The sequence below is a fragment of the Notolepis coatsorum genome, assembly GCF_963971535.1.
Source record: "Notolepis coatsorum genome assembly, chromosome: 11".
Taxonomy (NCBI): domain Eukaryota; kingdom Metazoa; phylum Chordata; class Actinopteri; order Aulopiformes; family Paralepididae; genus Notolepis; species Notolepis coatsorum.
In genome coordinates this window covers 40,025,688-40,097,776 of record NC_140175.1, presented here as the reverse complement: position 1 = coordinate 40,097,776, position 72,089 = coordinate 40,025,688, and the positions used below count along the sequence as shown (strand labels likewise).

The following is a 72,089-nucleotide window of genomic DNA, read 5'->3' as shown; positions in this document are numbered from 1 at the left end:
CCAGGTTAGTTGTAAACGCTGTCAGTTTCACTAATCAGAAAAGAGCTGCAGTGATGTCACCAATACAGTACACTTGCATTTCCTTTTTGAGCTCACAGGAGAAGTGGCATGTCTCTGTGAGCAACATTGTGGATTTTACAATAAAAAAAACGATTTTGTAGATGGAAAAAATTGCGTAATTAACACAACACAAGGATTCAGTGTCCTCTGATGACAACACTGGAGGAGATATTCAAACTCATTAACTCTCAATAACTGTCAAATTAAATGAATGTGTGCAAAACAGTTTAGAGCCTTGGGATATGTGTGAGATTATGTGCAAGATAAATCATTTATTTTTATTCTTTTGGTGAAGTACCCCTTTAACTCTTTGACTGCCACCAGCTTTCGCCATCTTTACTAAATGGCGTCAGCGTTATTGACCATTTTAGCGATGTTTGCAGACCCATCGTGTGTTCTGTATTATAGCTATGGAGACAATAGTATGGCTCATTTTACAGACATTGTTCATAGTCCATTACTGACTAATCAGTTCATTTCTACACACTGTAGTTTGTTACACGCTAAACATCGCTCCATTTCCAAAATAATCCAGTATTTTTTCATAGATCCCGAGATATGACACGTTTTATGCAATAAGCCCAAATCGTTCTGGTTGATCGCCTGAAGCCCCAAATACTCCCAAATCAAAGGTATATACCATATGTACATATGTGCCTTCACAAAATCATCAAGGGGGGGGAGATAGTCTTACCCCGAAAATGCGATCGTTACAAAGAGCTTGGTTTAGGTCCGGTAAGATACGACAAATGTGATCGTTACAGATACATGCTTCAGGTAAAATAGACATAGAATATACCTTACCTTAGCCAGAAGGTATTCCAAAAAGAATAATTCCCAGTGATCGCATCGCCATCGCATTTACCCGTGTATATGTCTATTAATACTCGTGTCTATGGGAAATAGGCCTCAGGCAAGAAAATCTCGAGGCGATCGCTGTGTCTCTTTGTCTCCGAGGAGGAGCCCTCGCAAAGCAAAATAAATTAAAAGGAAAAGGTGTATGTGTAACAGTGTTAACAAATACTTTATTATAGTTCAATTATGTTAAACTTGGGACACAGCCATGGCTATTTATATTTTATTTCGTTTTGTATGTGATGCATTTTACTTTGAAGTTGTTGTGTTGCATTGTGGGTCCTCAGCACACATGAATAGCTTGCTGATGGTAAGATGGTTTTCTGTCTGCTCAGACTCAGAATACTTAATTAACATTATCTGTGCTTCATAAAAAAAAACTGTTAGTGGCCAAATATGCACTTGTGTTTCATATTTATTGTCTAGTAACACTCGTTTTATATTTTGGTTCATGGAATTGCTTGGTTCATGGTTACAAAAAACGATTAGCATGCTAAGCTAGCTGTTGTGTTAAATAACAGCTCACTAACATGGAACATGTTGTGTCTGAACAGGAGATGACCCAATGCTGTTTTGTACCTTACAAGCTGTGGTTGTGTGTTCCAAATTGTATACAGGTATGTCTTCTGTGTAATATTGTTTATCTGGTTTTGGTTATTATTTTGCACAGTAAATACTTATTCAGGCCTACCTGCAATTTAGCATTTATTCCAGCAGGGCGACAGTGATGTTCCTGCTGCCTTTTGTTATATGAAAAATGGGGCTTTAGAGGGAAGAGGTTATTATGATATTTTGTAATGTTGTGTACTGTATTTTCTTATTTGAAGTTACATGTATTTTATAAGTAAATGTTTTATTGTTATTATTTGTATTTCTATCAGACTTTGTAAAACTAATTCCACTATATGATCCATGTTTGATCCAAGTCTGTAAGCACACATGAATACCTTGCTGATGGAGATGACCCAATGCTGTTTTGTACCTTACAAGCTGTGGTTGTGTGTTCCAAATTGTATACAGAATAAAACCACACTCTACTGCTCCAGCACCTGATTCCGTGTCGGTCCTGGATGAGACAGCAGGCAGGACAGAATAGGAGAGGTCACATATGCAAGGTGTAGGTGCACACCAAGCCATTCCAGTTCAAAAGGTAAGCGATAAAGCCACCTGGTGAGATTCGATCGTCATTGCAATTCCAATATAGGCAGATGAATCAGAGACACCTAGAGGGCTCCGGCTGACCGTATAGAACGGGGATCAAAGGAAAATATCAAAGGATAACCCGACTTTTCCCGGGTTTGGCGCTGAATGAGTTAAGGACAAATTATATTTTGCTTAGGGGGGTGGAAACAGGAAACAAAGAGAAATGTTGCTATAAGCAGCACTTTCAAATTCAAACAGGCGTGCGCTCTTCAAAACTGTTTGTTCTTCATTTGTCAATACAGTTCTTGCATAAACTGGATAGTGTGGATCTTATTTGAGCAAATTACCTCCCATTGTTACATCTATCCCCAGCTAGTGTTACAACTCACCCCAGTGGAGTAGGTTGTAACAACGGAACTCTTTGTATTTGACATTAACTCACATAATCTGTGATTGTGTAGTAGACATCCAAGTCAGTTTTATTTGTAGTAGAGAAATATGTGCACTGTGTATCAAAGTGCCCATATTTGTGCCAGCGCGGGAGAGAGGTCTGGCTGAACCTATTCTCATTGCGGTATAGGGGGAAAAATGCTCTGGCTTGTTTGTATATATTTTAAACCAATCACAATCATCCAGGGCGGTGCTAAGCCTAGGATGCAGTGATGGTATACCCTTGCAAAATAGTGTCGACATCGGAAGGGGAAGAGAATTCTAAATGAAATAGTCAGACAATCTTTTTTTTATCCACTTTTTCTCCTTATTTTTCTATTTTTCTCCCATCCCAATTTCGTGTTTCCAATTCACCCCTCCCCTGTCTTGAATGTTGCTCGCATATATGCCCCCCACTGGTCGGTTGTAGGGAGGATAGAAGCCTTGCATCACGTGTCCCCTCCGGTACACGAGGAGGCAGCCTGTCACATCTTTTCACCTGCCAGCGCGGACTCTCATTGGCGAGGTGTAACGTGTGGGAGGCTCACACTACCCCCGCCACTTCCTGTCTCTGCTGTGCAGGCGTCCCCCAACCGACCTGTAGGAGTCGCTGTCCACAACGTCCAGATTACCACCCATCGACTTCCACCCGCTGACTCTGCCAATTGAGCCAGTATGACGGCCGGCCCAAGCCGGAGGCAGCGCCGACAGCCGGATTCGAACCCGGTGTCTCTTGCGTTGGTAACAAGCGCAATGTCCGCTGCGCCACCCAGTCGCCATAGTCAGACAATCTTATAGCCACAGTCTCAGTCCTGTGATCCAGACTATTGAGTTACTGATGCTTAAACAAAAAGTGTTACTGCCATCCCCGGTCTCCCCTAAAATGCACTATAGAGCGCAATCCCATCAAACAGAAAAAGCACATTTAGCAGAAGTGAATGACATTCCCAGTCTTGCCTTTACTGTCACAGATGTCAGCTCATATACTTACACATAAACCTACACATAACAGCTTTGGAGTATATTTTATAGGCCCCCATGCTAGTTATTATCACTCACAGTATACCATCAAGCTGTTGTTGATGTATTTTAGTTGTGCATACATACAGTATCAAGGACATTCACTTGGGCATTGCACTTTCACCTTAGTTAGACCGTCACTGTAGGCCTATACAAACATAATAATGTTTGTGTAAAAGGATTCAAAACAATAACCAATAATTTAAACTCTAACAGATGCACAGGCGATGGCAGTGGAATAATTGTATTTCTCTTTCAGCCAAGATATATTTTTTATCCTCACTTTCTAATGTTGATGTATTAGTAGTATCTCACTGTATCCCAGATATGAGGTAGAATGCTGAATGCCATATCAACCTCCAGCCCAGCTGCACTCCTCATGGCCAACCACATCATCCAACACAGCTAGTGATTTCACATAGGTAATAACCATAAAGTCATATGATTACCATAAGCACTGTCATCACCATCACCATCATCATAACCATCACCTCCATCCCCACCACAATTATGATCATAGTTAGAGCCAAATATAGCGCCATTCTGCCCATATATTCCAACCGTATTCCAGCAATATTAGAAAATCGCATATTTTCGAATTGCTATCATGCACAGTGGATCATTAATTACTTGAAGTGTTCATCCCACTCATTTGCGTTCGTCCCTCCCCGTTTCTGCTATTTATCCTCCTGTGTCTATAGTATACACATTGTGTGTTTTTCATTCCACTCTTTTCTTCTCCCCTACCAAATATCTCTTTTTATTCTTTTCCCTCTCCCTTTCTCCCCCTGTGAAATGATTGATGGGGGTAGGCGACGGAGCACAGAGCAACGTGTGGCCACCAGTCCGAGACAGCCCGCATCTGAGGAGAGAGAGGAGAGAGAGAGAGAGAGAGAGAGAGAGAGAGAGAGAGAGAGAGAGAGAGAGAGAGAGAGAGCGAGAGAGAGGGGGGGGGGGAGAGAGAGAGAGAGAGAGAGAGGTAAAATGGGACTAGAGAGATAGGCGCGAGAGGGAGAGAGAGAGCGCGAGAGAAAGGGAGAAAGGGAGGGAGGGGGGCGCACGAGAGAGGAGTGTATGAGAGAGAGGGGAGCTCAGCTGAAAGCCGCAGACTTAATTCTATGCATCATTAAGCAGTCTCACTCAATGCAACATCCCCTATACATCATCCACGCTCAGTAAACACAACGATGACATTACATTAGCAACTGCAAATGAATTTTCTTTTTAGAGGGAAATTGAGAATACTCTCTTTCTCTCCCTCTTCTGCCCCCTCTCTCTCTAGCGCACACAGCACATGATGCAGGCCCTGGCAAAAACTCAAACGCGGGCGCCATTAAAAACAGGAAGATATTTAAACAACACAAGAACACAAACAATATTGTATTTCCCCTCACCGCCAATGCCCCCCCCCCCCCCCTCTCTCTCTCTCTCTCTCTCTCTCTCTCTCTCTCTCTCTCTCTCTCTCTCTCTCTCTCTCTCTCTCCCTCACCCCCCTCTCTCTCTCTCTCTCTCTCTCTCTCTCTCTCTCTCTCTCTCTCTCTCTCTCTCTCTCTCTCTCTCTCTCTCTCTACCACACCGAGATGCACACAAATACATATCAATGCCACACAATAGGCCCATGCATGGGAATATTTATGTGAAATGGACATCAAAAGTTAATTTTATTCACATTGTTGTGGAAAATATCCATTATATTAATTTAAATCAAAGGTATAGCATTGGTGTGTTGGGATGCACAGGAGGTGTGTGCAATAAAATGTTATAAATATATCTTTCATTTACAAAACATTGTTGAATGTTGATGTTGAATAATTTGCTTGTGGATGTTGATTAAGGTTGGCCAATCATATTGTCATTATCAAAAAATGGTTTTACTTGTTTCTGTGTTTCTAGCTGTTACAATCATTGTGAGCATATTTCAACACACAACACAATTCTTTTTTACTTTTCAGTTTCCAGCTGTTACACTCATCTATTTAATCATTGTGTCTATTTCAACACACGCACACACACCAGTTACTTGCCACGCCTAAGAAAATGGGAGTAGCATATATTATCAGGCTAATCAAATGAATAATTATGTTTTTATTGCACAAATTATGCCCCCCCCCCCCCCCCCCCCCCCCCCCCCCCCCCCCCCCCCCACCCCCCCCACCCCCCACCCCCATCCCCCAAAAAAAGTAGTCAGGCTTTGAAGCCTGAGAAAATCCATTAAGGCCATGCTATATATCATTCCATCTGCCATGACATGTATGTATATCGCCTGGCTCATTTGAGGAATATTGAATCGGTTACAGTAAAGTAACCCCCTGGATTGAGTCAAATGTAAAAATCCATTCTTTTCAAGCCTGTGTGAGGAGCTGTCACCGTGCTGCTGTAATGACGGATGGTGCCAGTTTCTCTCTTTCAGCGAGAGGTGATAAAAAGTCAAATTATGAGTGCCAGGAAGGGACAGGTGGGGGGGGGGCGAATGGACAGACAGACAGACAGACAGACAGAGAGAAAGGGGCAATTGGAAGAGATCCGTCAAGAAGATAAGGGCAATCAGTCAATGGTTGGAAAGGCATTTCTGGACGTGCTGAGTGATGGACAGTGTAATTCTCTCCCAGCACCCCCCCTCCTCCCCCCACACACCCCAGTTGTGACACAGTCTGGAGTCTAGGGTCAGGGAGGGGTCAAGAGCACAACCTTTGACCTGGCCCTGGTGAATGCAGAGATATCAGACTACTTTGTATAGATCTGTTGGTCCTCTGAGATGACCCGTTCAGTTGTCATTATCTATTGGCCGCTGATTGGGTTCCAATCACATGGATTTGGGAAAGATGGAAGAGAGAGTATTTGTAGCAACTGTTTATTACATAAAACGATAAAAGCAGTAACAGATCCAGATGATAAAATGCTCATTAGTCATTAATGAAAAAAAAGATTTGAGCGAAGTATAGTTACACCACAACTAGTAACATAATTATTCTATAGTTACTATTATACTTTACAGTATGGCTAGTACCGGACGCTAGTATTATACTATATAGTTAAAGTACAACTAGCATGGTACTCTGCAGTTACGCTAGTATTATACTGTATAGTTACAGTACAACTAGTACCGTATTCTATAGTTACACTAGTAATATACTGCATAGTTACAGTACAACTAGCGTGGTACTCTATAATTACAATAGTATTATACTGCATAGTTACAGTACAATTAGCATGTTACTCTATAATTACATTATTATTATTATACTGCATAGTTACAGTACAACTAGTACCGTATTCTATAGTTACACTAGTATTATACTGTATCTGTGAGGATTGGTTCGTTCCCCGCCACACGCTCCTTTAAGGTACTGTGTTGATTGGTGCATTCCCTGCCACACGCTTCTGGAGCGAGTACCAATTCCAGCACGCACCTGTCATAGTTTGTGATTAGCGCCCCAGAGGCTTCTTATACTGGGACCTTCTTTCAATCGATGTCGGGTCGTTTTGAATACTACTGCTTCTGCCTGCTTTCCCCCCGTTGTTGTGCCTCGTCTACTTTCCCTCCAGGACATCTTTGGATTGCCGCTGGTGAATACCTTGATCCTCCGTTTGGAGCTGCGCCTCGTTGCCCGCTTTACGCGTTTGCGCTTTGGTGAGTTGGAACCAAACCCTTTTTGGATTATCTGTTTTTTGTGTGTTTGGATAACACTGAAGAGTATCGTTTTTGTTTGCACTGGACTCAGCAAAATTGTGTGTTTAAGATAAACACTGAAGAGTATCGTTTTTGTTTGCACTGGACTCAGCTAAATTGTGTGTTTTGGATAACACTGAAGAGTATCGTTTTTGTTTGCACTGGACTCAGCTAAATTGTGTGTTTTGGATAAACACTGAAGAAATACCATTTTGTTTTGTTCTGGACTCAGCTAAGGGAGGACTGAACTGCACTGCCTCTGTGTACTGTTGGACTGTTGTTGATCTCTCTCTCTCTCTCCGTTTCCACTTCGAGTTGAAGCTGGGAGTATCTGCAGAGCCGCAACGGCGTCAACGCCGATTCCCCACCTCTAACACCAAGAGGATCTGCAGAGCCGCAGATAACTCTGCCGAAGGCAGTCTCCTTTTTTGTTGTTCAGAATTGTTACTTGACTCTTTTTGACTCTGTAAATAAATACGCCCTAGTATTTGGCTAACTCTGAACTACCTGTCTGTGCCGTGCTGTTGAGGTTGGTTTCAAACCCTAACAGTATCTGTTACAGTACAAGTAGCGTGGTACTCTATATATTATACTATATAGTTACAGTACAACTAGCATGGTACTCTATAGTTACACTAGTATTATACTGTATAGTTATAGTACAACTAGCGTGGTACTCTACTATATATACAGTACAACTAGCATGGTACTCTATATTTACACTAGTATTATACTGTATAGTTACAGTACAACTAGCAATAGCATGGTACTCTATTGTTTCAGAACAGTTATAGTTGACCCGGCTGGGTGGCGCAGCGGACATTGCGCTCGTCACCAACGCAAGAGACACCGGGTTCGAATCCGGCTGTCGGCGTTGCCTCCGGCTTGGGCCGGCCGTCATACTAACTCAATTGGCAGAGTTAGCGGGTGGGAAGTCGAAGGGTGGTAGTCTGGTCGTTGTGAACAGCGACTCCTACAGGTCGGTTGGAAAATGGCGGGGGCAGTGTGAGCCTCCTACACGTTACTCCTCGCCAAATGAGAGTCCGCGCTGGCAGGTGAAAAGATGTGACAGGCTGCTTCCACATGTATCGGAGGGGACATGTGATGCAAGGCTTCTATCATCCCTACAACTGGCCAGTGGGGGGCATATGCGAGCAATGATCAGGACAGGGGAGGGAGAATTGGCACGAGAGGTAAATTGGGATGGGGAGAAAAATCACAGAAAAAAGGAGGAGAAAAAGTAGATTAAAAAAAAAGAACAGTTATAGTTGCAGTACAGATGTGAGGGTTTGCCTGTCCCTGGAGCCTTCTCCCCTTTCCATCCTCCTCAACAGCCCCCACTAGGGATGTCCCGATCGCCTTTTTTTGCTCCCGATCCGATCCCGATCATGTGATTTTAAATATCTATCGATCCGATCGTTTCCGATCCGATCTTTCACATTAGTAATCAATTTTGACGCATTTTTGTCAGAAACTGGCAGAGCGAGACAAGCCCATCTGTTGCCTATAGTCCGGGGCGCGAGCTCGGAGGCTTTTGTTATTACATTCACCCTGAGAAATGTGCTTCTGCTTCATATGAGAAATATTAAAAGTTTCAATATATGTTTGCACATTAGTATACATTCAGTGTTCGACTTACGTAATGGTCCATTCTGGTCTGAAACGCCGACGATAATCCTCAGTCACGTTATCCTCCAGGTGAAAAGTTAGTCTGAAAACTTCGCCTCCAGCCTGTCATCCTTGCAAACATTGCAACTGGCTTGACTTTCTATTTTAAAATGCTTAGTTCCAAACCTCTGACATTAAGTCTAGCTGCTCAAGTCAGTGGATATTAACCGTGTTTCGGGAGCGACGTGTTGTACTGTTGTTGTGATGTGGAGCGTGTAGCGTGTAGCCGGTCTAAATTAAAGGGAATGTGTTTGTTGCAACGGTGTAAATTAAAGGGGAATGTGTTTGTTGTGGACAATTATTCTGCTCTGTGTGACAATAAATACATTAATGATGATATATTATATGTAATTTAAAACCAAAACTAAGGCCTCCGTATGAGTTTAAGACGTGGACATGGTCATGTTTGTTGAATAAAATTTTTCTTTTTTTGACTGCCGATTTTTATTATTATTTTTTCCCGATCCCCGATCCTCTGAAAAGCACGTGATCGACGCCGATCCCGATCACGTGATCGGATTGGGACATCCCTAGCCCCCACCCTTGCACAGACTTTCCTCTACTCCTCAACAGCCCCCACCCTTGCACAGACTTTCCTCTACTCCTCAACAGCCCCCACCCTTGCACAGACTTTCCTCTACTCCTCAACAGCCCCCACCTTTGCACAGACTTTTATTCTTGGCTTTAGTGTTGTCTCCAATGTGTTTTAGCCTTGTGTTATCTTTAGTCTTGTTCCCTTGTTCATTGTTATTTATTAGTTCCTTGTTTGGTGGTTGTTTACTCTGTCTAGTGTTCAGTCTTTTCTTGTGTGGTTAGTTTGTATGCTTCCCTGTTTATTTTCCCCTGTGTGTTTTGGCCATGGTGTTTTCCTATACCCCTGTGTGTTAGTTCTACCTTCCCTCTCAGGTGTGTCTTGTTACCAATTACCCCCTTGTGTTAATCAGCCTGTGTATTTATGCCTGTGTACCCCTTGTCTCCCCGTGGCGTCATTGCGTTTCCTGCCTTGTTCCCCTTGGTCTGTTCCTGCCGTTTTCGGATTAGTCTTGTCTCCCTGTGTATCCTGGCTCTCTCACCTGGTAATGTTTTTGCACCGTCTTGTGACGTGTCTTTTTGTTTTGTACATTTTTGGACTTGCTCTCTCTTTATGAGATTATTATTTGTTTTGTATTTTCAGCACCTTGTGACGTGGCTTTTTGTTTTGTACATTTTTGGACTTGCTCTCTCTTTATGAGATTATTCTTTGTTTTGTATTTTCAGCACCTTCTTGTGACGTGTCTTTTTGTTTTGTACATTTTTGGACTTGCTCTCTTTATGAGATTATTCTTTGTTTTGTATTTTTGCCCTCTGCCAGTCTTAGGCTGAGGTTACACCTTCGTATCATCTTCGTATTGTTTTCTTATACGCATCGCCGCGTATCGCCGCGACGTCATGCGCCTCGAGTCACACTTTCGTTTTTTTTTCGTTTTTGTCAGCCAAGCACACTGATGTAGTACACTGCCAAAGCAGTAGGTGGCAGTAGGTGGCAAACATGAAGGCAATTTCAACCAATCAGAACGAATGTGCCAATACACTTCCTGGTGGAATGTCCAAAGAAAATGTCAACAAGGCAGCCTATGCCGCGCCACCATCTTGTTTACTCAATGCAGCAATAATTTTTCAGCAAAGCCTAATAAAAGTGCAATAAACAAAACGGATACATTCACTGTGTGTTCAGCCTGTCATTTGTTGATGAAACAAAACTAACATCAACACAAGTGACCACCAAGAGCAGATAGTTTAGTCTAAAAACGATCGGTAGCATTGTTAGCTGCATGCTAACGTCAATGGAGTATGCCATTATAATAATATAGCATTGTGGCTAGAAGCTAACGTTAGCTCACGCTACTTAGCCAGCACGAAACTGATGATATCGCGAGCTATCAGTAGTTAGATAACATTAGAGACAACGCTGTGTGTATTAAACAAAGGTGAATAGATGACTGGGCCATTTTGTTTAATGCTTGTTAAGTTGAAAGAGGAACTCTGAGCTAACAGGGTCTGAATCCTGATAGCTCACGTTAGCCAGTTCATGCAATCGGTAATGCTAGCAGAATGAATGGATGTAAACTTTATTTAACATATTGCATATGGGTACAATACAATACGGCTCAATACAAACAATTGTTAAGGGAATGCAGACTGTTGTAGCTTGGACTGGGGTCCTTATAACAATAACTTGACAACACATGGTAGCTGAAGCTATTTGGGACACGGAGCTCTGTCCCAATTTCACACACACTGTACACAGGAAGGGCACGCAGATGGTATCTACTGCGCATGGGCGTTTTCGCAACAACTGCTCCGTGCTGACTACACGCTGTATTCCTGGCGTTTTTTTTGCGTATCTCCAAACGCAAACACAATTTTGCGTTTCAGCCGTATCCACAAAAAAACGCCAAAAAACGCGTTTCTGTGTAGATAGGACATGATACGTCGTCAAAAACGTATAAAAAAACGCCAGGAATACACTAGTCTAACCTCAGCCTTAGCTGAGCTATACCTTGTTTTGTTTTACTGCTGCCTTTGAAGTATTTTGGTTACACTTCACCCCTGGCTTGAAGTGTTCAAATTAAAGGAGCAGTGCTCACTTTGACAATTCACATCTACCTCTCCCTCGTCTCTGTTTGCGCTTGGGTCCTCTGCCAACACAATTTTTAACAACAGAACAACTAGTATAGTTACAGTACAAGTAAGTACTGTGCTGTATAACCACAACTAATATTCCTCTCTATAGTTACATATAACTGCACTGTACTGCAGTACTACACATTGTGAGGAGACCCCATCCGGCTCATGTTTTTTTCATAGGCTGCAACAGCAACGTATAAACAACATCTCCATAATATCATTATCCCAAGCATCCAGGATCATCCCATCCTGTGAGTGTGACCCGGGGTGAGCAGACACTCATTCCGACACTATCTCTCTCTCTCCCTCTCTGCTCTCCGTCTCCCCGCCATCAAACACGACCGGTCGGGGACCCTCTGCTGAGACGTGGCCCCCATGCTGACCCCGCTCCTGCAGCCCAACTCTGGGACCGACCCGCTCCTATAGGTGTGAACCTTTCTGTCCGAGCCTCTGTAGCCTGCTGCTGCTGAACCCCTAACCTCCTCAGACACCTTTTTTACTGTCTCATCCCCTGCCTCTTTATGACCACCAGAGTTTGATTACAGTAATGGGGGAGAGGGAGCTCGGAGCAGTAGTGGCCAAGGACACACATTCATACACACGCACACACACACACACACACGCACACACACACACACATCAAAGTGGCTATGAGAGGAATGTGGACATTTGTTTGTTTTATCATCCAGGACCAGCAATTGGCTGCTTAATCATAAAGGATTGGCCTGGGACAAGGGGAGAGGGGTTGGTCTGGGACGGCACACTGGCCAAACCAAAGCAGTGCTGTAATTGTGTCTGTTATAGAAGGAATGGGAAACACTAGTCTCACTGCCAGCAGCTCGCCGGGGATATATGACTTTCATTTGGAGAGAGGGAGTGAAAGAGAGAGGGAGAGGGAGAGAGAGAGATAGAGAGAGTATTTCACTGAGAGAAAGGCCTGACAAGAAGCAGCAAGGAGCAGGCTATGGCTCTTCTTGTTACAGGCTGCTGCTAGAGTTTCTCAGGTCAGGCAGCATTGTGGAGTAATAGAGTAATAGATTACAAAGTGATGGAATTATAGTCATCTGATTACAGGAATTGGTAATCTGTTACAGTTAATGTAAATAGTACTACTACTACTATTACAATTACTACTACAAATAATAATAATACTAATAATAATATCAGATTACATTATACTTGATTACTTTTTGGGTAGCTCAATAGCATGTGTGAGGAAAAAGGGCATTCTGATTGTGAATTTAGATAAACTAACGTCATTTTGCATGTCTTGAAATAATGTCTAATAGTAATCTAAGATGATGACAACAACAACACTGTTCAAATTACAGTCTGTCAATTGGAATAAATCATTAATTTATATATCCTGTGAATTCTGGAGGCATGATAACCTAAAAGTAACGGAAAGTAATCAGATTACAATCACATTGCTGATGTTGAGTCTTCTAGTGGACTTGTGATTACAAACCCAGAGAGGTGCGAGTTTTAACCCTTTCACTACCACACTACAGACGGTTATACTACAGACGGTTAACCATCTGTAGTGTGGTAGTGAAAGGGTTAACCTTCTGTAGTGTGGTTGTGAAATGGTTAAGCCGTTGTCGTGTGGCAGTGAAAGGGTTAACCTTCTGTATTGTCGCAGTGAAAGGGTTAACCAAGTGTCAAGTCAAGAGTCACTTTATTGTCCCATCAGCTGGGACATTTTTCTTGGGCTTACACCCACTACAGCCACAGACACATACATACAGACATGACACAACACAACTGACTCCAAACAATACACAATATAAAAGATACAGTAGTACCTGTACAGCAGGATGTCTGGCAACACCACATTAGAATAGTATACACAGGCGGTTAGGTGGCCGAGCGGAGATTGCGTTCGTCACCAGCCCCGGAGCTGAGCTGGATTTGCCTGTTCGAATCCAGCTCACAGCTCCGGGGTTGTCACCAGCTTGGCTGGCCGTCTGCACTGATACAATTGGCTGTATCAGAGGGTGGGAGAAGCTGGCGGGGTGGGTCCGGGTCGTTGTAAACAGCGACTCCTACAGTTCGGTCGGGGCGCCTGCTAAGCGCGGATTGGACGTGAGGGGGATAGTGTGGTCCTCCCACACGCTACGCCCTCTCAATGAGAATCCGCGCTGCCAGGTGAAAAGAAGCGGTGATTGGCTGGACGTGTGTCGGAGGAAGCACGTGGTAGCCTCCACTCTCCCAGATGATCTGACTGTGGGGGGTAAGTGCGCAGCGACCAGGAAGGGACTAGGAATTGGCATACGACTAACATTGGGATGGGAGAAAATCGGAGGAAAATGGAGGGGGAAAAAGACCAAAAAAAAAAAAAAAAAGAATAGTATACACAAATAATATAATATTAATATTATAATATTATAGTATACACGATAATATAACAACCAAATATCCGTTATTCGATTGTTGCCCTTTATCTGGCACTATTTAAAAGTTTAACTGAGATCGGAATAAAGGAGTTTTTAAACCTATTTAGTAGGGATGCCACCGATACCGATCACCGATCGTCGTGAGCCATATCGGCCGATACCGATCCGATACCGATCGTTTTTGATTAAAAAGAAATTAAATTTTTTTAGATAATTTTTTTTTTTTTTTATAAAATATATATATTATATAATTAGACTTGTACTTGTATTATCTGCGAGACATCGCCACCACGCAACAAGTCAAAATGTTCGCTATCTGCAAACAGCTCCACTGTCTGTGTGTACTCTAGTAGCCTCGACCAGCTCCAAAAAGGATTCTCCGGCGCTGCAGCGGGACCCTATTGGTAACGTTATGCTTTGGTCATTTCACATTCAGCAAGCCCTCAGCTCGAATACGCATTCAATCAATGTTATAAGACATTGATATCAGGAGCTATCTGTAGCTACTGCTAGCCGGCTAGATGACGTTAAGACAACTATTTAGTTCAATCGGACATTTCGTTTTGAACAGTGAACTAACGTCAGCTAACGCAAGCTAACGGAGATATCAACATGGATATACTAGACTTCCTGGGGCATTTGTTGATATCCGGAGCTATCAGTAGCTAGCCGGCTAAATACCGTTAGACAATGCCTACTAAAAGTGAATAGTTGACTGGGTAATTTTGTTTAAACAGTAACGATAGCTAGGTAGCTAACGTTAGCTCAGGTCGAATGCACTATCTAGACTCAGCAGAGGAGGTCCGGGTACGGGCGGGGCTAGGGAGGAGGAGCAGTTTGCAGGTCCTGTGCGTCTGAGACAAGCGAGTGAGATATCCACTTGATCAGTTTCCGCGATCGGCGAATATGACTAATTATCGGAATTCCCCGATCGCATATTTATACTGATTATCGGCCGATAACGATCGGTGGCCGATCGATCGGGGCATCCCTACTATTTAGTCTAGAGCGTGGAACTCTAGACATGGGAGGGGTCTGAGACTATTCTATTGGCTTGCCTTAGAGTAGCCTGTTCAAACATAGACTGCAGGGAGGGGTGACCTTTCACCCCTATGATCTTCCATGCAGTCTGCATCAGACGGACCAGTTTGGACTTTAATTGTACAGACAGGTTACCAAACCAAGCTGTAATACCGTATCTGATGAGACTCTAATACAGATTGGTAGAAAAGTAACATACATTTTTGATCTACACCATGCACTCTAAGGCGACGTAGAAAGTGCAGTCGTTGTTGTAGTCTGCTACACAGGCTGTCTACATGGGTGTTCCAGGTTAGTGTGTTATTGACAAAAATCCCAAGATATTTATATGAAGAGACCTGTGAGATGGACTGTGTGTGGATGACCACGGGCCTGTGGTCCCCAACACCTCTGGGGACAAACACCATCTCCTCCAGTCTTCTTAACATTTAAAACCAGACAGTTATTGTCGCACCAGTTTACAAACCTCTGGATTTCCAAATAATAGTCAGCTAGGTCACTGTCATTCTTAATTAGAGCTAAAATGGTGTAGTGTGGCAGTGAAATGGTGTGAAAAAGTGTTTCCTCTGAATTTTAACTTGGAATTCTAGAGCTCAGTGTGACATCATCTCATCATTGAAATGTTTGGTTCTCGTCAAACCGGTGTGTGATTGTGCATCCCAATCGCAGGTCATCAGTAATATGTATTAGATTACAGTTTGAAAGTAAGCAAACCTGTAGGAAGTCAATACAACCGCAGCAAGGAGCTGCATTTCTCATCCATCGGGTACTGTGGCTGGTGGGTTCCAAAATCCACTGGTCAGTTTCACCATATCCCTTCTAAACCTGCGGGCCCCTCCTGGGGCCCAAATACCACTGCTGCTTCTCTGTATCGTAACTCTTTGAGTATTTGCGCTATCGTAAAAAGCTCAGCGCCGTCTGAAAGCCAAGGACCTGAGCTTTATTCACATGTAATGCCTTTTACAGTAAAACTGTGGGGGTTATTGAGGAAGTAAACACAAGTAGAATTCTACCTGCTTCAAGGTCAACCACTAAGGTCAAAATTCAACACAAAAAAAAGTTTGTAGAAATGTGCTTAAAAAGCATAATCTAAAACGCCAGGGTTAAAAAAATAAATAAAAAATTTTAAAATCCCATTCCGATTTTTGTTTTCCTTGTCTAATAACAGTTTGATACACACTCAAAACATACAGTAAGTTCAAACAATAACAGACATTGAAAGCTGAAGAAGTTCTGAAAAAAGGGTGAAAAGCACTTACTCACAGCACATTCTCTGACAATTACACAGCAATAACAACTACATATACCCAAATGGACTGTTTAAGGCTCAAAAGGGTACACTACTTGTTAGACTTGAGAAGAGCATGGTTGTTTACCTGCCAAGTGCCAACACAGCCCTGGCCAAAAGTTGCCAGGATTCAATCGTTGTTAACTTCCCTAATTGTTAGGGAAGCAGGCTTGTGATTGGACGGTCACGGGTTTGATCGTCAGGACTGCCAGGAAAATCTGGGCAGAGTAACCGAATGAACGGCACTCCTCTCAACGCCTACTGTTGCAGTGCCCTTGAGCAAGGCACTTAACCCCTAACTGCTCCAGTGGAGCTGCTCAGTGGCCAATGAAGACTATGGTGGTACAGGTGTGAATGTGTGGAACTGTGCGAGTGTGAGGCAGGACCTGACTGAAAAAACACTTTGAATCCACACATCCTCAACAAATCCACTCTGAGGTTTAAAAAAACCCAAAACATCTCCCTCTGATAGGAACATGAAGAAATATGGATAACGCTCAGCCTCAGAAATGTTTCAATTATTTTCAGTGTATTATATTTTGCATTGCATGTATTAAGTGTTAATACAGCAGATATTCAGATCAGGATGGGTGCAATGCAATCACCTCTGGCCATCTAAAAGTCACCTCTGGCCATCTAAAAGTCACTTATGCACTCATGTAGGTATATCCTCCACCACCTCGATCCCTCCCCAGCTGACTAGAGTGTAGTTACAGTGTATGTGTGTGTGTGCATGTGTGTGTGAGTCTGTGCGACACACACACACTTTAATTAAGTCACAGGATCTCTCTTCTTTCTCTCTCACTTTGGCCCCCGCGGGTCAATCAGTCTTCTCCGTCCTTCCTCTCCCCTGTGTGGGAGGCCAGTGTTCTGGGGGTGAGGAGCTGGGAAAGTCCCATGATTTATGCCCCCGTTGCAGGCCTGACTGCCTCCCGCTTCACAGAGGTTAGCGCTGGGGGGTAACGAGGGTTGATTGCTTCGCTTCTACTCTTTTTTATTTTGGTCCTATATTGTTCATTGGGATTTATTATGGGCACCTCACAATCCCTCCCACTTTACTGTCTGATTAACATCCATATTGGTAGACGTCGAGGAGGAAGACTTCTATCAGGGGCACTTGTATATGTAATTGGGTGTATTCTTTTATCGGTAGGGGTGATTAGATTCTTTGGGAATAAGATGTTAATGATTAAGCAATGCAAAGGGAGAGGTGGAGGCCGTTTTTATGACCTGTCTCACATGGCAGACCTTTTATACTTCCTTATTCATTACTTTTTTTCCTTTTCTGATGATGATGTAGTACAGTACGCTCCATAGGTCCTCATAAACTTTTAGATGAATTTGCAAATGTCACGAGAACGGAGAGCCGTCGTCCTAATGGCCATGTTCACGCCGGACTGTTTGAAAATGTTCACGTCAAGAAGGTTTTCAGAAGATGCATTGTGGCTTAAATATTCACCCAGCAGCTCGTTGGCCCCGGGTCAACAGGCAGGACACTATTAACCACAGCTGGGGTGTATTTACTTTGAAGTCCTTTCAGGAAGAGGATTTTCTTCTACATTTTGAAATATTGAAAAAAAAAAATACAACCTATTAATGAGTAACTTATAATTAATGCTCTCTCTAGAGCAGGGGTTCCCAAACTTTTTCAGCTCGAGACCCAAAAGAGAAATTTGGTGTTTCCCCGGGATCCAAACTTACAAAAATACATCATGAATTGCCATAACATACATTTATAGGGCGGCCGGGTATAGTGCAGCGGACTAAGCGTCTGTCTACCACCACAGAGACAGTGGGATCGAATCCAGCTGCTTCCGGGTTGGCCGACCTTCCATACTAACACAATTGGCAGTGTTAGCGGGAGGGAAACCCGGCGAGGGTGGGTCCAGATCGTTGGAAACAGCGACTCCTACAGTTCGGTCGGGGCGCCTGCACAGCAAGGGAAGGATCTAGGAGAGGTAGTGTGACCTTCCACACATTACACTCTTCCAGTGAGAGTCCTCACTGCCAGGTGAAAAGAAGCGGTGGGCTGGGTACACATGTGTCGGATGAAGCATGTGATAGTCTCCGCCCTCCCAGACCGACGGTAGGGGGTAGAGTGCGCAACGACCAGGAAGGGGATTGGGAATTGGCATAACGACTAACATTGGGATGGGAGAAAAAACGGAAAAAGAAGGGGGGAAAAGATAATAAAAAAAATAAAAAAAACATACATTTATAAACTACTGATAAAGAACACAACAAACCATGAATTTCAAATGTATATGAAATGTATTTATTTAATTATAAAAGTACATCACAGCAATAATCAGAGTGTAATGTTAAGTTGCTCACCACCTCATAACATAATGTACATACAATTTTGCAACACTTAAAAACAAACATGTTCTACTCTCCTTTCTATTTCTCACCTCTTTTTCAACTCTCCATTTCTTACCCCCTCCCTCCGTCCCTCAACCTTAAACCCCAACATTGAGCAACATTCTGATTAATTTGTACTGACTTATTTAAAAATTCTACTGACCTGACATGCTAGAAGGGGTATAATATTTCATCTATGGCACAATGAAATCTAATGAGAGGTATGTGGTTGGTTGAAGTTTTCAACCAGCAGATCTATTCTGGGCTTGGTTTTTGAAAGTGCTATTATGAGGTCATGCTGAGTATTTAGTCTGTTTTGTTTTTCAGGTATGCTAGAGTAGAAAACCCAGATTCACATAAGTATGTGGTGCCAAACTGAATCAACACATCTACAGCTTTAAAAAAAAAGAAAAAAAAAAAATTGGGAAACACTGCTCTAGAGGTATCAGGTATCGGCAGGTATTACTATAGTCTATCGACTAATGTTACAAATGCCAACCAGTAGTACAAGTACATTTATATTGAATGACAATGAAACCATTATCTGTCTGTTGTACAAAAAAGAAACAGACTAAATTGATTAAATCTTTATTTCATTTTTTATTATTATTTTATAGATTAAAACATTAAAACGTCACTGTATAAAGAACGTTTCCCTACACACTTTTATACACAAAATAAAGTAGCTGTCAAAAATGTTCAATGCCAAGTAAATGGGTACTTGTACTCGGTACAACTCTAGCTCTATCATTAGAAAATAAACTACAATTTCCATCCGTTTACTTTTTGAATTGATTGGCTTGAGAACAAATCGACCCAGACACACGCCAGCAACATTGAAATGCACTGCTGTTGCGCGCGCGCACACACACACACACACACACACACACACACACACACACACACACACACACACACACACACACACACACACACACACACACACACACACACACACACACACACACACACACACACACACACACACACACACACACACACACACACACACACACACACACAAAGCACCGTGTCTACCACAGTCAAAATATATACTTTGTGTCTCCATAATATCCCTCTTTTTTCTTTTTTTTTCAAAGCCCCCATCCTCCGTGCTGACGGCTGAATCACCTTGAGGGCCAGGAGGAGGCTTCCAGCACTCGTTTCAGCCTCCATCGGGGAGGATCAAGCAGCTCTGGCATATTAAAATCAGCCAAGCTTATGGGGAGAGGGCCTCACACCCCCCACACACACACACACACACACAGGCGCATGTCAGTAGAACACTGTGACTCAAGGCCAGAAGAGGTTTGTTTTTATCATGGGCAAAGGAGCCAAATAATGTTGGTATGAAGAGAGCTATATAAATGCAAATTGTATTGAAGATCTATTAGGGTCCTGGAAAAGGGTTGTATGTAAATGCCCTATAAGACCACAGCGGAGCACTCAGCCCATTCAGATTAGCGTAGGCCACGCGCAAAAGACAAAATAGAACTAGAGGTGAGTGTGTGTGTGTGTGTGTGTGTGTGTGTGGGGGGGGGGGGGGGGGGGGGGAATGCAATAACTCTGTGGTAAATCATGGTGAACAAGGTTAGAACTTCGGTAATTGAATGGCTGAGGTATTTCTGTGATTTATTGTATATGCAAGAGAGATGTATTTGAGGGCCGCTTGTTGTAAGCGTGCACGTGGAGGAGGTGTTGGGAGAAAGGCTGCTGGTCTTTTCTTCATGGTATTTGCCTTACTAAGGGAAGCACTCTGATGCATAAAATGTGACTGCATTCAAGTTCCGCAGGTGTGAAATTCTGAGATTATTGCGGCGATGTTTCATAGTCATTTTGTTCATGGTACAGGGCCCCTCCGCGCCGCCGCAGAATGCAGATTCAAGACGGCTATAAGCAGCTCTGTCAGAGGAGACGGCGTGGAGGAGGTAAACGTTTGAAAGTGACACCGTGAACTGAATTATGTCCTAGATTGTTTATGGTCTCTCCAGCGGAAGCACTGAAGATCCCGTGTTGAGTGAATATGATTCTGTGGTTGGCAGTAGAGAGTCATGTAGAGCAGGGGTTCTTCAACCGTTCGCGACCCCTCAACATGGTCGACGTAGACGAGACGGTAAACTTTGAGCCCTCCAACATGGTCGACACAAGACAAGACGGTGAACTTCGACACCAAAGAATGATTTCTCCTTTTCCTCTCTTTTCAGATAATCTCACTTGATTGATAAATGTAGTAGCGCCATTGACTTCAAATATCCATAGATTTTCATATTATATACATTATTTCATAAGAAATAGGATTACACAGTTGTACCTCTTTTCCTGACCCCCCAAAATTATCTTGCGACCCAGTGGGGGGTCCAGACCCCTATGTTGAGAACCACTGGTGTATAATACAGTAAAGACTAATGGGCTGCCTGTACAATCAACATGTTAAACATAGCAGGAGACACCACATGCATCACAGTGAGTGTGGAGAGCAGTTAGGCACACGTTAGTCTGTAAGGGGAGGGAATAGTAGATAAACGGTTCCCTCTGGTGGTCACCAGAGAGAAACACATGTTTTAAGACATTCGGGCTGGCATCAGCTCCCTTTCAATTTAGTGTTGATTTTTTTTTTAATGTATTTTCTATAAAGCCAATTAATGTTATGTCATTAGTTTAGTCAGACAAAAGGATGTATTCAGTTGTTTTATTCTTAAAAATAATACATTTCCAGACAATCAATGTCTTCCTTACCCTGGCTTCAGGACTAGTACAAAATAAATTTAGTGTAGAAATGGCAGCTGAATAAATTCATCTAATACAGGGGTTCTCAAACTTTTTCATACCGTGACCCCATTTTATTTAGGATTCTTTTGGGGACCCCACATCGTGTAATTTCAACGTGGAATTAAGGAATATCAAAATAAAAGCACATGTTGTTGAATTTGATCATGCATATTTATTAGAAAATGTAATTACAGCACTATGTTATCAATACACAGTTATAAAACGAGGCATATTTAGCCAGGATATGTTGCCAGAACAATAAAAATAAAAAAATAAAACTTTTACTTGCCAATTTTTACACTGTCACCTACCCGCAACCCCAATTTGGGTCGCGACTAGGGATGCCCCGATCACGTTTTTTGCGACCGATACCGATCACCGATCGTCTTGAGCCATATCGGCCGATACCGATCCGATATCGATCGTTTTTGATTAAAAAATAAAATAAAAAATTATTTTATATACATTTTTTTTTTTTATAAAAAATATATATTATATAATCATACTTGTAGTTGTATTATCTGCGAGACATCGCCACCACGCAACAAGTCAAAATGCTCGCTATCTGCAAACAGCTCCACTGTCTGTGTGTACTCGAGTAGCCTCCAGCTACGGCCAGGATTCTCCGGAGCTGCAGCTGGACCCTATTGATCACATTCAACATGCCCTCAGCTCGAATACGCATCGAATCAGTGTTATAAGACATTGATATCAGGAGCTATCTGTAGCTACTGCTAGCCGGCTAGATAACGTTAAGACAACGCCTCAGTGAACTATTTAGTTTAATGGGATGTTTCGTTTTGAACAGTAAGCTAACGTGAGCTAACGTGAGCTAACGTGAGCTATCATGCACTACTAGACTTGCTGGAGCATTTGTTGATATCAGTAGCTAGCCGGCTAGATGCCTCATGTATTAAACTAAAAGTGAATAGTTGACTGGGTCATTCTGTTTAAACAGTAACGGTAGCTAACGTTAGCTCACGGAGGTCTCATGCACTAGGTTAGAGCAGACTATTGCCCGAGCTTGTTTACATGGGTAAGGGAGGAGGAGGAGGAGGAGGAGACGGAGCGGCAGTTTGCAGCTCCGAGACAGAACTCAGCGAGTGAGATTTCCGCTAAGAATTGGATCATGTTTTTCGATTGTTTTTGACGATCGGCAAAAATAAAGCATTATCACCGATCACCGATCGCATATTTATACTGATTATCGGCCGATAGCGATCGGTGGCCGATCGATCGGGGCATCCCTAGTCGCAACCCATAGTTTGAGAACCACTGATCTAATATATACAGTATATATACAGTTCACCATGCATCGTTATAGCCTGAATAAATATCATACATTATTTCACTCTTAGAAATACTCTTTACTCTATTGCACCTGTTCCATCATCTAGTTTGTTCATATAAAAATAGATGACCATGCTACAGACAGAGTGACAGCAAGTGAGAATCTCTTCTGGCAATTAGAAATACACCACCTTTCACATCCTTGGACAAACGACAACTGCTTAGTGTGTGAGGTGCAACAATTGGAATCCGTCGTACCTCCTCTGCTATTTCTTGCCAACGTTGATGTTCCTACACACCCACGTCATGCCATCCTGGAGGAGAACACATGAGCGATTGGTTAGATAACTGTATAGCACAGGGCTGCCCAAGGTAGAGCCCATGGGTTAAATGATATGAGAGTGACCAATTTCCTCTCTGTGCATTCGATAGAAAGCTATACGGCTGCAAGCTAGCCTAGCTTAGCACAAATTAATGGAAGAGGATAGGGACCACTAGCTAGCCTAGCTTAAAATTCCGGGAGGTGTGTTTTTGGCCAACAGCTAGGCTAACTGGTCTGTATCCGCTTCCATTCATTTGTGCTAAGCTAGGCTAGCTTGCAGCCAGATAGCTTTCTACTGAATGCACAGAGGAAATTGGTATCCATCTTCTTGTCTGACTCTGGAGAAGACAGCAAGTGCATTTCCCATAATGTTGATGTGTTCCTTTAACAAACACATGATGACATAGGACTTGGTCCATGTCAAAAGTTTGCCAACCCTGCCGTTGATAATTTGGAAGTGTGAATATCTTGATGAAGTGCTGAATCTAAGTGTACTGAAGTGTACACAGACGCCTGTGTGTTAAGTCCATGAATGTGCTGAGGGGACATTTGTGGGTGGTTGTGTGTGTGTGTGTGTGTGTGTGTGTGTGTGTGTGTGTGTGTGTGTGTGTGTGTGTGTGTGTGTGTGTGTGTGTGTGTGTGTGTGTGTACCTGCAGTCCCTCTGCAGTCATAGCGGAGCAGGCCTGGATTTGCCACATGCGGTCGCGGATGGTGTGCAGGTTGAGGCTCTCGGCCAGCTCAGAGGCCGGCATGGACGTCGTCAGGTCCTGCTTGTTGGCAAAGACCAACAGTGGCACCCCGGCCAACATGTCCTCGTCCAGCAGCTCAGACAGCTCCTGAGAGAACAGTCCTCCTCATTATTATCATTATGGCTCATTTAGCCTTCCACAACACATGCTTCTTTTAAGGGGAATAGACAACTACACATTTTCTATTGTGTTCTTTTCGCGTTTTACATTTTAACTTAAAAAGTCCAGATTTTCAAATGTGTACAATGTGTTGTTAGTCAAATATGTTCAGTATTGGGTTATTATGTTCGGTATAGGGTTATTATGTTCAGTATAGGGTTGTTATGGTCAGTATTGGGTTATTATGTTCGGTATAGGGTTATTATGTTCAGTATAGGGTTGTTATGGTCAGTATTGGGTTATTATGTTCTGTATAGGGGTAATATGTTCAGTATAGGGGTAATAATATGTCTCTGCAGAGAAAGATAACTTGGTTAATACGTTTCTCCAAGAAGAGTTAATGCTGGTTTCTAATTGGGTTACTGAAAACAAGTTAAAGTTAAATGTTTAAAAAACAAAGACTATCATGCTGGCCTCTAGGAATAAATTAAGAACCGATCAGGAACTAAATATTGTGTTGAATGGTGCTGCTATTGAGCAGGTTAGAGAGGCCAAGTTGTTGGGTGCGATTATTGATGAAAAGCTTGCTTGGTCGAGGCATATTAATAACATACATAGTGGCTAAAATGAGGAGTATTTCAATGATCAGAAGGTGTGCTCATCTAGAGAAGACAGTTAAATTAATGTTACATTCATTAACTAATGTTTAGTCCTATCCCACTTGAACTACTGCCCAACATTTGGTTGAGCGCTTCATAGCGGGATCTGGAGAAACGTCAGCTCGCTCAGAACAGAGCGGCACGTCTCGCCCTCCGCTGCTCTGTGAGGAGCAGTGTTGGGGGAATGCATGCCGCTCTGTCTTGGCTTAGAGTGGATCAGAGGTGGGCATGCAGCCTTGTAACATTTTTGTTTAATATTTATAAAATTGGTAAACCTAAGTCTTTGTGGTCAGAACTACAACCCAACAATACTAGACATGGCTATGTCACCAGACACGCAGTGGGTCTTCACTTTATTTTTCAGCTAGTTAGATAGTAAATTATATTGACCTATTTGTTTACACTGCTTGTGTTGTTTTTACTACCTGTACCCCCCTTCCCCCATGCTGCTATGATGCCTGAATTTCCCCAAGGGGATCAATAAAGGAATATCTTATCTTATCTTATCTTACTCTACCCCTACCAAGAACAAATGTACTTAAGAGAACCGTAATGTATAGAGATGCTGCATACTGGAATTGTATACCTGTGAAGATCATCATCATCATTTATTTATTCGTACATGGAATTACCACAGTCCAACAGTACATATTCATATAATTCACCAAAAATACCATGGCCGAAAGGAACAGGAAGAAGAAAAAATCTTATATATACCTGCCCCTACACACACACAACACAACAAAAGTTGAAGGATGCTGTTATGAATGGTGAAATACAGTTGAGTTACTGATTTATTTAGTTAGTATTGTTAGTTTAGTTAGTTAGTTTAGTTAGTATTTGTGGTTGGAGCCTTTGTGTGTTTTTTTGTGAGATTTTGAAGATGTTGAGAATGTGCTTAGGCTAAGGTGTTTCGTATGTTTTTATTGTTTTTTTTGTTACTGTAATGTAATGTTGTAGATTGTGTGTTAGGACTCCAGGAAGAATAGTCTTTCACCCATGGGTGTACTGTAGACTAATGGGGATCCATAAATAAACAATATGTTAGGTATTGGGTTATTATGTTCGGTATAGGGTTATTATGTTCAGTATATGGTTATTATGTTCAGTATAGGGTTAATATGTTCAGTATAGGGTGAATATGTTCAGTATAGGGTTAATATGTTCAGTGAAGGGTTATTATGTTCAGTATAGGGTTATTATGTTCAGTATAGGGTTAATATGTTCAGTATAGGGTAAATATGTTCGGTATAGGGTTATTATGTTCAGTATAGGGGTAATATGTTCGGTATAGGGTTATTATGTTCAGTATAGGGTAAATATGTTCGGTATAGGGTTATTATGTTCAGTATAGGGTAAATATGTTCGGTATAGGGTTATTATGTTCATTATAGGGTTAGTATGTAGGGTTAATATGTTCAGTATAGTGTTATTATGTTCAGTATTGGGTTATTATGTTCGGTATGGGATAATATGTTCAGTATAGGGATAATATGTTCAGTATAGGGTTAATATGTTCAGTAAAGGGTTAATATGTTCAGTATAGGGTTAATATGTTCAGTATTGGGTTATTATGTTCGGTATGGGATAATATGTTCAGTATAGGATGAATATGTTCAGTATAGGGTTAATATGTTCAGTAAATGGTTAATATGTTCAGTATTGGGTTATTATGTTCAGTATTGGGTTATTATGTTCAGTATACAGGTAATATGTTCAGTATAGGGTAAATATGTTCGGTATTGGGTTATTATGTTCGGTATAGGGTAATTATGTTCAGTATAGGGTAATTATGTTCAGTATAGGGTAAGTATGTTCAGTATAGGGTTTATGTTCAGTATAGTGTTATTATGTTCAGTATAGGGTAATTATGTTCAGTATAGGGTAAGTATGTTCAGTATAGGGTTAATATGTTCAGTATAGTGTTATTATGTTCAGTATTGGGTTATGTTCGGTATGAGATCATATGCTCAGTATAGTGTTATTATGTTCAGAATTTGGTTATTATGTTCAGTATGGGGTAATATGTTCAGTATAGGGTTATTATATTCAGTATAGGGTTAATGGGATGGGGCTAAAGATGTTAAACTCCTTGATGTTTTGTTTTCTGAGTAAACCCCTTTATTCTGTTATTCTCTCTAAGGCATGAGCTAATTGATAATTGTTTGGTGACATCTATTGTTCAATGATGGTATTGTAACTATTCCCGATGCAGGCATGGCCTATATATAATACAGCGTTTCCCCTAGGATTTTTTTCAGGGGGGGTGGTAGGCCCCCCGAAACGACTAATGTTGTCGCGGGGCGTGCGTGTCAAGGATACGTGGTGTCAACAGTGTCGTCATAGACGTGCGCAGTAAGACGGTTGTTAGTATCGGTGCATTTCTCTACACTGAGCTGAAATGAAACGATTGCACATAAATTAGGTAAATAAATATTAACAATATTTATTTACAAGTTACAACACATAAATTAACTTATTTACAATTATACATACAGTGGTGACAACACACATATGAACTATTTAGAATACAGGGAGGCACATACAACACTCAACTATTTACAACCAGTGTCAGAGCAAGCGCACTCAAGTTGTTCGGAAATTCTGAGGGCTCAGAGTGCACACTGGACGCTCTGACCGAAGAGTCAGTTTATCAGAGTGGAGCAGATTTTCAGAGTGAATTTATTAATGAAATCCATTTTAATCTTTTCCTGTTTTCGGATATGAATTTTCCTGTTTTCGGATTTCTGTTTTAAATGTTCCCGTTTTCAGATTTCTCAGATTTTACCAAAAGAAACAATACAAAATTATGTTTTTAACTACCGTAATTTTTGGACTATAAGCCGCGCCTTTCCCCCCATTTTTCGACCCTGTGGCTTATATAATGGTGCGGCTAATCTATGGATTTTTACAGCTAACGGCCACTAGGGGACCTCCTAAATCTATGGATTTTACAGGTTACAGTCCACCACCTTTAACTCTATGGGCTCTATGGCCGGTCAGACAGACAGCTAATGAAGGAGTGGCTGAATGAGTGCTACATGCTCGTTTTGGACAGCATGAGGGCCCATATAACAGATTCTGTGAAAGCAGCCATCAAGAGCACAAACTCAATTCCAGCGGTGATTCCTGGGGGCACAACGAAGCATCTGCAGCCACTCGACATCAGTGTAAATCATGCGTTCAAAGTGGCACTACGCGTTCAGTGGGAGGCGTGGATGACTAGCGGCGATAAATCATTCACCAAAACTGGTCGCATGCGAAAAGCAACTTTCGCTCAAGTTTGCGAGTGGATCCTGACAGTGTGGAGGAGTGTCAAAACATCCACGATCACCAGCCATCTCTTTCCCGACAATCCCCTCTGTGCACGAACCCTTACATAATGGTAATTAAACATTAAAACACCTGCGGCGAGGGGCGGTTAGGTGGCGTAGCGGAGATTGCGTTCGTCACCAACCCCGGAGCTGTGAGCTGGATTCGCGTTGTCACCAGCTTGGCTGGCCGTTCACACTAATACAATTGGCTGTATTAGAGGGTGGGAGAAGCTGGCGGGGTGGGTCCGGGTCGTTGTAAACAGCGACTCCTACAGTTCGGTCGGGGCGCCTGCTAAGCGCGGATAGGACCTGAGTGGAATAGTGTGATCCTTCCACACGCTACGCCCTCTCAGGGAGGATCCGCGCTGCCAGGTGAAAAGAAGTGGTTGATTGGCTGGACGTGTGTCGGAGGAAGCACGTGATAGCCTCCACTCTCCCAGATGATCTGACTGTGGGGGGTAAGTGCGCAGCGACCAGGAAGGGGATTGGGAATTGGCATACGACTAACATTTGGATGGGAGAAAATCGGAGGAAAATGGAGGGAAAAAAAAAAAAAAAAAAAAAAAAACTGCGGCTTATAGTCCAGTGCGGCTTATATATGTACACATCATTCAATTTAGCTGCTGCGGCTTATATTCAGGTGCGCCTTATAGTCCGAAAATTACGGTAACTTTAATAAAAACAGTACATCTGCAAACAGTGTAGTTCAATGTTCAGTGCCAGTTCAGTTATGAGGTTTATTTTTTTCAATTCAGTTCAGTTCAATGCAGTTCAACTGCCAGTGCAGTGCAATAACTAAATAATAATTAAATAGTTAAATAATACAAAATAATAATTTGTTTAAAAGAAATCAGATATATTTTTTTAAATGTTATTTATTTCAAAGAGATCTCCTTTAAAGGTTCATGCTTCTCCCCATCTCTGGCTGACATCACCATTGTGATACATGATGGATAGGCCTTTGTGTTTTCCTCAGTGAGGGATTCTCTTTTGTCGGTCAGCAGCGTTTTGTACTTGCTGAAGCTTCTCTCTGTATAATTATTTTTTAAGTTTAAATATCAACATTATCTGGCCATCCTCAGTAAATACTATCAAATTTTCCAAAGACCAGAGCGCGCACACACATACACACACAGAAAGGGAGAATGGCTTATATGAACTATCCAGTTTGTTTTTATAGTGTAACGTTTGGTTACTTGAAGGAGAGAGAGACTGAGACTTGTTATATTTCGTTATAGCTTTGCGCTCTGCTCTATTGGAACTGTCCCTTTAATCATATGCTATCATGAAAACTTTCAACCACATGCAAGCTCCACACCTGCCTGGCCACGCCCACATCCGCTCACACATAAGCGGGGCCATGGCCATACTACCAACTCCTTCCCTACTTTCACCACGTGAAGTCCGTGTATAGCACCTCTTCAAGTTCAGTGCTTAAAGTAGTTAGTTTAGTTATAGGAGCTGTGTTGGCATTGTCTTTTGTTTTTCCCTCTCTCACTAATTTACTGGAGAAAGAAAGGATAATGTCGTCACCACCGGAGAGTCTAGAGGATTATTCTGACCTCCACCGGCGCTTCACATTCGGGCTTCCTCAGGGCGTAGTGGGGCTTTCCTGCTCCACGTTTGTGGCAGGCAGGTGAGCCTCAGCGGCACCCAGAGGGGAGTGCGCGTCGCTGAGCAGTTCCCCCGCCAGCGTTGCTCTCCGGCTGTGCAGCTGGATGCTATTGACACGGGAGGCAGTCGGCTGGTCCGACGGCCTCTCTGGTGGGTGGTGTCTTGCGGCGCGGGCTCTCCGCCTCTGCACGCTCACGTCAATTGGCGGTGAGCGGCGGCGGCGGACGGTCTAAACGGATGCGTCAGTTGTGTGGGGTCGGCTGCTCAGGCATACGGCCCCGCAGAACAGCCGGCTCCAGGCGAGGATTCCTCCGTTACCTCTCCATCACGTCCGAGATACAGTAACTGGCTGTTAGCCTGTGGCTAACCATTAGCCGGTAGCTAAACCGTTGGCCTATGGCCGGCCGTTAGCCTGTAGCCTGGCCGTTAGCTTGTAGCTAGCTGTTAGCCGGTAATGTCCTATGGACAATTGGGATTGCATGGAGGGGACGGGGAGTTCTTGTATGACGCCCCACGAAGACAGAAGCTTTGTTTTCCTGGGAGCCCCGATTCCGAGTCTGGGTTCAAGTCCCACCTCTGAGGAGGGATGCCCACTGCCATCCGCACTGGACGTTGGCCCCCGCCTATCAAAAAGAAAGTGGGTTGTGCCTCCCGGCGCGAGGGATGCGAGCTTGCATGTTTTTTATCCACAAGCTTAGGGCGGCAGCGGCCTGCATAAACAGGGCTTCACTGCCGACGCCACTGTATCTCTGGCAACGCCGTCCTGTGAGGGAGGCGGGCGTTGTCTGCTTTTTTTCTTTGTGCTAAAGAAGAGGCAGTCGGCTATCTGGAGTGACCAGGCCTGCATCGCTATTCCCCACCTTACGCAGCTTCAGTAGTAGCCGGTAGCTAACGGTGGACCGGTAAGAGCTAGCCGTTAGCCGGTAGCTGGCCGTTGGTCGGTAGCTAACGGTGGGCCTGTAAGGGCTAGCCGTTAGCTTGTTGCTAACCGTCAGCCTGGAGTTAGCCGTTAGCTTGTTGCTAACCGTTAGCGATAGCCGTGGGGAGGTAGCGGGCCCTGGACACTCTGATTCGGCGTCATCTCTGGCAGAGGATGTCGTCAGCCTGCACCACGGCCGGCCGCAGGATGTGGGCGAAACGCCGGAGCAGGACTCCAGCCGTCGCCACTACTGGCCCCGCCAGCAAGAGGCCTCGTCAACGAGGTGGACCACCATTGTTGCGGCCAATCGTCCTGCGCCCGGGGGTCAGGTAGGACACGTTACCACTTATGCTTCACTCTCCCCCCCCCCCCCAAATAATTTTGGTTGATAACACAAAGGGTCCCTCCTAGGGGGGGAATGTTTTTGTTTAACAAAACGTGTGTTTACTTCACTGTATTTGGGGGATACGACGTGTGCTATATAAACCCACAGCTACAAATGCTGGGGTCGCCTTCTTGCTTGGGAGTTTGTGCAGATTTCTCTGAAATATGCTTGATTGCTGTTGTGTATAACTTGCAAGGCCTGTGTTCTAGCACTTAGACAAGGGCTTATGTCCTTTCTCTCTACCTAAGCCAGTGTTCTTTCTTACGTGGTAAAAGTGAACTTGACGGCTTCATTGTATGATGAGGGTTGTGTGTGTTTCATGTAAATACGTTTTTAGGTTAAAACGTAGCATTTGAGTCCGCAACTGGTGTGCTATTGTTAGCTTACAGAGTTGTACATATGTAGCATGTGAACCAAGGACTTTTTGAGTCCCTCTCTTCAGTCTGTTATTTTTTCTTTGCTTAAGGGTAAAGGTAAAAAAATATAGCGGGTGGCAAGTTTTTTGCACATAAGCCAGAGCCATGGATAAAACCAGTTTTTTTACACAAACGAGGTTATCGGCTGAGGTTGGCGTGCATGATGTAAAGCTATTACTCTACAGGTGTATGTGCTTTCATGTAGCGCGCTATGCAACTGGTGTCACGGCTCTGCTTTTTTATGGCGTCATATCAGGGGTGAGGCGGTGGACAAATAAACCTCCCCCCCGGATATAGTTATATCCTTTACGAAACTGATTGGCCGAGAGGTTGTGCCTTTCTACCTATCAGTCTCCTTGACGAGGGTGTTCTCAGAGTTTCATAGCCTCCTCCTCAGAGAGTTTCAGAGCCTCCTCAGAGAGTTTCAGAGCCTCTTCAGTGAGTTTCAGAGCCTCCTCAGAGAGTTTCAGAGCCTCCTCAGAGAGTTTCAGAGCCTCCTCCTCAGAGAGTTTCAGAGCCTACTCAGAGAGTTTCAGAGCCTCCTCAGAGAGTTTCAGAGCCTCCTCAGAGAGTTTCAGAGCCTCCTCCTCAGAGAGTTTCAGAGCCTCCTCAGAGAGTTTCAGAGCCTCCTCCTCAGAGAGTTTCAGAGCCTACTCAGAGAGTTTCAGAGCCTACTCAGAGAGTTTCAGAGCCTCCTCAGAGAGTTTCAGAGCCTCCTCAGAGAGTTTCAGAGCCTCCTCCTCAGAGAGTTTCAGAGCCTCCTCCTCGGAGAGTTTCAGAGCCTCCTCAGAGAGTTTCAGAGCCTCCTCAGTGTGTTTCAGAGCCTCCTCAGAGAGTTTCAGAGCCTCCTCAGAGAGTTTCATTGCCTCCTTCTCAGAGAGTTTCAGAGCCTCCTCAGAGAGTTTCAAAGCCTCCTCCACAGAGAGTTTCAGAGCCTCCTCCTCAGAGAGTTTCAGAGCCTCCTCAGAGAGTTTCAGAGCCTCCTCCTCGGAGAGTTTCAGAGCCTCCTCAGAGATTCAGAGCCTCCTCAGAGAGTTTCAGAGCCTCCTCAGTGAGTTTCAGAGCCTCCTCAGAGAGTTTCAGAGCCTCCTCAGAGAGTTTCAGAGCCTCCTCCTCAGAGAGTTTCAGAGCCTCCTCCTCAGAGAGTTTCAGAGCCTTGCTCTCTTGTCACAGGGGGGGGGGGGGGGGTCCCTGTCTCCCACACCAAATTAGAATAGGTGGGACACAGGATTTTCCCGGCCATTTGAAGACATCACATTTCCTCTTACCGTTTGCCAATGAGACTGGAGGAAAAATATTCCAATTATTTAACGTCGATCTGCTAGATCCATTTCCCGTTTGTATGACACAATAAACGGCGAAATCATATTGATTATTGCGTTTCAAAAGCGATCCCAATGCACTCGAGTGTGTATCTAGACCCACGTTACAATATATCTCTGGCGGAGGAATTTCCCCGATGCACCAAGCGCCACTTCCGGTTTGGCATGGAGTGTAACTCGCCCGAAATCCACCAGGGGGCGGTATTGAGGCGTTGCAATATCAGACCAGGGTCCAGCTGCGTCCCGGAGGGAGGCTGGATGAATTATGAATGCCATGGCGAAAAAATTTAATATTGATCCCAAAAACGAGTTCCCTCGTTGTTTGCGCACAACGATTGGCAGGCAATAACGAGTATACTGGTTTTTGGCGCACAAAGTGTTAACAATTGTGGGTATTGAGCCGTACTGTATTGTACCCATTCTGCAATCTGTTAATAACGTTTTCAATCAATCAATCGCTCATTGCTCCCTGTGCACTTTCGATTCTATGTACACTGCTGCGCCTCGCGTTTGAGCGTAAGAAAAAGGCGGCAAATGTGATCACAGCCTTAATTATCTATCTTCCAGGAACTCTTTCTCCCCTGGTTTTGAATATGCCATTTTTGGTGGGTATAGCAACACACCACATTCTAAATTAATTACTTCCTTCCCTGCCTGTAACTTTTACTAACTGATTAATCAAATTGTGTGATCCCATTGTGACATCATCAAGGGGAGGCTATTCTGAACAGATTGTTTAGGCTTGTTAATCTGAAGACTGGCTAAACGACAAGGAGAACATGTCAATGTTCCCCAGTGCCTAAAGAACATTTCAGACAAATCCATACAAAGATTAGAAATAGAAATCACCCATTTCTTCAGATGTATTAGTAAAGTAATTGTTTTATTGTGTATTTTCCCCCTTTCAGTAACTATATTACATTTAACTATTATTTTTTTTTATCCACTTTTTCTCCCCATTTTTCTATTTTTCTCCCATCCCAATTTCGTATTATCCAATTCTTCCCTCCCCTGTCTTGAACGTTGCTAGACTATGCCTCCCACTGGTCGGCTGTAGTGAGGACAGAAGCCTTGCATCACGTGTCCCCTCCGGTACACGAGGAGGCAGCCGTCGCCTCTTTTCACCGGAGCAGCTCGAACTCTCAGTGGCGAGGGGTAACGCGTGGGAGGCTCACGCTGCCCCCGCTACTTCCTGTTTACGCCACATCGGCGTCACCAAACCGACCTGTAGGAGTCGCTGTCCACAACATCCAATGCCCACCCACCGGCTTTCCCACCCTCTAACACTTGCCAATTGTGTTAGTATGAACAACCGGCCAGCCGGTAGCAACGCAGAGAGCTGGGCTCGAACCCAGCATATCCTGCGTTAGTGGCGAGCGCCTTGCCCACTGCGCCAATCAGCCGCCCACATTTACCAATTTTTCATAATCAGATTACTGTAATCCTGTCACCCACATGGGTTATAATTGTGCCATGTAAAATGCAGATAAGATCTTACCTGGTTGGTCTCATCAAACCGCTTCTTGTCGGAGCTGTCAATCACGTAGATCTGTGAGGAAAAACACAGTCATGGAACAGAACACATGACTCACCATTCACATAAAAAAATTTACAGATCACATGACGAACCTGGATGCAGGTGCACAGGGACGCAGAACATTTGCCAGAGGCTGATAGCAAACAATGCCAAGACTCAAAATGCTGTGACATCTGACAATTCTCATAATATAAGCATCCCCATATATAACTGCAGCACCTACAGTATGTCTGGGATGAGTGATTCTCTCATTATTACAAGCAGGTAAGGATGACAAATCCACACTCATAACTGCATCCCATACACTAGCCTACAATGTAAATATAATCTTGAGCCAAGATGGTGGCGTGTTTAACACGCAAGGCCCAGTGTCTCTCCAGTTTTTGCAAATTAGCGGTAATATACCTACTTGTTTTACCTACCTACTGCTTTCACTGTCTACAACTGCCCTACACTGTAATCATAGTAATGATAATAATCTTAACTACCCACCTCATACTATAGTCTACCCATATATACAGTATATGCAGTACTCGAGTTGTGAAAAAAAAACAGGGGGGATGGTCAGGGCTGCAGATCTCATGACAAGTTTGGGGGGGACGCAGAGTAGGGGGGTCCGGGGGCATCGTCCCCTGGTAGAAATTGTTTATGCAAATTAAGCTTTTAGGAGTATTTTTGTGAGGTTTTGCCCGCTGCTCACTACCTTTTCTCTGTCTTCTTTAAGCCTACTGTTAGGAATTCCCTACTCACTCTCTCTAGCCCCCACCCTCTCGTTCCTTACCCTTAGTGGCCACACCTGTTTGATATTCTATTATCTCTCGCACCTGTGATGGCAGGCTAATTAGTCCCCCTGTGGGCTTTAAATACCAGGGCGCTTCCCCTCGTTTTGGCGTGGGGTCGTGTTGTATTCATGCTGAGTCATATTCTCTAACATCTAGACTCTTTCGGGAGACCCTCTGGTCTACCAATGCTGTAAGATGGATCTCTCCAGCCTTGAGATGTTTGCTCCAGCCTTCGTCTGCTGTCGCCGTAGCCTGTGGAGGAGACTGTTCTGCGCTCCCTGTAACTTCCACGGGAGGCACCCCAGCGTTCCACTGCAGACCCCAGCGCAGCTGTTCGTCCTGACGCACATCTAGACCAACGCGCATCTTCCAGACCTTCGAGCTTGGCACGCTCCTCCGTACCAGCGCACTGACGCGCATCTTCCAGACCTTCGAGCTTGGCACGCTCCTCCGTACCAGCGCACAGACGCGCATCTTCCAGACCTTCGAGCTTGGCACGCTCTCCAGACCTCAGCGCGCCGACGCGCATCTTCCAGACCTTCGTGCTTGGCACACTCCTCCTCGCAGACGCACCCCGAGGCGTCTCTCGGTTCCGACGCGCACACCAAGGTGTGGCGCGCACTCTGTTCCTCGGCTCCGACAGCGGCTACCCGGTGGACGACGCCCTCGCCACCGCCACTGTTCCGACGCGCACACCAAGGTGTGGCGCGCACTCTGTTCCTCGGCCCCGACAGCGGCTACCCGGTGGACGACGCCCTCGCCACCGCCACTGTTCCGACGCGCACACCAAGGTGTGGCGCGCACTCTGTTCCTCGGCCCCGACAGCGGCTACCCGGTGGACGACGCCCTCGCCACCGCCACTGTTCCGACGCGCACACCAAGGTGTGGCGCGCACTCTGTTCCTCGGCTCCGACAGCGGTTACCCGGTGGACGACGCCCTCGCCACCGCCACTGTTCCGACGCGCACACCAAGGTGTGGCGCGCACTCTGTTCCTCGGCTCCGACAGCGGCTACCCGGTGGACGACACCCTCGTCACCGCCACTGTTCCAGCACTCTGTTCCTCGGCTCCGACAGTCGGCTACCCGGTGGACGACTCCCTCGTCACCGCCACTGTTCCAGCACTCTGTTCCTCGGCTCGGACAGCCAGCCACCCGGTGGCGATGCCCTCGCCCCGCTGCTGTCCCTTACCTTTACGCATACGCCTGGGTGAGTTTTGATTGTGATGTCACTCACTCAGCGTAGTGCCCTTGCCCCCGTTCCCGCTGCTGTCCCTGTACCTTTACGCATACGCCTGGGTGAGTTTTGATTGTGATGTCACTCACTCAGCGTAGTGCCCTTGCCCCCGTTCCCGCTGCTGTCCCTGTACCTTTACGCATACGCCTGGGTGAGTTTTGATTGTGATGTCACTCACTCAGCGTAATGCCTCTTGCCCCCGTTCCCGCTGCTGTTCCTGTACCATTACGCATACGCCTGGGTGAGTTTTGATTGTGATGTCACTCTCCCAGCGTATTGCCTCCTTTAGTTCTCACTTAGTTATTAGTTTGGACATTTCATCTCCCACTCTGTTTTGTTCTCTCGTGGATATTATTTTGGACATTTCATCTCCCACTGTGTGTTTGTTCACACGAAGATAGTATTTACTTTGTTACTTTGTTATTTGGACTGTTCTGCATCTGCTCTGTTTTTTCCCTTTGAATATTAACCCTCTCCTCTGTTCTGCAGAGCGGCCCAGATGTTTTCCCACCAGTCCCCAGTTCCTCCCTGTCCCCAGCCCGCCTCCGCGGTTCTCTGTCCCCAGTTCCTCCCTGTTCCCCAGCCCGCCTCCGCGGGCCTCAGTCCCCTCTGTCCCAAGTTCTCCCCTTCTAGTTCCACCTAGTCCCTAGTCCTCTATCCCTAGTTCTCCTAGTCCCTAGTCCTCTATCCCTAGCTCTTCTAGTCCCTAGTCCTCTTTCCCTAGTTCTCCTAGTCTCTAGTTCCTCTGTTCCCAAGGCGTTCCCTTAACCTTCCCTTAGGCGTTCCCTTACCTTCCCTTAGTGTTCCCTTTTCCTGCCCGCCTCTTAAAGGCACTTTACCTTCCCCTCTTGTGTTATTCCAGTGTTTTGTGTTTTCTCCCTTAAAGGGACAGTGCCCTTTTTCCCTGTTCTAAATAAATATCTGTTTCTTGGCAAACCATCATACCTGTCTTGTGTTGTGCGATTGGGGTCGGTTACAAACCATAACAGTACGACCCCACCAAGTCTACGACCCCAGCCAGCACAGACGGTGTATGTTGAGTTTGCCTTTTTTTTTTCTTGTTCCCTCTAGCTCCCCTGTTAGCCCTGTTAGCTCCCCTGTTGGCTTGTTAGTCTCCCCTCTAGCTCCCCTGTTAGCCCTGTTAGCTTCCCTGTTTGCCCAGTTTAGCTTCCCTGTTAGTCCTGTTTAGCTCCCTTGTTAGCCTGTTACTCCCCTGTTTAGCTTGTTAGTCTCCCCGGTTAGCTCCCCTGTTTGCTTCCCGTTTTGCCCTGTTTGACCCCCCTGTAGCTAGCCATGCCCTGGCAGCTAACCCAGTCCCTCAGCAGAGCCCCTGTCTGCTAGCTTAGCCCCGGCTGCTAGCACAGCCTCTATGTTTATGCAGCCCTTGCTGCTGGCATAGGCCCTGTAGCTAGCCATGCCCTGGCGGCTAACCCAGTTTCCCTCTGCATGGCCCCGGTCTGCTAGCTTGGCCCTGGCTGTTAGCACAGCCTCTATGTTAATGCAGCCTTGCAGCTGGCATAGGCCCTGTAGCTAGCCAGGCCCAAGCAGCTAACCCGGTCCCTCTGCATGGCCTCCACTTTTTTGTGTAGTTTATCCCGCTGCTAGGACTGCCCTTTCAGCTAGCAAGGTCAGTTTTTCTCACACAGCTAGGACTGTCCTTCCAGCTAGCTTGTGCTCTCATGCTGGTCCAGCCCTGTCTGCCAGCCTAGCTCCGGCAGCTAGCGCAGCCTCTATGTTGATGTAGCAGTACAGCTAGCATAGGCCCTGTAGCTATCAGTGCCCTGGCAGCTACCCTTTCCCTCTGCTAGCCTGGCTCCGGCAGCTTGCGCAGCCTCTATGTTGATGTAGCAGTACAGCTAGCATAGGCCCTGTAGCTATCAGTGCCCTGGCAGCTAACCTTCCCTCTGCTAGCCCTTTCCCGGTGCTTCCATGGTTACCCCTTAGCTACCCTGCTTGCCCCTCAGTTCCTCTAGACCAGTTCTCTAGACCAGTTCCCTAAACCAGTTCTCTAGACCAGTTCTCTTGCCCAGTTCGCTAGACTAGTTCTCTAGACCCAGTTCCTCTAGACCAGTTGCCCCTCTGCTACCCTAGTTACCCCTCGGCGACCCTGTTTCTTTTGCTAGCCCCACTCTTGTGGTGGCTTCCCCTGCTGGCTTGGCCAGTACCTCTTGTTTTGCCCCCTGCCACTCTGTCTGTATTTGTTTTGGGTCGCCGGGTGGCTCCCGTTGAGGGGGGGGTACTGTGAGGTTTTGCCCGCTGCTCACTACCTTTTCTCTGTCTTCTTTAAGCCTACTGTTAGGAATTCCCTACTCACTCTCTCTAGCCCCCACCCTCTCGTTCCTTACCCTTAGTGGCCACACCTGTTTGATATTCTATTATCTCTCGCACCTGTGATGGCAGGCTAATTAGTCCCCCTGTGGGCTTTAAATACCAGGGCGCTTCCCCTCGTTTTGGCGTGGGGTCGTGTTGTATTCATGCTGAGTCATATTCTCTAACATCTAGACTCTTTCGGGAGACCCTCTGGTCTACCAATGCTGTAAGATGGATCTCTCCAGCCTTGAGATGTTTGCTCCAGCCTTCGTCTGCTGTCGCCGTAGCCTGTGGAGGAGACTGTTCTGCGCTCCCTGTAACTTCCACGGGAGGCACCCCAGCGTTCCACTGCAGACCCCAGCGCAGCTGTTCGTCCTGACGCACATCTAGACCAACGCGCATCTTCCAGACCTTCGAGCTTGGCACGCTCCTCCATACCAGCGCACTGACGCGCATCTTCCAGACCTTCGAGCTTGGCACGCTCCTCCGTACCAGCGCACAGACGCGCATCTTCCAGACCTTCGAGCTTGGCACGCTCTCCAGACCTCAGCGCGCCGACGCGCATCTTCCAGACCTTCGTGCTTGGCACACTCCTCCTCGCAGACGCACCCCGAGGCGTCTCTCGGTTCCGACGCGCACACCAAGGTGTGGCGCGCACTCTGTTCCTCGGCTCCGACAGCGGCTACCCGGTGGACGACGCCCTCGCCACCGCCACTGTTCCGACGCGCACACCAAGGTGTGGCGCGCACTCTGTTCCTCGGCCCCGACAGCGGCTACCCGGTGGACGACGCCCTCGCCACCGCCACTGTTCCGACGCGCACACCAAGGTGTGGCGCGCACTCTGTTCCTCGGCCCCGACAGCGGCTACCCGGTGGACGACGCCCTCGCCACCGCCACTGTTCCGACGCGCACACCAAGGTGTGGCGCGCACTCTGTTCCTCGGCCCCGACAGCGGCTACCCGGTGGACGACGCCCTCGCCACCGCCACTGTTCCGACGCGCACACCAAGGTGTGGCGCGCACTCTGTTCCTCGGCTCCGACAGCGGTTACCCGGTGGACGACGCCCTCGCCACCGCCACTGTTCCGACGCGCACACCAAGGTGTGGCGCGCACTCTGTTCCTCGGCTCCGACAGCGGCTACCCGGTGGACGACACCCTCGTCACCGCCACTGTTCCAGCACTCTGTTCCTCGGCTCCGACAGTCGGCTACCCGGTGGACGACTCCCTCGTCACCGCCACTGTTCCAGCACTCTGTTCCTCGGCTCGGACAGCCAGCCACCCGGTGGCGATGCCCTCGCCCCGCTGCTGTCCCTTACCTTTACGCATACGCCTGGGTGAGTTTTGATTGTGATGTCACTCACTCAGCGTAGTGCCCTTGCCCCCGTTCCCGCTGCTGTCCCTGTACCTTTACGCATACGCCTGGGTGAGTTTTGATTGTGATGTCACTCACTCAGCGTAGTGCCCTTGCCCCCGTTCCCGCTGCTGTCCCTGTACCTTTACGCATACGCCTGGGTGAGTTTTGATTGTGATGTCACTCACTCAGCGTAATGCCTCTTGCCCCCGTTCCCGCTGCTGTTCCTGTACCATTACGCATACGCCTGGGTGAGTTTTGATTGTGATGTCACTCTCCCAGCGTATTGCCTCCTTTAGTTCTCACTTAGTTATTAGTTTGGACATTTCATCTCCCACTCTGTTTTGTTCTCTCGTGGATATTATTTTGGACATTTCATCTCCCACTGTGTGTTTGTTCACACGAAGATAGTATTTACTTTGTTACTTTGTTATTTGGACTGTTCTGCATCTGCTCTGTTTTTTCCCTTTGAATATTAACCCTCTCCTCTGTTCTGCAGAGCGGCCCAGATGTTTTCCCACCAGTCCCCAGTTCCTCCCTGTCCCCAGCCCGCCTCCGCGGTTCTCTGTCCCCAGTTCCTCCCTGTTCCCCAGCCCGCCTCCGCGGGCCTCAGTCCCCTCTGTCCCAAGTTCTCCCCTTCTAGTTCCACCTAGTCCCTAGTCCTCTATCCCTAGTTCTCCTAGTCCCTAGTCCTCTATCCCTAGCTCTTCTAGTCCCTAGTCCTCTTTCCCTAGTTCTCCTAGTCTCTAGTTCCTCTGTTCCCAAGGCGTTCCCTTAACCTTCCCTTAGGCGTTCCCTTAACCTTCCCTTAGGCGTTCCCTTACCTTCCCTTAGTGTTCCCTTTTCCTGCCCGCCTCTTAAAGGCACTTTACCTTCCCCTCTTGTGTTATTCCAGTGTTTTGTGTTTTCTCCCTTAAAGGGACAGTGCCCTTTTTCCCTGTTCTAAATAAATATCTGTTTCTTGGCAAACCATCATACCTGTCTTGTGTTGTGCGATTGGGGTCGGTTACAAACCATAACAATTTTGAAACTAGAATTGCAGAGCGGGAGTAGATACACTACTCTTGATAGCACATATTATTGGGGGAGGACAATTCATATCCCCCCCCCCCCCCCCCCCCCCCGGGATCTGCAGCCATGTGGATTTTATCATATGGGGACATAATTTGTCGTGATAATGGCACAGAGGGTAAGACCAACTGTGTACCATACCTTTTGATGACTGTAAGCACAAAGATAATACACTTCTAAAACAACATGCATGATGTTATTATGGATTTTTGGCACCTCTTACAGTATAGGATCAAAAGTGGTTGTAATGGAAGTCTATGGTCTTGTAGGTTAACAGTCCCAATTTACCATTTTGTTCAATCCAACAAAGTCAAATGTGTTTCTAGAATATTGAATTATAGTGTATTTAATAAAGCAGTTACTGGTATCTAAAGGGTTGATTTTCAATTGTGATTAATTAAATCATTATGTAAATTAAACAATAACCCCTTCTGAAAAAGGAGGAAAAGAATGAGAAAAATATTGGTCCATCATCATTTTATTGCAGTTCAAATACAAATATTTGATCTTACCATTCCCAAAGTTAGTTTTTTAACAGGGCATCAAATGCTAATTGAAAACAAATTCAAAATATATTCAAAAGTATACAGAAAATACAAAATAGGACCGATCAGTTGGGATATCCAAACCTGGCAGTGGAAAAATATGGGTGATTTTGCGCAAGCTCCCACGCATGCGCCCGTATTCCGATCTGCGCAATAATATTCACGGGAGTAGGTCTCTTCTTGGGCCACAAGTTGCCAATGCATTGTCCCGTAGGACAATGCCCCCCCCGCAGTGATATTAATTGAGGGGCGGATTTGCGGTGGAGAAATTTATCAGAATCAGATACAAGGAATTTGCTTTGGTCGTTTTCGGTGCGACATTAGCGGACAGACATTTACAGACAGATAATACAATAAAGAGGTGGAGTAAAATTAAATGAAATATTAGTTAAGCACAATAGAATATAATATAATTATGAAATCAAATATAGGCCAGAGCTGTACAACTTAATAAAGAGATTGAATCAAATTAAATGGGATATCAACTAAATTAAATATAGCACAATAGAATATAGTACAATTATAATAAAAATATTTAATTGGAATAGGACAGACAAACATAATGCAATGACGAAAGATAGTGACAAAAGCAAAGGACGCAATGTGTCATGAAAATACAAATTAAGCAAGCTCTATACATTACCAAGTAAACTAAATATAATACAAAATGAACGGAATACTAATGGTGAAAAATACTGTTATGTCCATGCCTCATTTCGGGTTTATTTTTCCCCTTCCTGATATCTGCCAACAGTGCTGTCAGGTGCAGACTGCTCCGCGAGCCAACTGCACTGGAGCAGATCAAGAGCAAACTGCACACATTAGGGCATGTCTGCGCTAGTATCTCATCCGCGCAATGTCCTTTGTGGATAGCTCGCAAAGACAGAGCAGATACCGCGCACTAAACTCACGCAGTTAAGGGTGCAATTAGCACTGCACAATCCATTCTTTGTGGATTCTTCCCTGAATGTGGAAATAGCAGTAATACCATGTTCATTGATACAATGACATAAGGGATAGAAGGGAAGGGGGATGATATTGACTGTTTTTATTTCAGGGGGGATGCCATCCCCCCTCAACTGGAGTACTGAGTATATGTCTGAATATACCTGCATATAATCCTTCTATATACCTAATATACACCCGCATATAATAATAATAATAATAATAATAATAATAATAATAATAATAATAATAAACTTTATTTGTATAGCACATTTCATACAAGAATTGCAGCTCAAAGTGCTTCACAACAGAAAAAAGAGAGGCACAGAATTAGCACATGAAGTGCAGACATATAAAATCACAGTTTTTCACATTAGGATCTAACATCCCAATAGGCCACCTGGTTTATGGTTTGATTATATTGCAGTTTAAAAATAGACAATAATAAAAAGAGTAAAATAGAATAAACAGAGTAAAATAGTGCAATAGTGCAGTGCAATAAATAGTAGAATAGAGTAGACAGAGTAAAATGATGCAACATATAAAATAGAATGGACAGAGTAACATAATGTAATAAAATAGTTCTGAATCACTGTTTAACAGTTTAAAACCGTCTTTACCTTCCCTGTTTTGATATCCAGTTTAAAACCTGACTGTCTTCCTTCCTGTTTGATACCCTCTTTGACCCTTCAAACCTCCCTCTCAGGGCGCAGTTCAGGCCTGGGTCACCCACACAGTTTTAAAACCTGACAGTCTTTCTTCCTGCTTGATACCCACACAGTTCAATACCTGACAGTTTAGAACCTGTAATAAAAGAGTCATTGGACAGAGTAAAATAGTGAAAATAGAATGGACAGAGTAAAATAGTGCAATCTACAGTACAATCAGCAGCGGAGTGTATTAAAAGGCTAAGGTGAAGAGGTACGTTTTTAGCTTATTTCTTTAGAGATCCAGCTTCCCTAATGTCCATAGGGTGTTCCATAATTTTGGTGCATAGTTTGCGAAGGCTGCATCCCCGATTTTCCTTAGGCTGTGGTTTGGAACCTTCAATAGACCAGTTTGTATACTATATAAGGAGGAGGACCTTGAAATCGATTCTAAATGTTACCGGAAGCCAGTGCAGGGTAGCTAATACTGGACTGATGTGGTCTCTCCTCTTGGTTCTAGTATAGCCTAGCTGCCGAGTTTTGAATGAGTTGGAGTCGTTCTGTGGTTTTACTGAGGCCTCCCAAAATATAACCCATAGCTCTGTATGATAACATGTACAATAATGCTGTATTACCGTATATATATATATTTATTCTTACCGTATATATATCTATCCACATCTGTCTGCACATGCCTGCACATAATCCTTTTTTTTTTATCCACTTTTTTCTCCCATTTTCTATATTTTCTCCCATCCCAATTTCGTATCATCCAATTCAACCCTCCCCTGTCACGAACGCTGTTTCTTGCCTCCCACAAGCCGGCTGCAATGTGGACTAAGTCATACATAGCACAAGTCCCCTCCGGTACTTGAGGTAACAGCAGTCGCATCTTTTCACCTGCGCAGCTCGATCTCTCAGTGTCGAGGAGTAACGCGTGGGAGGCTCACGCTGCCCCCGACACTTCCTGATTCTACTGCGCAGGCGCACCAACCGACCTGTAGGAGTCGCTGTCCACAACGCCCGATCCCCACCCATCAGTTTCCCACCCCTTAATACGGCCAATGTGTATTAGTATGAACGACCAGCTAAACTGAAAGCAATGTGGAGCGCTGGGCTCGAACAGGCGAGCCCAGCGTCTCCGCATTCGTGGCGAGCGCCTTGCCCACTACGCCACGTAGCCGCCCGCCTGCACATAATCCTTTTACATATCAGTAGATACAGGGACGTGCACAGGACTTTAGAGGGGCAGGTGCTCAAAGGCTGAAAAGGGCACTACACTTGTGTGTATATATTATCCAAGCGCGCGTAGCGCGCGAGCGCGATTTTTAAGGGCCCTTTTCGGGCGGGGGGCCCGAATGGGAAATTCTTGGCCGAAACCGATACCGAAAATAGGAAACAGTTGGCTGAAAACCGAATGCCGAAAGGCCAAAAATGATTCATAGAATAGAATTTTTTTTTACCAATGTTGTTCAGCTACCTGATTATGGAAAAATATATGATTATGGCAAAACTTAACTTAAATAATAAATAATCACTATTATGGGTCCATAAAACATTTATTCAGCACTTCTGAATGCATACAGTACATTAATTCCAAGTCAAGTGGCGGACATCTGTGCTCTACTGAGCGCACCTTTCTAGTCCGCAGATGAATGTGCTCTCTTGACTTTAGCACAGTAGACGCGCGACGTGTATTCTCGAGAATGATAATAATAATAATGCTCTTCAGATTATATTATCAACGACAGACAGCGTCAATGTGAGAAACACAATCCCCCCCCTCTTAAGTTAACCGTGACGGGCATATAGTAAATAAGGATATAAAGCATGTTAAAGACGCATTTATTGGACGCGTTGCGCGCTGAGTTTACATAGAAACAGTGCGACACATAGAAACAGCGCGCATGTAATGACTGAAGCCACGTTTTTATGACATCATCACAACAACACACGTTAGGTTACAGGTTGTTTCTGTTTCGGTGATATATTTTCGGTGAAAAAACTCTTTCGGCCGAAAGCCGAAAGGCCATTTTTGGTCATTTTCGGCCGAAAACGTTCGGTGGCCGAAATTTCGGTGCATCCCTACTTTTTATGCTTTTTGGGGGGTGTTGGTGATCAAATATTTAATATTGAACTATAATAATCAGTGCAGGAGCTCACTTATCCTTGAAAGACACTTTTATCACTGACTTAAAAGGCCCATACATCTCCATAAATGTTCAGGGGGGAGGGAATAAGTGCTTACCCTACAGACCCCAAGAAGTGCTGTATATTCTGTATTGTTTAATATAAATGCATTTTTTATTCCAATCCCGATTTGTATTTGAGATTCCCAAATCCCATCGGACTTGACTTCTTCGTGTCCCTCAATGAGTGTAATACCAGCATTCAACTGTATGCGCCACAGCGTTTTTTTTTTTTTTTTTTACTTTATTTTTTAGCGTTTATCGCTTTTCTGGTCAAGCATGACCGACAGAAACAGGTTGAAATGGGATGTAGAGCAGGGGAAGACATTCTGAGAAATGACGGCGGGTCCGGGAATCGAACTCGTGTCCCCCAGATCCGTGACGAGCACGGTTTTCCCCGACGCAGAAATAGCGCCGAGATATGCGGTGAGCTACGGGAGCTCCCCCCCCCACAGCGGTTTCTATCATCATCATCATCATCATCACCACCCACGCTATGCATAAAATATATAGATCCGCGGAGAGGCACGCTGAGGAGGCCGTGCAAACTGCAATGGAATATGGGGCATCTCTCTCTCTTTACCTAATATTTTGATTCTATCCTGACATTTTTCAGTTGGAAGGGCAGTCTATATGCGTAACGGTAAAAAAATAAAAATAAAAATAAAATTCAAAAGAGGCTCAAAAAGGCAGGTGCTCAAGCACCCCTTGGCCTCTATGTGTGCACGTGCCTGAGTAGATACTATATCTATATCTGTACATATCCCTTATCTACTAGTTACGCTGCTGGCCAGTATACTATACTGTTTTTATAACTGTATCACTAGGGATGAGCCCAAACGTTCTAACCTTCGTTCGTTACGTTGGCATTCGAATTCTAAATCAACATTCGAATTTTTTTTTTATTAAAAAAAATATAATAAGAAAAAAAAATATAAAACATGTATGTGTCTATTCATTCTGTTTAAACCAATGGGGTGTTTTTTCACAGTTGCAGATAAAGATTAGGCTACACTAATATTATAGTATTAAAAAAACTGATGAGTTATATTCATTAAGTTGATTTAATTAAAAAAAATACTCATTTAATCAGATTAATCACTTTATTCAAATTGAGGATTTAGTTTGAGGATAAATAAAAAAAACGTTATTTTTAATATTATTATTTTTTATTAAAAACGAAGGTTCGAACATACGTTCGAAAAACCCTGACGAAGTTCAAATCCCAAAAACAGGCTTCGAGGACAGCCTTACACCCCTAATCACTATACATATTAATACTACAACTCTGTACATACATCTGATTAGCACAACACCCAGTAGTACTAATTTATATATTTTATACCCAGTTCTGTTGTACATTGTATATTACTGTTGCACTTTACTGTTAAATTTGCACTATGGTTGGATGCCAAACTTATTTTCGTTGTACTGTAGGCTATTTGTGCTTGCTGTATAATGACAATACATTTTAATCTAATCTAATCTAATCTAATCTTGGTCACATGATACTTGGTGTGTCCTTTTTGGAAATGTAGAAGTCATTATTAAAGTAAAGATGTGGTAAAATAAAGAGTGTGTGTTTAGTTGTTTATTCAACACAATGTTTCCAATTCTGGAGGTAACGCTTGCAGGTAATGCAGGTCAGCTCTGTCTCCAGCAGACACCCCCAACTGTAAAATGGTCTCTGTTAATATAATACAAAGGCAACAACATCCCCAGCTTCCTTTTAAGTCCTCAGACAATTGACCATATTCACACTGTGGCCATTTTGTTCTTATGTCATGCTCAGGTTGGGATTCCTTTTCACCCTGTTCCCTGGGAAGCTGTCAACCTGAGCATGACATAAGCGCAAATGGCCTTATCTCATAATGGGACACATTCTATCACATGCCTGGGATTTTCCCATTTCTATCTTTTATGGATAAAATCACATTAATATAAATATCATAAACACTTAATACTTTACAAGGGCCATATTCCAGTGTATAAACCTCTGTAACAAAACGTGGTTTGGTGACATTTAATATTCAGGTGGAACATAGCTGTCTTGACATGTACAGAAATAACAATGTTATTGTTAGAAATCTGTCATCCTCCTCTCTCCAACTGTATACCACTCTAAATGTATCCGGGGGGGTCAACATGACTGAAAATTGATAGAGCAAACCACATGTAGGCTAAGCCGGTTTAAGTTTCCAAATGACTGACTTCAAATCTCATTATCTAATTATCTATGTACAGTAGAGGTTACGTGTCAGGCGAGGTATTGCATTTACACTCTGTGGATACAACTGAGAGTACACTGGCTGTTCGTACATGTTTAGTTCTTTCATCTAAAGGCTTAATAGATTTATTTCTGGCTATTGTAATCAGCAGTGTAGTGACTTACCAGCACATCTGTGCTCTCAAAGTAGTTCTTCCAATAGGGGCGTATCTTGCGCTGGCCTCCGATGTCCCAGACGTTAAGCTTGAAGCCATCGGACTGGACACACTTTATGTTGAAGCCCTGTGAGGACAGAGAGAGAGAAGGAGAGAGGGAAAGACAGACAGGGAGAGAGAGAGAGGAGAGAGAGAGAGAGAGAGAGAGAGAGAGAGAGAGAGAGAGAGAGAGAGAGAGAGAGCGTGAAAGCAAGAGAGAGCAGATTGAAGCCTAGTTACATAACACCTGGCCTGGGACAGGGATGACTCAAGATGCCAACATGACGTGGACCCATGCCAAGAAGGGATAACTGCTTGTGGAAATCAGCTTGGCTGTTTGGTAGTGACAATATGCTTATCTCACCATACGATTCCATACTCGATATGGGGTTTCACGATTCAATTCAAACCACAATACAAAGGAGTTTTCGAAGAAGTGGATGTAACGTTACATCAAGCCAATTTATTGCATACAAAATGTTGGATTTCCCCATCCCTAGTACCGTTTGGATAATGACTGAATGTAACTTAGTGGGTACAGAGTAGCCACAACACTGGTAAACAAACTACCCTCCCACTCAGGGCATTATGGGGTAGAACACATAGTAGCATACTACAAGAACCTAAGGGTCCACAAAGACGACTTCAAACTGGAAATGGTAACAACAGATGAGGTACTCAAAAAACTGAGCGCCCTCCAACCGAACAAGGCCACTGGCCATGACAACATCCCCTCCAAATTCCTCAGACTCAGCAGCCGCCATCACTCCAGTCATCACACACATAATAAACCTCTCCATAAAACAGGGACACGTCCCCAAGGACTTCAAAATTGCGAGAGTAACACCCCTGCACAAAAAGGGCAGCAAATTAGACCCAGGCAACTACCGCCCTGTTTCTATCTTTACCTCCATCTCGAAAGTCATGGAAAAAATAGTATACGAACAGGTCGAAAAGTACCTTGCGGAAAAATAGAATCTATGAATTCCAATCTGGTTTCAGAACATCCCACTCCACTGACACATGCCTTCTCTATTTAAACGACCACATCAAACAAGAGGTGGACGCGGGCAAATACTGCGGCATGGTCATGCTGGACCTACAAAAGGCCTTCGACACTGTCAATCACACCATTCTGATTGACAAGCTAAAAGCAATTGGTTTTGCATCAGTGAGCTGGATGCAATCCTACCTGGAGGGGAGAGAACAGATGGTGGAGGTAAACGGTACCCTACCCCCCCCCCCCCCCCCCCCCCGGGTGAGCTGTGGTGTTCCACAAGGAAGCATACTAGGACCGCTACTGTTCCTAATTTATGCAAATGACATGTCGTCAGCTTGTGACTGCAACTTGTTCCTGTTTGCGGACGACTCAGCCCTGCTGGTCTCTGACAAGAACAAGTTACAGGTTGAAAAAACCCTCAGCTCAGAACTAGGCAAAATCTGCATATGGCTCGCTGATAACAAACTATCATTACACATGGGCAAAACAGAGTCCATTCTCTTTGGTTCAAATAACAAACTCAGCAAGACCGACGGCTTCTCAGTTACAGTGGGTGACAATATTGTCACAAGGAAAGATGAAATTACCTACCTGGGTTCCATCCTAGAGGCTAATCTTTCCTGTGACAAAATGGCATCCAATGTAATAAAAAAAAGTCAACCAACGAACTCGATTCTTGTACCGGATCTCCTCTCTGGTAAACAAGAATACCCTGAAGACTCTGGCAGGAGCACTCATTCAAGGGTACTACGACTATGCTTGCACCTCATGGTACCAAAGCACCTCAAAGGCGCTAAAAACAAAATTACAAACATCTCAAAACAAACTGGTCAGACTACTGCTTGACCTTACTCCTAGAACCCACCTCACCCCTGCCCACTTTGACAACCTAGGATGGCTTAGAGTAGATGACAGAGTACAGCAACTTGCAATGGGCCTGGTCTACAAGATACACTACACGACCAAGGTACCCATGTACATGTCAAAATACTTCCCAAAGGTCAGTGAATACCACGATCACAACACCAGAGGGAGCTCCACAAATCATGTTAAACCCAGATTTGGCTCAAACAAGGGACTAAACACGTTTCGCAATTATGCCACATCAATGTGGAACGCCCTACCCAAAGCTGTAAAGGAATGTGAATCACTACCCACTTTCAAAACCACTCTCAAAGAACACCTACAGGAGACTGCAATTCGAAACTGGCCCCTGTAAATGTCCTAACCCAACCCCCTCCAATGTACAGTAAATGACCAAGTATGGTTTTGTCAATATTCCAATGTACAGTTTTGCTTGTACAGTTGTACAGTGTCCCCCACCCACCCCTCCTACCCAACTATATACCATACTACAGTATATACAGTATATATACCCATACTATTATATATATATATATGGGCGGCTACGTGGCGTAGTGGGCAAGGCGCTCACCACGAAATCTGGAGACGCTGGGCTTGCCTGTTCGAGCCCAGCGCTCCACATTTGCTTTCAGTTTAGCTGGTCGTCCGTACTAATACACATTGGCCGTATTAGGGGGTGGGAAACTGATGGGTGGGGATCGGGCGTTGTGGACAGCGACTCCTACAGGTCGGTTGGTGCGCCTGCGCAGTAGAATCAGGAAGTGTCGGGGGCAGCGTGAGCCTCCCACGCGTTACTCCTCGCCACTGAGAGATCGAGCTGCGCAGGTGAAAAGATGCGACTGCTGTTACCTCAAGTACCGGAGGGGACTTGTGCTATGTATGACTTAGTCCACATTGCAGCCGGCTTGTGGGAGGCAAGAAACAGCGTTCGTGACAGGGGAGGGTTGAATTGGATGATACGAAATTGGGATGGGAGAAAATATAGAAAATGGGAGAAAAAGTGTATATAAAAAAAAATAAAAAAAAAATATATATATATATATATATATATATATAGTATACCCATCGTACTGGGTGGTTCTCTCAGTGGTTCCCAAATGCTGTCATGTTGAGGGACCCCAATCAGATTCATATTAGACATAATAATAATAATAATAATAATAATAATAATAATAATAATAATAATAATAATAATAATAATAATAATAATAATAATAATAATAATAATAATAATAAATAATAATAATAATAATAATAATAATAATAATAATAATAATAATAATAATAATAATAATAATAATAATAATAATAATAATAATAATAATAATAATAATAATAATAACTATCTAGAACTTTTTTAAAACAAGGTTTACAAAGTGCTTTAATAATCAAAATAAAAGCAGCCACTGTGCTAAAAAGACAATCAAATAAAACAGTATAAAAGGAAATGAAGAACAATTAGCAATGGAACAGGAATGTACATATAAATAAAATAAGTAAACAGTAATAAATAATAAATTAAATACCATAAAATCACAAAAAAGCATGTTTTTAAAGTGGGTTTTTATAAGTGTTTTTGTAAGGTTTGGCTCTTTCCCCACCACAGGCTTCTTGAAGTACTGTGATGATTGGTCCGCTGCTCTCCCACTCGCTCTGTCCCTTTAAGTTTTCTGTTAATCATTTCATTCCCCTATTCACACGCTTCTTCCCAGAGACGTCGTTGATTGGTTCTCTCCTGTCCACACGCTTTTCAATCACATTCCCCCAGCTGTCACTGCTTGTCAATCAAGCATCCCCGTATTATTTATACCCCGTTTCCCCACTCAAGTTTGTTGGATCGTTTTGATATTTCTCTGTTTGCATTCTCCGTTCCTGCTGCTGCTGCTGTTTGCTCTCTGTGCTTTACCTCCAGGATATTCCAAGAAGCCTTCCTCTTGGACACCTTTTCCCCGTGGCGACGCGCTCGCTCCGCTGCTGTTCCAGCACTCATTACGCACTTCGTCTGGGTGAGTTTTTTACTGACTGTCTTGATCAAATTCCGTTTTCGTGTGTTTCTATAACACTGAAGATTACCACCTTTTTTATCAGACAGTCACTCACCCAGCGATCGCCTTTTTGTTGTTCTCACTGGGATAATATTTTTGGGACTTTACATCTCCCACTGTGTGTTGTTCACACCGAAGATATTATTCACATTGGATTGTTTTTTGGACTTCACTCTCAGTGTCTATTTTTGGCACCGAAGATATTCACTTGGGATTGTGTTTTGGAACAGTGCTCACTGTGTGTATTTACACGAAGATATTCACTTGGGATTGTGTTGTGGAACTTTGCTCACTGTGTGTATTTACACGAAGATTAGTTCACTTGGATAACTTTTGTATTTGGGTACAAGTCACCTCTCCTGTTCTCCTGCTCGTTCCACCTGCACCCTTGTTGACTCGCTCCCTCTCTCTCTCTCTCGGTCCCGCAACACTTCGGAGATTCTGCCGAGAGAAGTCTGCAGAGCGGCTCAGACGTCAGCATCTGCTACCCCCTACTACCACCACGGGAGAAGCTGCAGAGCAGCAGAACATTTTCCCCCTTGCTTGTGTACCTGTCTTGTTTGACTTGCCTATTCTATGCTCATTAATTAGTCTCAATAAACCAGCCCTTGTTTTTGGCAACTCTGAATTCCTACTCTCTTGTGTCGTGCGTTTGGGGTCGGTGTCAAACCATAACAGTTTTGGAAGACGATAGTGATTCTGCAAGCCTCGATCCTCGGTCCAAAAGCCCAGTCACATTTGGTAAATGGTAAATGATGCATTTAATAATATATAGCGCTTTTATCCAAATTTTACCCATTCACTCACACATTCACACACCAATGGGCGGAGGCAACCATGCAAGGAGCCAACCAGCTCAAGGAGCCAACCAGCTCATTGGGAGCCGTTAGGGGTTAAGTGCTCAAGGACACTTCGACATGCTGACCGAGAGGAGTGGGAATCTAACCGGGAACCTCCGAATTACCAGACGACTGCTCTACCTCCCGAGCCACTGTTGCTCATAACGATTTCCTCTTGCATTCAGTAGAAAGCTATCCAGCTGGAAATTGGTATCTATCTTCTTGTCTGAAAGCGCATTTCCCATAATGTTGCAATGTTCCTTTAATGCCAAAAGCTCAGTCACCCTTATAGTCTTATGTCACAACTCTTTGGGGCAACCAAAAATGCCCCGACCGAATAGGGCCGGGAAAACATATAGAAGAAAATGTATATCGAAACAATTCTTAACATCTATTTCATCCTTCCTGAGGCGGTGCTTAACACATTGGGCACCAGCCATTAGCCTGGTCCTTGTGGCTAACTAGCCAGGTTTCCATAACATATTTTCACTGTGCGTCACTATGTTTGGAGAGCTATATCTATATTCTATATTATAGCTATGGAGAAAATACTATAGTCATTTGACAGTGACTTTTTTCCGTCGAACATGCAAAAAAGTAGGGATGCACTGAATATTCGGCCGCCGAAAGTTATCGGCCGAAAATGGTTTAAAAAGGCCCTTTCGGCCGAAAGGGATTTAGCACCGAAAAAATATCACAGAGTGTCAGTAACCTAACGTGTTGTTGTGATGACGTAATCAAAACGCGGCTACAGTCATAACATGCGCAACGTGTAACGTGAGCTCTTCAGTCCTGCGTTCTACAGCCTGTGATAACTCCTCTTGGGAGTCGCGCTGTTTCTATGTAAACTCCGCGAGCAACGCATCCAATAAATGCGTCTTTAACATGCTTTATATCCTCGCCATTACTATATGCCCATTGCGGTTAAAAACCTTTTTAACTAACGTTAGCGTTAAGATAGCTAACACGCTTCCATTCCTCTTTCACTAGTCTCTCTTAAGCTACGTCATCCCCCGCTAAGAGTCACGGGATATGTAGTAAATACAACAGTCCTTCCATGTAGGCTAGAGCGCCGTGAATTATGACTCATAGCTATAAGCTATTCTCCCTCGTGTGTGTGTGTGTGTGTGTGTGTCTTTATGCAGATCTTTATGCAGTTTTAAAGCACCTTGGCTTTGTTCTGAATGCACTTTGTTGTAGTTATCCTACAGAGAAAAGAAAATGCACTTGACTTTAACACATCAAGTGCCGTTCAGCAGGGGGCACTGTGGGCCATGAGTGCCAGCGCTCTGTTCAATGGGATAAATGCCGGTATTTTGCAGTGCTAAACCTATATTGAATATTATAGCTATGGATCTAATAACACCGTTGATTGTCAGTGAGTTTCTTCCGGTCAACATGCAAAAAACAGATAATTTTTTCATCCATACATTTCCGTTTTATACCGTGGTGAATACGAGCATAGTTCCAGAGCGATTCTGTGTAATCCCAGGGAACGCAGCGAAAACAGCGATTATCTGCATTTCACTATAAATCGTCCCATGTCTCGCCTGGATCAATGATCAATCTGAAATCAACGCTAGATTATCGGTATTATGTTTCCTCATGCATGCAAGAAAGAGTGGGGGGGGGGGTTGTGTTTCTATGCTTCGATCGCCACCAACAGGACACCGGCACACGCACACACAAAGACACACGCCCCGATCACGGGGAAAAAATTATCGGATCAACGCAAGATTGATAATATATAGCCCTTACCTTGTCTATGATGTACTGCAAAAAGAATAATCCAATTATCTGATCGCCATTCCAAATACTCATCGGGATCATGTTTCCAACGTAATCAGCAATGAATATGAACGGGGGGGGGGGGCCTCGTCGAGGCAACTGTGGTAACCGCTTGTCTCGCCCGACTGTTCAGACCCCGCCCCCACGGCCCAGCTCGGCCCAGATGCCAAGCCACATCGTTTCAAATGGAGTGCAATAGCGGCCGCAAGGCGTTAGGTGGCGGTATTGGCAGTTTGCGATCTCAGACACATTCAGGACAGCCTGCACAAGGTGCCTCGATGGATTATGAATAGCAATAGCGAATAAAATAAATAACGACACAGAAACTATCTACGTTTCTGGCACTCAACCGCTGGGCCACAGAAACGTAGATCTACGTTTTCGGGAACCAAAGGGTTAACGCACATTTTGTTGTATGCAAAGAGAACATTTTTAAATTGTACAATCTTTCAGCAGTCAGTCTGGAATTAATGTATGCATTCAAAAGTGCTGAATAAATGTTTTATGGACCCATAATAGTGATTATTAATATTATTTAAGTTAAGTTTAGCCATAATCATGTATTTTGCCATAATCAGGTAGCCGAACAATTTTTTTTAAAGACATTATATATAGATATATATATATATTTATATTAATCATTTTCGGCCTTTCAGCATTCGGTTTTCGGCCAACTGTTTCCTATTTTCGGTATTCGGTTTCGGCCAAGAATTTCCCATTCAGTGCATCCCTACAAAAAAGAGAAAATGTTTTCATGCATACATTCGTGCGTTATCCTGTGGTGAATATAAGTATAGTTTAGGAGTGATCCGGGATAATTCCTGAAAAGCTGAGTTATAGGACGCTACGTGTATTCTACTATAAGCGTTGGCGTTTCTTGCCTGGACACGCTACTATTTCCAAATCAAATGTATATAATAGGTATTATGTTTCATCATGAATGCATGAAAGGGGAGGGGGGGTAGTTTTTTTATGCTTTGATGGCCAGTAACGGCATTCGTGTTGAACACTACACATGCTGATCAGCTGGATCGATATGAAAACATTGTTGGATCAAGCTGAAATTGATGTCAGATAGTCCTTACCTTTGATCGGGGGTATTCCAAAAAGAATATTCCAATTGTCTGATCGCGATTTCCAGTATTGGTGTCCATCTGGTCCCGGACATAATTTGGCACAACTTATGGATCAAGTGTGTCAGATGCGTTTCGAAGTGGTCGGATGAATCGATTTACTCGGCTCCGTATAAATTTAGTGCCCGGAGGGATTTAAGTCTAACACAGGGTGAGATATAAGGTTTCAAAGGGTGGACGACACTGCCATCTAGCAGGATGCAGCCGGTATTGCACTTTGGCGATCTCAAAATCCTTTCCTATGGCAACAGCGAGGCCAGTGGATGAATAATGAATAAAAATATCGAATAAAAGAAAAAATTACCAAAACCCGAGATATCTCGTGTCTGGCGCCCAACGCATGGCGAGTTAACCCGGGATATCTCGGGTCTGGCGCCGAATGTGTTAAAGGACTGGATCTTCCGTCTTATGCATGTGCAGGTCAAGTATTTATCCCAACACGTGTGAACCTTGATGACCTGAGCTAGGGTCTATATTCAGGTGTCATAAGCGTCTCGGTTCTGCTACAGTATCTTCTAGTGAGATCATGAGGATTCCGAGTTTCATCCAGGATTCATAGAACCTTGGTTACATACATGACTATCGATTTATCAATTTAATTTATGCCTTTGAGGCCGGCTGGGTAGCACAGTGGACTAAGCACTCGCCTACCATCGCAGAGACTCTGGGATCTAATCCAGCTGTCAGTGGTACCTCCGGCTTGGTCAGTCGTCCCTACTAACACAATTGGCAGTGTTAGTGGGTGGGAAGCGTGTAGTCTTTTACCAACAAACTTGCAGTTCCGCGTTCGCGTTCTGCGATCTGATTGGCCACTGACATATGCTCTCTCTACGCCCAAACAGCGTGTTACGCTAGTTCTGTATCGTTAGTGGCTTAGCTTGGCATCACACTGCACTATCTCGCGTACGTGCACGCGTACTGAATAAACCACAAATGTACCTCTAATACCAGTATTAGTCTGACCACACCCCTCATCAGCTTACCTTCATAAGCAGGTGTGTGGTCACCTGCTCTCCTCCTTCTCGCTTTCACCACAAGGAAGAAGTGCCTCGGTAGATCCCCACACTTGACACCATGATGGAAGAAATTGGATTAGGAACAGCTTTGGGAAACAAGGATACGTTGACATCATATCTTTATTTTCTCTCTCACTATTTTTCGAGAAAATACGGCGATATTGTCTTCGTACTGGAGTGTCTAGAAGATGATGATCATTCTAAAAACCCTCCACCGGTTTTCGTATTGGGAGCACGCCGCTGCATGCTTCTCAACTGCAGTTCCTTGCTGTGTTTGTTGGGGTGGAACCTGTCAGGCCACAGCTGAACTGTCGGACATGCCGCTGTTGTGAGAAGCGGTGCGTTCCAGGTTGGGTGAGTAGTGTTTGCTGGCGGGCTCCACTTGTCTGTTAGTGCTATGGGGGCTACTTGACAAAGTATGGAAACCGGCCCCAGGCGCCTGTTCCTTAATGATAAGCAAGCAGTGCAAGAATGCGGAAGCATTCTACCGTAGTGGCGTGCGGTAATGCGCCTTTCATTTTCCGCCGCCCAGCGCTCAGGTGCGTGCGTGCGCCGGCGTGCTCGCGCGAGGTGCCCGCGCATGCGCATGAGATCCCGCCTTGGTTCGACACGAGCGGAGCTCAATATATATAAGTCACCGCCCCTTATTCAGTATCGAGAAATAGCTCAATTGGCAACACTGCATGGCTGTGGATCCTACAGCTCGTTTGCTGGCGAGTTCGAATCCCATAAAATATATTTTTTTTAACGTGATTTTTTTTTTAACGTGTATTCTTTCGCCGGTTAAGGTTAGGCATGGTTAAGGTTAAGGTTAAGGTTAGGCATTGTTTCGGAGTTGGTTAAGGTTAGAACGGTTAAGTTTAGGCGCTGTTAAGGAGCTGGTTAAGGTTAGAGTTTGTCAAAGAGAATGGCAATATTCTTTCTATGGTTAAGGTTAGGCATGGTTAAGGTTAAGGTTAAGGTTAGGCATTGTTTCGGAGTTGGTTAAGGTTAGAACGGTTAAGTTTAGGCGCTGTTAAGGAGCTGGTTAAGGTTAGAGTTTGTCAAAGAGAATGGCAATAGACAGCCTATTTCCGCGCGACAGCTCCCAAAGCGGGCCTGAAAAGAAAGGCGCTTTACCGTAGTGGCGTGCGGTGACGAATGCTTCCGCATTTTTGCACTGCTTGCTTATCATTAAGGTAGACGCGCCCCAGGCTAGGGTCCTTTGTTCAGCCACCTAGGCGACAGAAGGCCTTGGTCTGGAGACCATTATAGTTTTAACTAGTTGGCCGCGACCATTGACACTGGTGATCCCTGTGTGTTCTGGACGAGTGGATTCTCTCTGTCACCGTGTTAAGGCCCCATCTTTCATATCCAAATGAGAGTATTCCTTCACGAGGGGATATGTGCATGTAATGTGCGATAGCGGCAGATTCATGTTCAAAGTCAGCTACACAGGCCAGTTGGTACTGTGCTGATTTCCGTCGGATGTGGTAAAGTCACCGTTGTGAAGCGGTGTTGACATCTTGTTTTCTCTTTTCTCTTAAAAAGTGAGGAGAGGTTCAGAACGGCGGCCTGTCTGGGTGAGTGTTATGTCATTGTTTACATGTTCATAGTTTACGGTTAGCCAGTCAGCTGTTAACTGCTGCGTTAGCCTGCTGGATCGCTGCATGGCCTGCTTAGGGCCTACCATTAGCCAGTCAGCTGTTAGCTGCGGGGCTAGCATGTCGTGGTCGCTAGGTAACGTTAGCTTGCTGCTATGGCCATGGCCTGGCGCGGGGTAGCTTAGCTTCTCGCGCACCGCCGTGAGCTCGCTTCTGATCGTTAGCTTGATGCTATTCTGTTGAACGTGCTTTGATTTTAACATGTTTTACACTCTTGACCACGACGTCATCCTTGACAGGGGATGTTTTCGTCGACCCTGCCCTGAGCCAGGACGGCAAGGATTGCATCAACAAAGGGACCGTTGCGACGGGTAGAGCGGCGACGCTGCCCGGATCGAACAACACAGGACGGCTGTGTTTCTACGGTGTCTTGAGACTGCACTTCGCTGATCTGCGTTCCGGGTAGGAACGGGGTTGACCAGACCTCATAACACGTCTTCTGGTTTTACTTTGCTAAATGTATTGTGAATAACGGTGTTTTTCCCAAAACGTGTGTTGCTACAATGCATTTAGGATACGTTGCGGGTTATGTGTGAGCTGTTTTTGTCACTGGCAGTTAGCTTCTCCGTGCAAACGGGATGTAATGATCTGGTTGTTGTGTGAGAAACATCATGGTGTTTATGTGTACCGTGTACTCACTACTAAGGCAACTAACCTATGAAGCTATGCTTGGTGACAAGTGAGTAAAAGAATGTTCTTTCTCAGACTGTAATGACAATGAACAGTGTGTTCACACATTAACAGGTTTTCCTGTTTTAACTGGCCGTATTGAGGGTAAAATAGGAGGATTGTGTTTTCCCCCCCGGTTCCCTGGGGACTTTTTCATCCTCCTGTCAGACATGTTGTGCATTAATTGTGTCTTTTGTGTGGTAGGGATGCGATGTAACTCTTAGCTTGATTGCTGAGGTTGTGCTAAATCTGCTGGAGAAACTTATTTCCTAAAGGGAAATTGGTTTGGTTGCTGTCATGTGTGCTTAGCAAGGCCTGTGGTCGATACTAATCAAGAATGATGTATTCTCTCATTGTGAAAAAAACGGCGTTCCTCTGTTGAGTGTTTTTGCCATTTTTTGTAGGTGATGATGGGTTGTGTGTGTCATGTGACCTACAACTGGGTTGTACTGGCCACAGAAGCACATGTGTATGTTGGACCGGGGTTCTTAGAGCCCTCTCTATTCTGTGTTTTTCCTTAGTAAAAATCAGATAGCAGGTTAGCTCATGCGCTGTGTGGAGCTGTGAAACGCTTCATAGAGCTGACTATGACTGTGTCATATTCTCTTTTTGTCGTTACATCGTATCATGGGTGTGGGGTCGTAAAGGGGTGAACTGGTAACCTTTCCTCTCCCCATTGTTCTGTCGGTCAGGGGTACACCCCCTGTCCTTCAAGGTTCCCGTCACGTGGCGGTTCGGCACGTTACGGGGGGGGGGGGGGGGGGGGGAGGGAGTTCCTGGTCCCACGGCCTGGTATATTGGGCGTGTGCACCGCAGGAATTCCCCCGCCATAGAGTACGTCACCGTGCGCGTCTCTGTTGGTAGGACTTCCGTGTGCTGTTCAGGTCCATGTGATGGATCTGTTTTCAGGGGGGTGGTCAGGGCTCCTCCTCACCAAGCGCCTATTCAGGCCTTCTGTGAGTTCGGACTCCTTCTTCCATGTGAGGAAGCCTCCATCAGAGTACAGAGCCTTCCTCCTCAGATTGTCAAAGTGAGTGGACCCTCTAGAAGGGTCCTTTTCTATTGTATGTATATTCGATTCAATTCGTTTATTGAGTGTGTATGGGTTCAGTGCCTCTTCCCCGGAGGCCCTAAAACCAGTTTTTTACATGGCTCAAGGTGCAATATATTCTTTTCAATCTGTACAGCTCGCGTGGGAAGTCTCTCTGGGGATCCCCGTCTCTTTCCTATGGGAGGGTGGTGGGATGTAAAAATGTGAACATTTTTTACCCCGGCTGTGTAGACTGGGATACATACTGTTGATACTTCCTTCTTTCTATTCCAGAAGTGTTGGAGTTAGGGAGTGTCACACCCCTCTTGTCGTTCCCCTGGGCGCCTTGGGGATTCAATGACAGGTCTAAATAGCCTGTTCATTGATGGGGGTGTGTCCCGACGCACGTATAGTGCTAGCTCGCTGTAAACAGGCGATTGACTGGCACGCCTTGGTTGCTTGTGGTTGAAACAGCGTTTTTATAAAGCAACTGAGAGGGGGGTTTTTCCTCTTCCGACGACCACATCCCATGACCTGGGTGGGTTGTCGACGGATTCTCGTTCATGTCTGGGGGATGATGACGGGATGGATCTGAACATATGTGGTGGGGTCTCACGCCCTTGGGGTGGGCCACCAGGCGCGGTTCGTCCGAACGTCTGGGTGGCGCCTTCTTTTCATGTTAAGATCAACACGCATATCTGCCCTTCTCCTGGAGTAGGCATGTCGGCGTGGTTAGGGCACGGGACTGGTTCTGGTCACGCTGGTCCAGATCAGTTGAACCCGTTGTCCGCCGGGGATGCAGATCTGCTGTTCTGGTACCCTGAGGGACTTGGGCTTTTTTCAGGGGGAAAAATGCCAGGTCGGTCTGGGTGTCACAGGGTTAAGCGCTATGGAGACCCTGGTTGGGTATGTTTTTACTCAGCACTGTCGTCATGGCTTACAGCCATGCCATTCTGTACGCGCTCGATCTCGTCGGATCTCGGCCGCTACACAGGTTGGTCCTGGTTAGTACTTGGTTGGGAGACCGCCGGGGAATACCAGGTACGGTGTGCTTAGGGGCTGGTTCTCCATTATTTTTCGCTCCTCTCTCACGCATGGCGAAGAGGGGCCTGTGGGGGTGGTTTTTTGACCTCCTCTGGTGACCCTGTGCTTCCCGTACCGCCAGGCCCGGTCCGAAGTGATGTTTGCGACCCGTAGGCCTGGGTTAACCCTTTTTGGAAACTGAAACACTTGTACTGCGGTATAGCCGGTGTATACCCGCAGGTGTGTTTTGGAGTTTTTTCTTGAGGGGTTATAGGAACAACCACCGCATTGGGTAACACCGAGGTGGTTGATTCCCTGGTGTGTTGGAGCAGTGTCAACTCCCGGGTTCACCGTTTGAGGGTGCCCCTGCACGTTCATGACGTCTGCCAATCGTGTCAGCCTTCTCTGCCTCGACCCCTCTGGGTGGGGGTTTTTAAATGGAGGCTTGGTCATGCAACACCGCCAGCTTACGCTCCTTCCGCCGGGGCGGCTGTGTTCAGCTGTCCCCTCTGGCGCCTGTCTCGTCCGCAGTCTCCAGGCTAGGGTTAACAGCCTGTTGCCTGGTTTTTCCCCGGTGCGCTGCCTGCTTCCGTTGGTTAACCTTTTTTGTGTGCTTACGGCCATGCTGACTGTCTGTTCTGCAGGGTTAGTGTGCCAGGCGGTGTACTGTTGGGGGGACGGGGCCCGCTCGGCTTACGGCCATACCGACCTGAACACGCCCGATCTCGTCCGATCTCGGAAGCTAAGCAGGTTCTGGCCTGGTTAGTACTTGGTTGGGATACCGCCTGGGATTACCAGGTGCAGTAACTGGGGGGCCTTTGTCCGAATACGCTGGCGATGTGGGGGGCGGGGCACTACGTGCCCACCTGGTGGGGTCTTGATGCTGGCATCATGGACTTCTCCGGGCCCCCATTCCAGGGAGTCCAGTCCTTTTGGTGGGTCTGGGTCTTCCTTCGCGCTCCGCTGCTACGGCCTTGCCACGGGGTTGGGTTTGCCCTTGACCCCGTGATTCTGGGGGCAGTAACGAGGTTGTTCCTCCGTTCGTTCCCGGGTGGCATGCGGGTTGTGCGTGTGTGTAGTCGTGGGGTCAAGCCACGGTCTGCTCACCCTGTGCGTTAAGTTGCTTGAGTGCCTCTTCGCACGGTCGGGTCCGTCGCCTTCCCGTGAAGCCTCTAATAGGGGGGATACCCTCCATTAGGGGGGGTCGGGGGGGCTCGGCCCTCCCTGTTCTGATGGTTTTGGGGGGCTGTCAGCGGGGTGTATTTGTCAGCCAGTGGCTCCGCTTGGCCTCCCTTGTGCAGTGTGATGCCAAGCTAAGCCACTAACGATACAGAACAATAGGTTATGACTATAACCAAGTTCTGTTAGTTAGGGGCGATGCTTGGCATCAGACGGCCGCTGCAGCCCTTGACCTCACCTTGTGGTGAAAGCTTGGGAAGGAGGAGAGCAGGTGACCACACACCTGCTTATGAAGGTAAGCTGATGAGGGGTGTGGTCAGACTAATACTGGTATTAGAGGTACATTTGTGGTTTATTCAGTACGCGTGCACGTACGCGAGATAGTGCAGTGTGATGCCAAGCATCGCCCCTAACTAACAGAACTTGGTTATAGTCATAACCTATCGTTCTGCCTCTACTAACAGCCTGCAGCCTGCTCGCTAGTTCTGCCTCTAACCTCTAACAGCCTATCCAATTCATATCAATCGAAATAACGTATTGGTTTCATCTCTCTATATTAACATGATTCCATCAACACAACATAAATGTTCAAAACACGACAAGACAGTTTGCATCACTTCCCACGGTTCTCGGCACTTATTCTACCGGTAGTGCGGTAGTTGTTGCCACGGTATTGGGTCTTTGGGTGAATACTTCATTGGCGGGGAAGAAGAACACTGAGGCGGTGGTCTGGGGCTCGCGGGACGGTGGTCTGGGGCTCGCGGGGCGGTGCCGAGAACCGTGGGAAGTGATGCAAACTGTTAACGTGATTCCATCAACACAAACTTGCATGTTGTGTTGATGGAATCACGTTAATATAGAGAGATGAAACCAATACGTTATTTCGATTGATATGAATTGGATAGGCTGTTAGAGGTTAGAGGCAGAACTAGCGAGCAGGCTGCAGGCTGTTAGTAGAGGCAGAACTAGCGTAACGCGCTGTTTGGGCGTAGAGAGAGCGTACGTCAGTGGCCAATCAGATCGCAGAACGCGAACGCGGAACTGCAAGTTTGTTGGTAAAAGACTACACGCGACACGCGTCCTGGTCGTTGTAAACTGCGACTCCTACTGGTCGGTCGGGGCACCTGTTCTGCAGGGAGGGGATCTGGATGAAATAGCGTGAACCTCTGCACGTGTTATGTTCCCCCAGTGAAACTCCTCGCTGTCAGGTAAAAAGAAGCGGCTGGAGACTCCACATGTATCGGAGGAGGCATGTGGTAGTTCTACACCCTCCCCAGGCCGACAGTGGGGCAATGCGCGCAACGAACAGGAAGGGAATTGGCATAACAACAAAAAAAATTTAATGGGTGAAAAATACAGAAAGCCCAAAAAAAAAATAGAATCATTTATGCCTTTTTTCAGCGGATGTGTGTAGATTTTTGCTAAACATAATTTCTAGCGCACCTCCCACATTGCTGTGCTTTACAAGTAATCAGTCAAATCTTCAAAAATTCTAGAACCAACAGGCAGGAATAGTGAGAGAATGAAACAATAGGAGATAAAGGCATGAATGACTTCCTTGAGATTATTATGGGGCAACTCCATGCGTAGATGGGGAGATGACAGTGGACAAACATACATTCTCTCATTGGACTAACTTCTGGTGAATGTAATAATAGTGACATTTTGTTGGGGAACCCCTGGAACCCCCTGGAGGACCAGTATAGGAGTCCCTGGACCCCACCTTGAGAACCACTGTTATGGCACCAGGCCTTCACGTTGTAGCCTATATTGTGACAAACCTAATCCATATACAGTATGTTGTACATTTGTATTTATGTGTGTGTGTGTACCTGTGTGGGGGTGATGTGGCTGATGTCTTCAGCAGCCAGCTGTTTCAACAGGGTGGTCTTGCCAGAGTTGTCCAGCCCTAGCAACAGTAACCGCACTTCCTGGTCCGGAGAATGCTTCAGCCTCCGCAGGATAGCCAGCAAGCCCTGTCCACCACACGCACATGCACACACACACACACACACATGCACACACACACACACACACACACACACACACACACACACACACACACACACACACACACACACACACACACACACACACACACACACACACACACACACACACACACACACACACACACACACACATGATTAGAATAAAAATGTATCTAAAGGGAAAATAGGTTAAAGGTAATGGGCCTCAACAGGAGAGCAAAGAGCCCCCATGACACAGCAGTGACAGCACCGGACAAATTCTTCCTAGTATTGCTTTCCACATTTAGACCATGTTCAAAAATAAATGCATAGGTAACATGTAAGCATGTTATTGGTGTGTTGTAACACAGCCAGGCTAAGCTTGATCACCTTTGACCTGAGGAATTATGAGCTGGCAAGGACCCAGGGCAGCCTCCACCAATCACATGAGGCCACCCAGGTGTGCTAGGGATTGTCAGGTAGATCTAGATGGGGCCAGAGGCAGTGCACATGAGGCTAAATCCTAACTCCACAGCAAAGATCATTCCGCACAGATTTAGCTGTTAGCACCAGGCTTGCCATGTCCTACATAGTCTCATTGGTCAACCACACTCAGGCATTTGCGCCATGAGTGACCCGTGTCCAGAATGGTGACAGGAGGGCTTTGGCTCAAACCCTTTAGCCAGCAGGAGACTGTTGTCACTGCACTTTGTGAGCCAACATCCTGGAACAGGCTGTCACACAACTGGGTTGTCTCATAATTATAAATGTCCTTATGATTTATGTAGTGTCTTTATGGAGAAATGTGTCTCTTCTGGAAATGATATTGCTAAATTCTGAAAGTCAACAAATGGGTGGATTAACATCTAGCTTCAGGCATTAATAGTACAAATAGAAGAAGGCACATCCTTTGACAATTCTAAATTGAAAGCTAAACTAAATCTAAATTAAAGATTGCAACTTCTTGCTGAAACAATCATTTGGAAATCTCACTCTGTGCCTGATGTGTTCTAAAATATCCCTGTTGGAATTTATGAAATATATATTTGGCCACCCAAATAAAGAAACATTTAAAATGCTGATAATTGTATTCTTTCAACACGATTTTGCATTCAAGCATACAACACTGCAGAAGGCAGACACACAAGTTGATTTTAACTTAGCTAATTATTACCAGGACTCAGGAGTCATTTGAACAGTTTATCAACACTGACCTAGGTTATTACCATTAACAGTCAAGGAATGGCTCAGTATCAATCATAGCAAGATAAGCTAAAGCATTCTCAGTAACTTAAACAGTAAAGGTTAGTTACCACCAGAGCCATGGTTACCACTAGTTAACGTGTTGTCACCAAGCTAGCTTGATTTCTATGTCTGCAAAGCTCACAACTCCTTATATCTAGCTATCCTACACACACCACAGCAATTAATGATACCGTTCAATTAACCTTAATTGAATTGTCTAAACTCTTTGACTCAAAATGATCCTCTATTCATTATCGACACGACTTACCATGTTTTCTTGGTACACCACAAGTATAGTATTGGACTTGGACTTGACTCAACCAGAGTGGATTAGCGTCTCACTCTCGTCCCATCATCCTTTAGGTAACAGCTGTCAAGCCGTGACGTCGACGTAAACAACGAGTTGGCCCAGCGGGGAGTTTCCTCCACGAGAATAAAACATGTCCATAAAAAAAGTCATGCATTTATCAGCAGAAATGTGTCAGTCGTAGAATGTTATATTATACCACATCTGCCATCAATAATCTATGTCTGCTTGGCAGTGAGCCAGGCGTGATAACTTTGTCATAATTAAAAATGTGGTCTATATTATTGTCAGTCAGCACCTCTATTGAGTATCGATTTTTTTTATTGACACATTGTGGCTATGAGTAACAAATTGGTTTCCTAACTCATTCCTGACTCATGAGTCATGACGTTACTTTTAAAATGCACAAAAATGCCTTCACATTCTATGTTTACAGCAAAGCAAAGTCTGTAAAAAGCCAACGTTTTTTTTTGTTATACTCTTTGCTTCTGTTCAGTGCAAAAGTGTTATGGTTTGAAACCGACCCCAACAGCACGGCACAGACAGGTAGTTCAGAGTTAGCCAAACACTAGGGCGTATTTATTACAGAATAAAAAATTAGCCAAATAACAAATCAGAATTAACAAAAAGGAGAATGCTTTCGGCAGAGTTGTCTGCGGCTCTGCAGATCCTCCCGGTTTAGAGGTGGGGAATCGGCGAAGGCGCCACTACCTCTGTGGCTCTGCAGATACTCCCGGATCCAACTCGGGGAGGAAACGGAGAGAGAGAGAGAGTGGTCAATAATCAATCCAACTGTACACAGAGGCAGTGCAGTTCAGTCCTCCTTAGCTGAGTCCAGTCTAAATCACAAGTGACTTGATCCTCGGTGTACCAACACACAAGTTAGCTGAGTCCAGTACAAAACAAAAACGGTATTTCTTCAGTGTTATCCTAACACACAAATTAGCTGAGTCCAGTACAAAACAAAACCGGTATTTCTTCAGTGTTATCCTAACACACAAATTAGCTGAGTCCAGTACAAAACAAAAACGGTATTTCTTCAGTGTTATCCAAACACACAAAAAACAGATAATCCAAAAGGTTTGTTTCCAAAAACTCACCAAAGCGCAAACGCGTAAAGCGGGCAACGAGGCACAGCTCCAACGGATGATCGAGATATACACCAGCGGTGACTTCCAAAGACGTCCTGGAGAAGAAGTAGACGAGGCACAACAACGGGGGGGAACAGGCAATAGCAGTAGTAATCCAAACGACCCGACAACGATTGAAAGAAGGTCCGAGTATATGAAGCCTCTGGAGCGCTAATCACAAACTACGACAGGTGCGTGATGGAATTGGTCATCGCTCCTGAAGCGTGTGGCGGGGAATGCACCAATCAACACAGTACCTTGAAGAAGCGTGTGGCGGGGAACGAGCCAATCCTCACAGAATCCTCACAAAAAGCCCTCAGGTGGAAATCTTATTTTCACATTAATGGAGATAGATAGACCAATGACCCCTCCAATGTACAGTTTATGTCCTAATTAACCCAACCCCATCCAATGTACAGTTAGACAGCACAGCAGTACTGTCTATCTGTATGTCATATGTTAAGATTAATTGAAAATGGGGGACCCTGATGTAAACAAGATGAAAGTCTTTCTCTGGTCTGCATCCCCTTAACAATTGTGTGTATTGAGCTGTACTGTATTGTACCCATTCTGCAATCTGTTAATAACATTTTCAATCAATCAATCAATCAATCAATCAATCAATCAATCAATCAATCAATGATTTATCTTAAAGGATAAGACCGGCTTTTATTTTGTTCGTATTGTAAACATAGCCTATGAAAAGATCAAAACTACAATGAATTTATTCTACTTACATGTATGGTCCATCCAGCCAACACCAGATTACAGCTTGTCTCCGGAAGTCATAGAACTCCATTGTTGTCCCAAAACTGTTAAAACAAGTCACTGTAGGCTGTTCTGTATCGTTAGTGACTTAGCTTGGCATCACCTACTGCACTATCTCGCGTACGTGCACGCGTACTGAATAAACCACAAATGTACCTCTAATACCAGTATTAGTCTGACCACACCCCTCATCAGCTTACCTTCATAAGCAGGTGTGTGGTCACCTGCTCTCCTCCTTCTCGCTTTCACCACAAGGAAGTGCCTCGGTAGTACCCCACTTGACGTGTCGTTGATAGTTGAAAAGAGTTGTGACTAGGTTTACATTGTGCCTAACCTTTTTCTTCTCTCACTTGTTTATATAAGAAAAAGGTTTGGGTCATAATGTATTCCGCGGAGAGTAGACCCGCTAGACCTACTCTTCACCACCGATTCTCCATTCCCGCCTCCGTCGTGCGTTCCGGTGCTGGGCTGTTGCCACTCTCGTGGTTGCCGACCCAGCCCGGGAGACTGCCGGTGGATAGTTTTTCTCACCGACGAGCCGAGGGTTCGGTGCCGTCGCTCCGGCGATGGCCTGATCTCGACTCTGGTTCCTCTGTTTCTGGGGAATCGCCCGTTGATGAACGGGGGATTGTCTTAGAGCCAGAGGATTTGCGACGAAAACTTTTTGCGTCTGCTCGCTCACGTCGTAACATGGTGGCGTGCAGACGCGAACGGCCTGGGTTTGGGGAATTGCTGGAGACCAGCGAGGCCGCGTCCGACTCTGGATTTCTGATGGAAACTGAAGACTTCATGGAGGAGGCGGACGGGTTCTTGTATGATGGTCCCGTGGAGGGGAGTATCCCTCCTCCGGAGACCCCGGAGGGGGGAGAAATGGCTCCACGGGGCGCCTTGTTCGAGGATGTCGGGGAACCACCTTGGCCTCATCGACAGGATGCCCTACTGTCAGCCGCATCGGATTGTGGCTCCTTGACCAGTCGCAGCCTGCTGTATGCGAGGGATGCGGGGTCGGTGGAGGAGGGTCCGCAGGGGGAACTGCGGGCCTTGTTTCCCGAGCTCATGGCGGTAGCCGCCGCTGCAAACGGTGTGCCGCTGCCGCAGCCATTGCCTGCACCTGTCCCTGATGACCTCATAGGCCATCCCTGGCAGCGTCCCCCGGTGAGAGGGGTGGACGTTGTCTACCCATTTTTCCCATCGATGGGGGCCTATGTTCGTCGGGGTCAGGCGGTCTCCAACATCATGGGACTAACTCCCGCCTACGTACCAGTTACGCGGGTGTCGGGGTTGGTCAAAGGTATGGGGGAGGGCGTACCTCGGCTTGACAATCCGATGGCCGCGCTCCTCTGTCCGGATATGGTGTGGGAGCCCCTATGCAAGCCGGTCCTCCAGGGGAGGTCGGCTAGGCGATTGGCTTATTGGGGTGACCAGTCATTTATCGCCGGTACACAGTCGCTGGCTGCGGCCTCTAACATCGCCCACCTGGCTAGATTTGTATCGGGGATAATGACGGGCGGCGCGGATCTGAACGAGGTGAGGTGCGATCAGATCACCCAGGCTGCGGGAGCTGTGCTGCACCTCTCCCAGGTGCTAGCCATAGCCATGGGTAAAGTGCGCGCCCTGGCCACCCTGGGCCAGCGTCATCTTTGGCTGGAGCAGGCCCGTGTGCCGGAACGGAAGAGAACCCCTCTTCTGACGGCCGCCCTCTCCGACGCTGGCCTGTTCGGGAAGGCCCTGCTATTGATGACCTCAACATGCAGAGAGATGGCAGAGGAGAGGTCCATTCTCCAACCCCATTTTCCGCCTCCCGTCCTTGCCGGTGGGGGCAGAAGGCTTCCGCGACGTCGAGCTGTCTCCGTCGCCGCTACCACTGCCTCCGCCGCCGCTGCTGGCCCTGCCAAGAGGGCCAGGGGACGAAACGACGCTTCGGCCACCGCCGGCCCATCCCAGACCGGAGGAGACGGTAGGGAACGTCGTGTCCAGCAGACTGTAACCTACCGTCCCTCCGGGGCTCCCCGGGGTGGCAAGACTCGAGCGGCGCGAGGTGGCAGGCGCCGTTGAGAGTGACTTTTCCCCCTCTGTGTCCCCTCCTCTACACCCTCCCCGGCCCCTCTATGATTTTGTGCCTTGAACACATATTTATTTATTAATAAAAAGTTCCCTGATATAAGGGGGACTGTGTTTGGCCGAACAAACTGTGTGTTTCTTCAATACAAATCATGTGGTGGGGTTGTGTTTTATGAATCTACCCTGTTACGTTGGGGGAATGAGTTGTGTTGTGTTACGAGTTTTTAAGCAAGGTCTGCAACTTACACTCGGTAATAGGTTCTATTAGCTTGATGCTCCACATGCAATTAGAACTGGTGATATTCCATTGCTTTAACTAGGTATATGTGTTCACAACGCTGTGTTGTTAGTTGCAGTAATGCTCGTACACACTTTTCATGGCCTAGCCATTACTCTCGTTCAACGTCTTCCTATGTGTAGCATAGGCTGCGGGTATGGGATTCACGCACAGGCGACTTGTGTTTTGTTGTAAACCCTTTTACACTTTGTGGGTAGCTAACATTGTATTAGCTTATGCTATATATATTTTGTTCTACCGGAGGTTTTCAAAATGGCTACGGTTGTTTTCTGTGTGTAGGGATAGAAGGTGTGTTTTTCGGGAGGGGGTGTCGGATAAACCCCTCCTTTTTCCCACTTGATTGGTTTAGAGGGTTTGTTGTCCTTCCTGCTGAGCCAGTCAGGGCCAAGCCAGTGCTTGACGGGGGAGGGGGGGGGGGGGAGGGGTATTCTACCGACTCCTGTTATGACAGGATCCGGTGGGTTTTCCCCGCCCGTTATAGCGTTGTTGCTATGGCGACGCCTTCCATGAGCTGGTGTCGTAAAGATGTCGAGGTTAGAGCGCAGGACTTAACCTGCTGCGCTCGTTTTTGTGTCGAACTTGAGTCTGTTGGTCACGTGTCTCACAGTTTACATATCTTTTTCTTGACCGTGGTCTCATGTGGGAAGGTGTTTCTGGGGGAATCTGGTCTTACACTCTGATTAAAAAGAGTGACTGGATTAAAATCATGTGAAAAACAGGGTTTTTTACTCCCAGCTGTGCAGTTAGGTCATACATGTGATGCCTTTTCTTTATTTTATAAAGAGTTGAATGTGTCTTGATGGATATGAAATGAGGGTCCCTGATGGAACAAGACTAACGTCTTCTCAGGTCTGCCTCCCCTTATCTTTTTGTATGTATTCCTGTACTGCAGTCTGTTGGGTATATTTTTTCATTCATTCATTCATGGAGTTGATTGCATCTCGCCCCTCTTGTCGTTTCCCTGGGCGTCTTGGGGATTCAATATGGTGGTCTAAACGGCCTATTGTTGATGTGGGTATGTCCAAACGCACACATAGTGCTAGCTCAGGATGTGCTTTGGCCGTTGCTGACTGGCGCGCCTCGTTTGCTTTGGTAAAACAGCGTTTTTATGGAGCAATTGGGATGGGGGTTTTTCCTCTTCCGACATCCTGTGTGTTGTCGATGGGTTCCCGTTCATGTCAGGGGATGATGACGGAATGGGTCTGGGCATATGGGAAGGGTCTCACGCCCTAGGGGTGGGCCGCCGGACGCGGTTCATACCGACACGTCTGGGTGGCGCCTTCTTTTTATGTTGGGATCAGACGCGCATATCTGCCCCTTCTCCTGGGGTTGGCAGGTCGGCGTGATTAGGGCACGGGACTGGTTCTGGTCGCGCTGGTCCAGATCAGTGCACCCGTTGTCCGCTGGGGATGCAGATCTGCTGTTCTGGTACCCTGAGGGACTTAGGGTTTTTTCAGGGGGGAAAAATGCTAGGTCGATCCGGGTGTCACAGGGTTGTGCGTTATGGGACCCCTTGTTTGATGTATTCTGCACTGTCATAGTGGCTTATGGCCGTGCCGACCTGTACGCATCCGATCTCGTCGGATCTCGGCTGCTGTGCGGGTTGGTCTTGGTTGGTACTTGGTTGGGTGACCTCCTGGGAATACCGAGTGCGGGGTGCTGGGGGCTGGTCTTCCATATTACGCTCTTCTCTTGCGTTTTGGCGCTGAGGAGCCTGTTGGGTGGGGTTAACCTCCTTTGGGATCCTGTGCTCCCCGTATCGCCGGGCCCGGTCCGGGGTGATGCCCGTTGACCTGTAGGCCCGGGATAGCCCTGTTGGGAACCGGAACGCGGGCTGCGGCGGTGCCGCAGGTGCGTTTCGGGGTTTTTTCCTGAGGGGTTATAGGACCAACCATTACATGGGGTAATGCCTGGGTGGTTGGTTCTCTGGTGTGTTGCTGCAGTGTCAACTCCCGGTTCTCCGGTTGAGGGTGCCCCTGCACGTTCATGACGTCTGCCGATCGTATGGGCTTTTCTGTGGGCAGCTGTCAGGGGCCGTGTGGTCTACGGATCCCGCTTCTGACGTGCTGTTGAAAGCTTGGTTATGCGACAACGCCAGCATACGCCCCTTCCGCCGGGGCGGCTGTTTCGGCTGTCCTTTCTGGCGCCTGCCTCGTCCGCAGTTTTTTCCAGGCTTGGGTTGACGACCTGTTGCCTGGTCTTCCCCGGTGCACTGCCTGTTTCCGTTGGTTAACTCTTGTATGTTATGACCATGCTGTCTGCCTGTTGCAGGGCTTGTGTTCCAGGCGGTGTGCTGTTGGGGGGGACAGGGCCCGCTCGGCTGAGGGGCCTTTGTCCGAATACGCTGGCGATGTGAGGGGCGGGGTCACTAGGTGCCCCCCTGGTGGGGTCTTGATGCTGGCATCATGGACTTCTCCGGGCCCCCATTCCAGGGAGTCCAGTCCTTTTGGTGGGTCTGGGTCTTCCTTCGCGCTCCGCTGCTACGGCCTTGCCACGGGGTTGGGTTTGCCCTTGACCCCGTGATTCTGGGGGCAGTAACGAGGTTGTTCCTCCGTTCGTTCCCGGGTGGCATGCGGGTTGTGCGTGTGTGTA

At 45.7% G+C, this 72,089-nt stretch overlaps 1 protein-coding gene across 1 annotated transcript; it reads right to left on the bottom strand.

Moving 5' to 3' along the window:
- Positions 1-22,923: 22,923 nt before the first annotated feature.
- On the bottom strand, positions 22,924-65,013 carry LOC311237099 (ADP-ribosylation factor-like protein 3; the record flags this gene model as incomplete). The annotated part of the gene is made up of 6 exons (XM_084324905.1): positions 22,924-22,971; positions 23,631-23,816; positions 33,956-34,006; positions 47,461-47,577; positions 63,551-63,694; positions 65,002-65,013. 6 exons carry the CDS (start codon positions 65,011-65,013, stop codon positions 22,924-22,926), a joined length of 558 nt encoding a protein of 185 aa, XP_084181031.1.
- Between the last annotated feature and the right edge of the window lie 7,076 nt (positions 65,014-72,089).